Source organism: Ambystoma mexicanum, chromosome 12 (genome assembly GCF_040938575.1).
Source record: "Ambystoma mexicanum isolate Mex_15411 chromosome 12, UKY_AmexF1_1, whole genome shotgun sequence".
Lineage (NCBI taxonomy): Eukaryota > Metazoa > Chordata > Amphibia > Caudata > Ambystomatidae > Ambystoma > Ambystoma mexicanum.
Window position 1 is genome coordinate 867,123,753 of NC_090936.1, and position 72,089 is coordinate 867,195,841.

A 72,089-nucleotide genomic window follows, 5' to 3' on the forward strand; every position below is an offset into this window, starting at 1 on the left:
GCAACTGAAATTCCTTTGATGTACTGGCAAAATTAGTAACAGTAGCAATATAAGCACAGGCTTTGTCAATCAAACATAAAAAGTTTCCAGTAAAGGGAAACCCTTCATTTTCCATGATGCTGCATTGAGTGTGGCTAAGGCAAGCTTTATACTCTCTCCATTAGGGAGGGGAATCCTTTGCCTTACTATGCCAAGAATTACAGCATATTTGGTTAGGGTTTCAGCCACTATAAGCTGTCTTCCCTGATGAACCAATCGGTTGGGAAGAGACCAGGTCCCTTGGAGTAGCCTGTGGTAAGCAATTTAACTGTCCTGTAAGAGGATTCAATTCAGCACTACAGCCAAGTTAACGCCTAGTCTAGAATACTGAATGAAAACCCTTATTGATATATCTTTAGGTCCAGTTCATGCGTTCTGGATGACTACCCTTGTATAACACCCCTCTCTTGGAATCCCCCTGACCCCACTGAGCCAAGAAGTAATTCTGTTTTGCAAGTTTAAAAGGTTTATTTGATAAATTAAAATATATATCACACTTTTTAATAAATTAATAATTGAATATCACACTTAATCTGATATGGTAAATATTAACAACGGAGAATCTGGCACTAGCACACTTCTTTAATCACTAATGAGTTGACATGAAATGGATAAGGTAGCACACTGGTAAATAGGAACAAAAGTATAATGTGGTAGAGGATGCTTTATGTAGGCTCAGGTGGATGCAATATTCAATGAATGCAGTACAGAAAATACGCAATATGATTTCAACCAAACAATGTAATCACTTTTCTCTGGCTACTCCCCTCCCCCCCTTGATGCAAGGCAAGGAAATGGAAGGAAAACACACAGTTCTCAGAAATGCAATCAACTGTAATTCAGTTCAATCCAGCAAGCTTAAACAGAAGTTTGAAAACACAGGCAAATGCTTTGATAGGTGCTAGCAATGAATGAGAAATATGCTGGAAACGCTCTTAATTCCCTTTTAGAGGTTCAGGATGAGTGGTATCTAGTTAATATTAGTCCAGGCTCACACTAGCAATGATGCAGGGATAGTTAGCAGGTTAAACGAATTTCTGGCAAATGAAATCAGGCAGCAGCAGTTTTTTTACATGTGAAGAAATTGCAAATCGCGGCAAAATTCGCGGATGCGCCGAGCGCTATTACAAAGGAACCGCAAGGACTATCTCTACCGGGGTCCTAGGAAAGCCTGGGATCTCAGCTTCCAAATGAAAGTTATTGCAAGTCTCTAGCCCAAACGGTTGCGGAGATATGAGTAATTTAGTAAAGGTCGTTTTTGGTTTTGTAAATTTTAAACGCACACTTTTTCAAAATGACAAATTTTACTAGAAATGACAGGTGACAGATAGGAGGCAGTTCTACTTAGGTTAAATAGATTGAATTAGATGAATTTAAACTAAGAGATGTGTTCTGAGTTTTGCTAAGTACTCACAAGAGATTTTGAACAGGAAAGCGACTTGGTCACGATCTTCAGTCTGATCAGGTCTTTCCGGATTCTGCTCACAGCGCCTGGTCTGGTCTCGGCTAGGCACAGCACTGCTTTCTCTCTGGTCTGGTCTCTGCTAGGCACAGCACTGCTTTCTCTCTGGTTTGGTCTCTGCTAGGCACAGCACTGCTTTCTCTCTGGTTTGGTCTCTGCTAGGCACAGCACTGCTTTCTCTCTGGTCTGGTCTCTGCTCTGGATAGATTGAAGTCTCTAGTTTGGCTTTCTGGAGTTTGATGGAGGTAAGTATGGATTTTTCCGGCAGGGCTTCCAGCGGCAGATGAAATTGCATGTCTCTATGTGTCCTGACTCTCTGCTTTTATCTGTTTCTTGAGAATGGGTGTGTGTGTTGCATCACTAGACTTGCCCCTCTCATTCGTCATTGGTCAGGCTTCCATTCCTCCGCTTGATTGGCAAACTGAACTGTGAGTCAGATTGATGTCATTTTATGATCTCTTGAAACAACCTCCCTTATCATCTGTGCACCCAAATATATATATGATCAAAATCCATACTTCAGAGTTACACAGTTGTTTGAAATTACATATACATGGTGTGGCTGAATTTAGCCATGTCTATGTCCAAATCTGCTCATTCTCGGAGCTTGCATTCAAAGAGTGTACATAATTGACTTTTTAACTGCTTTTTCAATTTCCGACATGGACCCAACTTTACATACATGTGTGCAGGGGGTAGGGACATTAACTGATGAAGTTTCAGATTTTTAACATGCACACATTTAGAGTAATATCCACTTTTCCGCTAAAACCCCCCTGAACATACCACCGGTTCCTACCACGTCTTAAACTGTGGGCAGAAAAATCACAAGAATTATGGTATCATTTATAAAATTTTCACATGTCCGCACTATGAATTATCCCCCTTTTTATAAAACCATATCCTTGCTGCAGGGGTGTGTCTTTTCAGGTCACATGGTACAGAAACCAGTCTTTCCAGTTTCTGCCAAGCCAGCTTGCTTCTCACAGGCAGTGCCCCTCCCAGCTTCTCCAGGAGGAAGCCACTTTTTACGACGTCTGTAATAAAAACCTTTGCCTGAGTGGAGAGGGCTTTGTTCACTCTCTGGCAGAGCACAGGAAATTCAATTATCAGATAGATGGCATATCCTTAGTGTGGGCAGCAAAAGGAACATTGGCCTGGGAACATAGTTGTGACTCAAGTTTCACTCCTGATGGGATCCGTTGCTAGGCAAAATCAAGTTCCTTAAGCCAGACCTTCAGCTAACTTTTTGTTGCTTTTAAAATAACTTGTAATTTTACACATGCAGCTAGAATGCTGATTCTAAGTGCAAAACTATGACATTTCAACAGTTACAAAGGCATGTGACACCAAACATAGGTCACTCATTTAATTTAACATTTTCGATTTTGGTGGTTTTAAATCCAGTTGCAGTTAGGCTTAAGCTGCTGACTCCATAGCATTTTTGTTATAAGCATTGTTTTTGGGCTCTTCATTTCCCAGATTTTGTAGGCACACAAAACTCCATTCTGCCAAATGTCTGCTGGTGTTCAGTGAATATTTTGCACATGTTGCAAGGTTTGAAATAGGCATTTTGCTTGCCTTCAGAAAAACACACAGTGGGTTTTAAAACGCCGGCTTTTGGATAGTGGTGAGTACTGGTACTGCACCCATTTTTGGGATTTTCTTGGATTAATGCATTCTAAACAGGAATGGTTCTTACATGGTAGTAAATCCTTGCTTAACATTGTTTTGATGGGGCTCCTTACAGTAAGATGGTTATGTGGAACCCCACAAAAAGGGTTGAATCTTTAAAGTGGTCCAATGAGTCACGATTTCAGCAACTTTTTGACATCAGTAAAAGTGGATTTTGTTAACAAAGACCTTTCTTTACCCTGGTGGGTGGCAAGTTAGGTAACCATTTTGGTGTGCGCACAACTGCGCAGCTTTCCTGGATTTCGGCGCACATGTGGGTTTTCCGCCATCTTGAATTTCCTAAGCCCACAGCACCAAATGTTGTAGCAGGGTAGCTTAAACGTGGGTCAGGACACCCTACAGTCCCCTGCCATATGCTGGTGAGCAGGGCAAAGTGAACAGGGGAATCTCCCCACACCACCCAAAGGCTCATCATCCAATAGCTAAGTGTGGCACCTGGTCCCCTAAGTCACTGCCCTGGCGGCTCCCAGAGCCAGGCACAGGACTTCATCGCAAAAGGACCACACAGAAATGATGTTGTCCATGTCCAGATGTGGTTGTGAATGTTCCGAACTCATTAAAATTCCAATAATGTTGCCCTTTTCCACATAGGTGATGCAGGTTACCCACTCAATCCAAAGCTCATGATCCCTTTCTACTCCATGCCTCAGCAGAGGTACAACACAGTGCAAAGGGTCTCCAAAGGCAGACATTTGGCATCCATAAGTCTTTCTTCGAATGCCTGGACCACTCAGTTTGGTTCTCCTGTTCAGTCCTGAATGTGTGTGCAATATCATTGCAGCAACTTGTGTACTCTGCATGTCCTGGGGGATTCACATATCCTGTACCAAATTACTGGTCTATAAAGGTGCACACTATTCCTCTTAGCAGTAGCCACAAAATATGAGTTACCTGGATGATGGCATGCACCATCTCTTACCTTAATAAACAAACCACTGCTTATTCCTGAATTCAAAGATTGCTTTGTGGGTTGGCAACGGGAGGAGGCAAGAGATGGATGGTAGAAAGGGCAAGTGCTCATCAAAGATTATAATGTTAATATTTTAGAAAATTGAGACATCAACACCACAACAAAATCATAATGTAGAGGTTTGAGCTCAGTTCTTTAGTGTCTTAATGTTGCTATTTAGGTGCAAGATAACAGTGGAAAACAAATAATACTTTTACACCAGATGTATATCTGTTGTCCATGTCACATTGTATTTGCTAGAACAGAGCATTCATCTTTCAGTAGAGCACTACCAATCCCAGAGTGCACTGTTGTCCCTGTCACAGGTTGTTGGCATAGATGTTGCCACAGTTCATCAGCTACCTTACTTACTATGTTTAAGTGACAGCTAGAGCTTGTCACTGAGACTAACAAAAGAAAATGTAAACACTGCCCACTGCACTGAAGAAAATAAAAAAGCCAGAATACTCTATAGTTTGCAGCATGTCCCATAGCTACTTGTACCACCTTTGCTGCATCCAACAACTTTTGTTGGCCAAGGGATCTAGTGAAGCCTAGGGTGTCACTTGAGAGGGTTCAGCTGACTCAGAGTCAAAGACTTGTGGCACAACCATATGTGACCTATGGGAGACCTAACCATAAGACACAGAGAACCTTTATACTGCCTCTGGGAGTTGGAGTGATACCTGTACCATTTGTGAAACATGATGTCAGTAGTGGGATTTTCTGAACCCCAACATAGAGCTTGGCCTGCTCTAAGGGAACACAGATGAGACCTCTAAAACAGGAGACATCTTGAGACGTCAATACTGAGCCCTGGTACATAGATGTGTGTGAGATAGGTGTGCTGTTGGACTTCCTAAGCCTCAATGCTGTGCCTGCGGGATTAGAAACCTCCTTGGAGTCTGAAGACCCATATTGTCCTCCCTCAGCAGACAATTTGCCCAGTAAAACCAGCATCCTGGGGATAGAACCCAAGATAAATGTATTTTTACAAAGTTACGAGAGGCCTGGGAGAAGACTTGTCAGCTAAGGCAAGCCAAATCCGGTGGTAGGTTAGGAGGTATTGCAATAAGAGCCACATTCCAGTGGAAAAAAACATCTTCCTCAGATGAGGACAAAAAGATAGCAGAAACCCCAGTAGCTTTCAGGAACTCCATTCTTTGTGATGATGGTACCTTCTCAAACCCCATTGAGCTCCTACTAAGGGCCCTAGTCAAGTGCCAGCTAAGCTCAGTGACCAACATCAAGAAACCCTTACCACTCTGCCGGGAGTTATGGCATAATGACGAGAATAAGCTGCAGTCCCGCCATCCCTATTACAAAAACTGTGCAATGTGGAAGACCCAGCTAGTTTCTTTGTTAACTTCGAGAGGATTGCATAGACTGTTGGCACAGGGATCAATGTGGAAAGTACATGGCCCGATTACTTGTAGGATAAGCCCAAAAAGCCTTTCAAGCCATCAACGCAGGTGGAAGAACACTACATAAAGCATTAAAGCAAGGAATACGGGAGAGACGGGGTGAAGACCGAGAACACTAACCCATGAGACTCAAACATTAACTTCCTGAGACAGGGCAAAACCTCAAGTCAACTATCATATTGAGTGAGAGATCTGTTAACCAAATGGTTGGCTAACAAAACATTTGAGAAACAGAAAGATCTTCACCTTGGCCATTTGACCAAAATTGTTTGTGTTCATGGAGATATGGACATTTATCCACAAGCAAACGTCCCACTTCAGGTGTTGCAACATGAAGTTACAATGCCAATTATATTATTCCAGGATTGCGCGAAGATGTTCTGCTGGTCACAGATTTGCCACTCTTCACCCAATGTCTCAGAGAGGTTCAGGGACCAGAAACTGGGCAAGGAGTTGAAGGAAATGGTGGAGGTGGGTACCAAGGCCAGTATGAAAGCTATGTCAAAAGGGAGTAAGAGTCTGTTTCAGCAGTGGGTGGGAGGCCTATAAAAAAGTCCAGAGCCAGTCCTAACTCTGAGGACAATGTCAGTTGAGAGGACCCCATTGGTTGTCTCCCCTTAAGTGCCAGCATGTAGCTAAGCAGTGCACATTAGTCTCAAGGCATGCCTCTTTTGGAAGATGCTCTTCCATTTGTCTGTGCTTTCTCTACGGACATATCATTTCAGTGAGAAATCAGCAAGAAACATCAGAGCAAGAACCATTATACAGTGCCCAGCGTCAGTAGCAAGGAAACCAAAACCAGACTACTACCAAGCCACACTGTAGAGTTTGGAGGAGAATGAGGGAAGCCACAGTGTCCATGCCCAGCAGACAGAAGAATTGCATGGTGCTGCTGATGAAGAATGGTGAGCATATGCAAATGCCTACAAATTCCTAAGACCACCATGGACTTTTCCTTAGGGGCACCAGAAATCAGCATCCCAAACCAGAAGACAAATATTTGCCTTCCCGGGCTGCCATTGTAGTTACCCAGTGGACATGCACTGAAGAAGTGGTCAGGGCTTAACCCGCTACTTGTAACTTTTGGTTTATTAACCACACTCCATGCTGGTGAGGCAGGGCCACATTGGCCGGGGACAGAGGCCCAATCCAGGCAGGAGGAGAGGGATGAAAGACCCTAACAGGAAGCAGGAAGTGTGGGTTATGCATATGAGGTGGAGGAGGTGGATGACTAAGAGACCAGCAAAAGGGAGGAAGAGCGGTGAAGCGTGAAGGTGATTTCTGGAGAAAGAGTAACTATGAAGTGTGTGGAAATAAGGGTAAGGAGGGGTTGAGAAGTAGTCGAGTGGGGAAGGGAGTAATAGTGGGAGAGGAAGTAGTGGAGTGAAGGGGGGAGTAGTGGTGTGGAGGAGGGAGCAGTAGTGCGGGAGGTAGTACTCTAGAGGAGGCAGTAGTGCAGTAGCGCAGTGGAGGAGGGAGTAAAGTGGAGATGAGGATAATTGTATGGAGGTGGGCGTCGTGTAGTAGAGGAGTGAATAGTAGAGGGAGGATAGAGTAGTGGAGTGGAGGAGGGAATAGTGGTACGTAGAAAGTATGAGCATGGAGGAGTGAGTAATAGTGTAGTAGAGGGAGCAGTAACATCAAAGGGTGGAGGCGAAGCCTAGAAGAAGTGGAAGACATTGGAGGAACAGAAGTTTGGAGGAAGAAGGGAAGATAAGAGGTTAGAGAGAAAGAAGAGTAGGGGAGTGAAAAGTGAGAGTGCATGTGAGGAAGTTCGGACTGAATCCAACAGTGTGTCTACTTGTAATGCACAAATCCCAATTCCCAGTAGAACATTAACAACTGGATAGATTAGGGAAAGTTATTAAGTCCAAAAAAGGGAGTTTATCTGGAGAAGGCAAACTACCTTTAGCTCCTCAACCCTAGTAGAAGTCAGAATTAGACAGAACAGGTCAACCATTTGTATATGCTAACCTGGAGCCAGGGACACATGGGTTACTGAGGAGGCGCTAAATAAGATGAGAGAGTTGGAGGGATGGCCCTAGGACCCAGACAAATATCAATAATAACCCTTGAACCACCTGTGACAGTTGGAGTGATTCTGGCACCATCTGTGACACTCACCAGCCTCTTCCTTCACCTCAAAAGTTCCTCCAACTTGCAGCGAATCAGAGCAGGGTGATATAGAGCAGAGTGGTTTGTACAAAAGCAGGCTCCCATAACCTCACCAAGCCAAGTCTGAAGGAGCATGAGGGACAGGCACAGCAGACAATGTGTGGGGCACAGTGGCTGTCCGTACCTGCCAAATGGTGCAGCATGCCACATAAGTCCATTTCAACCAACATGCCATTCATTCTTACAATGCTCTACCTGGTGAATATACTCTTATTCTTTCCAAACTGGGTTTCCTGGCTCAGATCTTTCACAGTTTACTGCCCTAACTCTCTCACAGCCTCCACAGTATCTTGTCCTGCTTCCCTCACAGCCACCACAGTTCCTTGCACTGCCACCCTCATAGCCGTCACAATTTCTTCTCCTGCCTCCTACAGAGCCACCACATTTTCTACTCTTTCATCCTCAATTCCTTGCATGGCAGTCGAGTGCCCAAGTTCTCTTACCACTCCCTGCATGGAAATGTTCAGTTACTCCATCTGTAATGTTTATTTTAATTACAACAACATGAAATGTCAGCGAAAATATATAAACAATATACACAATTATAAAACATCATATCAATATCCCAAATCCCCAGTATTTACACAGTTCACATCATATAATATACAAGCATTAGGTTCAGTACATCGCTAGAAATGTTCTCCAATTTTCATAAACAACCCAGCTACTCCACAAACTGATGGAAAAGGTCTCCACCAGCTACTTCACCAGTTGGCACCCATGACCCAGGGTCCTGGGATGTATCCCTGGACAGTGGTGGTGCCCGTGGTACAGGGGATCCATTACCATTGCAGTAGATGTTTCCAGCAAAGGAATGCTTAATATTTTAATGTTCACAACTTTCCCCCTTCCTGGGGAGTCATAGTGGACCCACATGATATGTCTCCAACGGGGTGAGGCTGTGCCTCAGCAGAATTCTGTGCCAATAAGGGACTTGAGGAGGATGGACTTGTGGGGCTATGGAATGAGGAATAATGGCAAAGTGTCAACAGTTTCAAGCTGCAGGTGGTTCTTTTGGGCAACCAGAGACATATAGCGAGACAAGTCAGGATGAGAAAAAGTACTTAGTTGAGCGCCATCTGCTGCTGACCCAGATACTGCATAGGACAGGAGTAAATGTGTGCAATCTGGCTGTTGACGCTCACACTCATACTCATGCTCCTCGATTTCTGATGGTTACTCCTCCAACAACACTCTACCCCTCTTGCCCCTCCTGGTGCATGTGTCAGCTCGGGTGCGGGCATATACAGAGATGAGTGTCCCTGCAGTTGACACTCTCTCTCCTCAGGCTGCGACCCAATCAAAGGATCATGTTAACTAATACAGCCATTGTCAGTGTTAGGGAGAATTCTCATAAATGTGCTAATTCCCATCACCTTCGAGACCCCCAGCAACTTTGCTGGAATTTGAGGAATTGATTTTTTTTTTTACCTGGAAAGAGTGTGAGCCTTTTTTTCCCCACTCTTTCATGTGTTTTGATGTGTGTTTTTACTCTTGTTTTCTTTCATTATGGAGATTTAAGATTACACCATAGGAATCTTTTCATGTGTGTTACAAAGCACCTTCAGTGCAGTAACACAGGGATGTCATTTTAGACTTCCCAAAAGTGTAATACCTTCTCTAGGATAAACTACTATTTCCCAAAGAATGTAAGGTTAAATTGACTTTACTAGTCTTTTTAAATTAATTCCTAGACCCAGCACACACTCTCTTCCTATAGAGTGCTGGAGGGGTTACCTAGTATCCCCTGTGTCTAGAAACTCATGTAACAGTCAAATACTACCCTTTTCTATCGAAATGGCTGGTGGCAGTGGTTTTACAACAAACTACCATGATTTTCCCCGACCGCGAACACCGGTAGCTAAAAATCACGGGAGCCATGTTTTTCAAGATAGCGCCGTAAGCCCCTTTGTTTAAACAGGCCCTGGTCTTCCTTTTCAACATTTCTTTTTTGGAAAGGTCCTTCTAGGTTTGGTCCCTTTGTTTTCGTGCCTTTGGCGGGCTTGAGGACTGAAGACCGCCTCTGGCGTCTGAATGTATGTGGTGGGCAGGAAGTGACGGAGGTGCCCGAAACTTCTTGTGCTTAGTCTCCTAGGAGACCCAAATGCACTCTGGTGTGAATGGCTGGATGACTGTCCGGCAAGGACAGCCACTCTGCTGGGTGAGTGGCAGGTAGGCTGGAATGAATGGGAGAAAACTGTTTAAAAATCGAGTCTCTGGGACTCGAAAGCAGAGTCGACCACTGGAACAAAAGAACCAAAGATGAGCTGGAAGAGGATGGCTTCTGCAACTCCTGGACCGTTGGTTTGCCCGGTGAAGCCCTTGTGCGGGTCCGTTTCGACAAAGCTCCTTTCGACAGAGAAACCCTTTCAAGGATGATTTCTCCCTTTGAGTTGGTGGGACCAATCAACTCGTAAGCCACCTGGATACCATTCTCGGAGCTGGTTAGGATTAACCAGGGGGGAGGACACCAGCTTGTGTGCTTGACGACAGCTACTCGAACTGAAGTGACTCCATTTTGTCCGCGTTTTCCAATGATCCCGTGCAGTGCAAGATCCCCCGACATCCTCCCTCATGTCCCAACGACTGAGGCTCAGGAATAGTGAGATCTGCAGGAACTGCCAGGAACCAACGTCTTCAGCTGCAGCCTTTGCTTCATACTAAGGTACTGTTGCAACCCGATTGAGAGAACACATCACTCGCTGTGAAAGTTCGTGGAACTTTCCCAACTTGCAGGCCTAATCAGCTTGTGACCCAACATATGATTCTTTTTCGTACAAACTACTTCTGAGAACTTTGGCAAAAACTTTACCGTTTACTTCAAGACCTACTCTTTCCTATCCAATACACTAGTCCATTGACTTTGGCCTAGGCCTATTGACTTGAATCGAGTCCTCTTGTGAACTAAAGCTATTTGCACTGCCTAAGAAAGTATTTTTGATCTATTCTATTAACTTGTGCTTTGCCCTCATATTTGAAAGTGACTGAAATGGTATTTTGCTCCTATTTCAGGGAAGCCTAATTTACTCAGAAACTAATTGGTTTGGTGTTGAAGTTTATTTGTGTATGATATTAAGTTGCCTCCTTATAGTGAATGTTTTCTAAACGATTGTGTAATAATTAATAAGTGTTTTACCAAGAAACCTTGAGTATAAGTGTCTACTTGAACCACTGTGATTGTAAGACCTCTGTGTAACATCCTTGAACTGCTCACATTCCCTCTTGAGATAAGCCTGGCTGCTCAACTCGCTACCATAAAACTGTGTATTACAGACTTATACCAAAGGTTGGTTTTGTTTACAACTGTAGTCCGAATTGCATGTGGTGGTCCCAGAGGGTACTGCATGCAATTCTGCCTAAAAGTCACAGACACATTAAAGGCATGTTTGGCTGTGTCACCACTGAAACATCATAGTGTGACAAATCCCTTCCCCACATAAACCAGTACAGCATTTACCTGCTCTCACTCGTCCCGTGTCACTCCATACCACACCACAAGCTGAAAACACAGACATACCCAGGTAGAGCTGCAAATACAACACTCTCCATTGTAGCTGGTTCTGTGTCAAAAGCCCAATCCTGTCACGTGTCACAACCAAATTCTGTTTATTGTGGATGAATAGCAAGGTGACTGTGGACCTTTGCAGGAGATCTATAGGGCTACCAAGGATGATGCTTACACATCAGACATTGGGAAGGTCTTGCAAGCACCTCATGCATGTCTGAGCAGACACTCCAAGAGGGGGGTCCAAACACACGGCTGACTAGACATGCACAACTCGAGCACTTAAGCATTTGCATGGGCAGCCAAGATGTGAACATGGGACTGCCAATTCTGAATTACATTTCATGCTGTTTCCAAAAATGTCCTAAACATGCAAAAAACAAGGGGGGTCGTGTGAGTCCCTATGTCAGACATTAGTCCTGGTTATGAGAGACTTACCCAGAGTCTTTATCTCACTATCTTTCACAGAGGAGAAATATCTAAAACATATCAGTCTTTGTCCTGCCCCAGTCCAGGGGAATTACGGCTAAGCAATTCCACTCTGAAAAAGAGTACCAACAGCAATCCCAGACAAGTGTTTCGGTCTGGTTGGACCTCATCAGTAGGGTGGAGCTCTGCCTCTCTAAAAATAGTGAGCAAGGGGTCCACGTCTGGATTCCATTAGTAACTTAGGATGAGACCCAAAGTTACTTAAATATGCGAAAAACAAGAAGGGTCCCTGGAGTCCCTTTGCTGGACATTAGTTGTGGTTATGAGAGACTTACTCAGATTCTTTAGCCCACTAACTTTCACAGAGGAGAAATATCTAAAACATATCAGTCTTTGTACTGCCCTAGGGTAGTCCAACAATTAAATTCTAAGCAATTCTCCTCTGAACAAGAGTACCAACAGCAACCTCAGACACGTGTTTCGTTCTAGTTGGACCTCATCAGTAGACTGGAGTTTTGTATCTCTAAGAATAGTGAGCAAGGGGTCCAGGTCTCAATTCCCCTAGTAACTTAGAGTGAGACTCAATATAGTCTCACTCTAGTGAGAACAACTATAAAAAACTTAAAAAAGATCCTACCAACATGTTGAAATCAAAAATACAAGAAATGACAAAGTTTGCAGAGGAAAGAAACTGGATTACAAACAAAGAAGAGGCTTTCCTTAACACCACCGAGGGGAGGATACCGGCATTTTACGCCCTACCTAAAATTCATAAAGACAGGACCTCTCCTCCAGGGAGACCTATCGTCTCAGGATGCGGCTCCATACTAGAACCCCTGTGCAAATTCATTGAATTTTTCCTAAAACCATTATGCCAGAATACACCGACACATCTCAAGGACACTATGACGACCATTACTATTTTTGAAAACCAGCCCTTTGACCCCACCAATGAAGAAATAGTCACCATGGATATCAAGAGCCTGTACACCAGCATCCCCCAGGAACAAGCAGTGGAATGCATAAGACAACACCTAGCCCTACACATGACTCAGAGGAGAATCCCGGCCAACTTTATATCTGAACTACTGGACTTCACGCTAACTAACAACTACTTCTCATTCAATTACATTTTCTACCAACAGACATGCGGAACTGCCATGGGCGCAGCGTTCGCACCCAGCCTAGCCATAATCTTTATGGCCGAATACGAGAAGACCTTTATACTCAGTGATGCCAACCCATTCCACAACAACATCCGCCTCTGGTATCGATATATCGATGATGCATGGCAATAAACAAGAAATGGACAATTTCCTTATCTGGCCCAACAATCAAACACAAGAAATCCAATTTACGATGAGCCACAATAACGAGAAAATCAACTTCTTAGATCTCAACATAATGGCCTCGGACGGCAAACTAACATGCTCTATTTTCAAAAAAGAGACAGATCGCAACACCACACTGCACTACAGGAGTAATCATCCCAAAAGCCTCTGGGATAATTTACCTTATGGACAATTCCTCAGAATCAGACGCAACTGCACTGACACGAAGGACTTCAAGAAGCATGCATCAGAACTTCAACATAAACTTGAAGACAGAGGTTACCCTACTAAATTACTCAAGGACACCAACAAAAGAGCACTCTACACACCCAGAGAAGTGTTATTGGTTCCTAAGATCCGCAATCACGACACAGAAGACCCCATGGCATGCGTCACTACCTTTAACGCCAACACATCCAAACTCAGAGGCATCATCAAAAAACTTTGGCCCATAGTCCAGCTAAGCTTGCCAGAAGAACCCTTACCTAGAATGGCTCTGAAGAGATCCAAAAATCTCAAAGATCTCTTAACCCATGCTAGAAATAAACTCAAGGACTCTAGATCTACTCTGTGGAATATGCGGGAAATCCGCGGACACCATCCCTGCGGGAGCTGCTCAGTTTGCAGTCAAACCAAAAAACTACGATCCTTCCCGTTAGACGGCAAAGAATGGGAAATCCGTCACTTTTCCAATTGCAAGACACCCAATGTCATTTATCTCATTGAATGCCCCTGCCATCTGAGATACATAGACCAAACATCAAGGCCAGTGAACAAAAGAATAGGGGAACATAAGTCCAGAATAAGATGTAAAACTCATAATGCACCTCTGGTCTCACATTTTCTTGAATTCCAACATAATTGTGACTCCTTCCAATGGTGGGTAGTATACAAAGTGACGGACTGTTCTAATATCACCAATGCTCTCAATTTCAAAGAAGCCTGGTGGATATTCAAGCTACAGACCATTTCTCAGGGAACTTGCATCACTTGAATATCTGTAATCACAATAATTCCCCCCCTTGTTTTGTCCACTCCTCTATCCGAGCATTTTAACATGCAGCTCTCCTGCAGGCGATTATCCCGCAGAGTGCAGACTAAGTGTTAATCCGAGTCCATATTTCCCCGGAGACCCGCCGCCTCCGGCTGAGCGCATGCGCTAGGATCAGACACTAACTCCGCACGCATGCGCCCTTTAAATAACTCGCACAGCTCCTTCCCAGTCGTACGCGAGCTCCACTACTGTGCGGATCCAACGCACGCTATCCGAGCCCTGCCTCGAGGTGAGTCCACCATAACCTGACAAAGGCCCCCGATTCTTACAGGTATACCTTCCCCTGTAGCTGGCAACCAATAATACAAGGTTTCTCTGTTTTTTGTCTCCTCCTCTCACCCTGCAGCTTCGGTCATAGAGCTCCTCTACCACACAGACAGGAACTGATCTCCTGCCTCCGAGACTCCTAGCACACCGAGGGACCTCTGCAGCACCAAGTCCTGCTTTGCCAAAGCAACCAGGTACCCCCAGAGAGCCTCTCATACCACTAACCACATGTAGGCGTTTTTAGCTATATATTTGACTAAACCCACTTAATGTGCTCTTTCAGATTGCACTCCAGTGAACATCCTGCATCCCTCGGCTAGCGGGCCACCATTTTGTTTACCATGAGTACTCCAACCAACATCTCATACACCTAAACCTCCGAATGCAAGGTCAGTGCCGGGGACTGGAGGGTCCTTCTCAGAGTATAGCCTCTCACAGGCTGTTTTAATATTCACATTTATGGTCCACTTTCTGGAACATACAACAATGTCTTTTATATTGTGTTTTAATCATAGGGAGACCTGCTTGATCTGGCCCCAGAAGAAGGCTGCCACCCTTTTACAGCCGAAACGTCCCACGTCATCACGTCTGGCCCTTACATCATACAGACCTATGACCTGAATCTTTACTACCACCTTAATGTTGACGTCGCCTCTCAGCAGACCCTATTTTTTAGGTTTCTTGATGCAAATAACACTGTACTGTGCAAATATGGGTTGTAACTGTGACAAGACATTGGGCCTCATTACAACCCAGGCGGTAAGTTACCGCCTGGGCCGTGACTTTACCACCATGGTGTAAACTACGTTTACGCCATGGTGGTTGGCGGACTTACCGCCCCATTCCGAGTTTGGCGGGGCGGTAAGTCCCCAATCCCCATTTACCCTTCCCCATTCCCATTTTTGCCCCATAGGGCATAATGGGAGTGGGGAAGGCGTTAATTACGCCACCGTAAATTACGGTGGCGTAATTAACTCCATGGTCCCTTAGCGCCATGGATTTTAACACCTGCTAAAAGCAGGTGTTAAATCCGCCATGGCGCTAAGGGACCTCGTACTCAGGCGGTAAGGGTCGGCGCTGTTTACGCCGCCATAAAACCCTTACCGCCTGAGTCGTAATGAGGCCCATTATTAGGTTAACAAATAGGAAGTAATATTTGGTAACACTGCACACAGGCAATTCAACACAGTACTAGTATAGGAGTGTGGAGGTAACACCCTATACTAATCCTACAAACGTGCCGTTTTGGAAACGTAGGCACATTGTTATAAAGTCACTTTTTGAATTCTGCACTGTATAAACCATAACAGGCTTAATTTAGTGACCTCCTGTCACCAGTGGACATGTAATGCTATGCAATGATGCACTATACATTGTTAACATATATGTCCAATACTGTTTACACAACTCACCGAGCTGGTGACCAGGTTAATTGTTGATTGTTTATTCTTTTCCATGTGTAATTTTTTCAGCCATCAATATTGAATTATCTATGCTGAAATATGCGACCTAAGTAAATAAAGGTCTCAACAACTGTTTTTTTCAGTTTCTCCAGAATTTGGTTTTTGTACTTTCCTCTTATGATGCATACTTATGAAGATGGATTAAACATAATATGGATATGTGTTAGAATATTTCACTACAGCAAACTACTGTAGCTTAAATGTATGAGGTCAGGACTACCCCCCTGTACTAAATAAGTTGCCGGATAAGGGGCCTCATGAGGAGGAATTTGTGGAGATGATAGCGAAAGATGCACATACTGTTCTTTAACATCATGGGTGGCATCATGGGTGATGGGGGCTGGGGTGCCCATGTGGAGGGGCCTGCCTGCAGGGTGGCATCATGGGTGATGGGGGCTGGGGTGGGAGTGTCCCATGTGGAGGGGGCTGCCTGCAGGGTGGAGTCACAGGTGATAGGGCTGGGGCGTCCCATGTGGTGTGGGCTGCCTGCAGGGTGGCGTCATGGGTGATGGGGGCTGGTGTAGGGGGTGTCCGATGTGCAGCGGGCTGCCTGCAGGGTGGCATCATAAGTGACAAGGGCTGGGGTGTCCCATGTGGAGGGGGCTGCCTGCATGGTGGCATCATGGGTGATGGGGCTGGGGTGGGGTGTCCCATGTGGCGGGGGCTGCCTGCAGGGTGGCATCATGGGTGACAGATGATGGGTGCTGGGGTGTCCCATGTGGAGGGGTCTGCCTGCAGGGTGGTGTCACGGCTGATGGGGCTGGGGTTTCCCATGTGGAGGGGGCTGCCTGCAGGGTGGCGTCATGGGTGCTGGGGGCTGGGAGTGTCCCATGTGGAGGGGCCTGCATGCAGGCTGGAGTGATGGAGGCTGGGGTGTCGGTGTCCAAGGAGGGTTCTGCTTCCAGTGGATTTGTGCGGGTATTGTGGGTTGTTTTGGAGCGATTAGGCTGCGGGCAGGGTATGCAATGAGTTTTCAGGTGATTTGGCTGTGGTGTGTCCGGGATATGCAATGAGTTTTCATGCGATTTGGCTGAGGTGCGTCCGGGGTATGCAATGAGTTTTCACGTGACTTGGCTGGGGTGCGTCCGCGTTACTCAATGAGTTTTCACGCGATTTGGCTGGCGTACGTCCAGAGTACGCAATGAGTTTTCACGCAATTTGACTGGGGTGTGTCCGGGGTACATGATGAGTTGTCAAGCGATTTGGTTTGGGTGCGGGCAGGGTATGCGATGAGTTTTCATGTGATTTGTCTGGGGTGCCTCCGGGTTACGAGATGAGTTTTCACGCAATTTGGCTTGTGTGCATCGGGGGTAAGCAATGAGTTTTCACATGATTTGGCTGGGGTGCATCCGGGGTACACAATGAGTTTTCAGGCGATTTGGCTGGGGAGCATCCGTGATACACAATGAGTTTTCACGTGATTTGGCTGGGGTGCGTCCGTGGTACACAATGAGTTTTCACACGATTTGGCTGTGGTGCGTCCGGGATACACAATGAGTTTTCATGCGATTTGGCTGGGGTGCGTCTGCGGTACGCAATGAGTTTTCAAGCGACTTGGCTGGGGTGCGTCCGGCTAACTCAATTAATTTTCATGCGATTTGGCTGGGGTGCCAGCCGGATACGCAATGAGTTTTCGCGCAATTTGTCTGGGATACGTCCAGGGTACGCAATGAGCTTTCACGCGATTTGACTGGGGTGCGTCCGGGGTACATGATGAGTTGTCATGCGATTTGGCTTGGGTGCGGGCAGGTTACGCGATGAGTTTTCATGCGATTTGCCTGGGGTGCATCCGGGGTACGAGATGAGTTTTTACTCAATTTGGCTTGTGTGCATCCAGGGTACGCAATGAGTTTTCACGTGATTTAGCTGGGGTACACAAAGAGTTTTCACACGATTTGGCTGGGGTGCGTCCGAGGTACGCAATGCGTTTTCACGTGATTTGGCTGTGGTATGGTTGGGGTACACAATGAGTTTTCAGTCGATTTGGCTGGGGAGCATCCGTGATACACAATGAGTTTTCACGTGATGTGGCAGGGGTGCGTCCGTGGTATGCAATGAGTTTTCACACGATTTGTCTGGGGTGCGGGCGGGGTACGCGCAGAGTTTTTATGCGATGTGGCCTAGGTGCGGGCAGGGTACGCAATGAGTTTTCATGCGATTTGTCTGAGGTGCGTCCGGAGTACGAGATGAGTTTTCACGTGATTTGGCTGGGGTGCGTCCAGGGTACGCAATGAGTTTTCACGTGACTTGGCTGGGGTGCCGGCGGGGTATGCGATGAGTTTTCATGTGATTTGTCTGGGGTACATCCAGAGTATGCAATGAGTTTTCACGCAATTTGACTGGGGTGCGTCCGGGGTATGTGATGAGTTGTCACGCGATTTGGCTTGGGAGCGGGCAGGATACGCAATGAGTTTTCATGTGATTTGTCTGGGGTGCATCCGGGGTACGAGATGAGTTTTCACGCAATTTGGCTTGTGTGCATCCGGGGTATGTGATGAGTTTTCAAGTGATTTGGCTGGGGTGCGGCTGGGGTACACAATGAGTTTTCACACGATTTGGCTGGGGTGCGTCCGGGGTACACAATGAGTTTTCACGTGATTTGGCTGTGGTATGGGCGGGGTACGCAATGAGTTTTCAGTCGATTTGGCTCAGGAGCATCCGTGATACACAATGAGTTTTCACGTGATTTGGCTGGGGTGCGTCCATGGTATGCAATGAGTTTTCACACAATTTGGCTGGGGTGCGGGTGGGGTATGTGCAGAATTTTCATGTGATTTGGCCTGGGTGCAGGCAGGGTACGCGATGAGTTTTCATGCGATTCGTCTGAGGTGTGTCTGGGGTACGAGATAAGTTTTCACGTCATTTGGCTGGGGTGCGTCCAGGGTACACAATGAGTTTTCACGTGATTTGGCTGGGGTGCATCCGGGGTACGTGATGAGTTTTCACATGATTTGGCTGGGGTGGAGGCGGAGTACGTGCAGAGTTTTCATGCTATTTGTCTGGAGTGCGTCCGGGTTACTAGATGAGTTTTCACGTCATTTGGCTGGGGTGCGTCCGGGGTACACAATGAGTTTTCACGCGATTTGACTTGGGTGCGTCCGGGATACGTGATATGTTTTCACGTCATTTGGCTGGGGTGCGTCCAGGGTACACAATGAGTTTTCACACGATTTGGCTGGGTTGAGGCGGAGTACGTGCAGAGTTTTCACGTGATTTGGCTTGGGTGCAGGCAGGTTACGCAATGAGTTTTCATGTGATTTGTCTGAGGTGCGTCTCGGGTATGAGATGAGTTTTCACGTCATTTGGCTGGGGTGCATCCGGGGTACGTGATGAGTTTTCACATGATTTGGCTGGGTTGCGTCCAGGGTACGCAATGAGTTTTCACGCGATTTGGCTGGGGTGCCAGAGGGGTACGCGATGAGTTTTCACGCGATTTGTCTGGGGTACGTCCAGAGTACGCAATGAGTTTTCACGCAATTTGACTGGGGTGCTTCCGGGGTATGCGATGAGTTGTCATGCGATTTGGCTTGGGTGTGGGCATGGTACGCAATGAGTTTTCATGCGATTTGTCTGGGGTGCGTCCGGGGTACGAGATGAGTTTTCACGTCATTTGGCTGGGGTGCGTCCGGGGTACACAATGAGTTTTCACACGATTTGGCTTGGGTGCAGGCGAAGTACGTGCAGAGTTTTCATGTGATTTGGCCTGGGGCAGGCAGGGTACGCGATGAGTTTTCATGCGATTTGTCTGAGGTGCGTCCGGGGTACGAGATTAGTTTTCACGTCATTTGGCTGGGGTGCGTCCAGGGTACACAATGAGTTTTCACGTGATTTGGCTGGGGTGCATGCGGGGTACGTGATGAGTTTTCACACGATTTGGCTGGGGTGCAGGCAGAGTACATGCAGAGTTTTCATGCGATTTGGCTGGGGTGCGTCCGGGGTACACAATGAGTTTTCACACGATTTGGCTGGGGTGCGTCCGGGGTACACAATGAGTTTTCACGTGATTTGGCTCTGGTATGGGCGGGGTACGCAATGAGTTTTCAGTCGATTTGGCTCAGGAGCACCCGTGATACACAATGAGTTTTCACGTGATTTGGCTGGGGTGCGTCCATGGTATGCAATGAGTTTTCACACAATTTGGCTGGGGTGCGGGTGGGGTATGTGCAGAATTTTCATGTGATTTGGCCTGGGTGCAGGCAGGGTACGCGATGAGTTTTCATGCGATTTGTCTGAGGTGTGTCTGGGGTACGAGATAAGTTTTCACGTCATTTGGCTGGGGTGCGTCCAGGGTACACAATGAGTTTTCACGTGATTTGGCTGGGGTGCATCCGGGGTACGTGATGAGTTTTCACATGATTTGGCTGGGGTGCAGGCGGAGTACGTGCAGAGTTTTCATGCTATTTGTCTGGAGTGCGTCCGGGTTACGAGATGAGTTTTCACGTCATTTGGCTGGGGTGCGTCCGGGGTACACAATGAGTTTTCACGCGATTTGACTTGGGTGCGTCCGGGATACGTGATATGTTTTCACGTCATTTGGCTTGGGTGCGTCCAGGGTACACAATGAGTTTTCACACGATTTGGCTGGGTTGAGGCGGAGTACGTGCAGAGTTTTCACGTGATTTGGCTTGGGTGCAGGCAGGGTACGCAATGAGTTTTCATGTGATTTGTCTGAGGTGCGTCTGGGGTATGAGATGAGTTTTCACGTCATTTGGCTGGGGTGCATCCGGGGTACGTGATGAGTTTTCACATGATTTGGCTGGGGTGCGTCCAGGGTACGCAATGAGTTTTCACGCGATTTGGCTGGGGTGCCAGCGGGGTACGCGATGAGTTTTCACGCAATTTGTCTGGGGTACGACAAGAGTACGCAATGAGTTTTCACGCAATTTGACTGGGGTGCTTCCGGGGTATGCGATGAGTTGTCATGCGATTTGGCTTGGGTGTGGGCAGGGTACGCAATGAGTTTTCAGGAGATTTGGCTTGGGTGCATCCGGGATACGTGATATGGTTTCACGTCATTTGGCTGGGGTGCGTCCAGGGTACACAATGAGTTTTCACACGATTTGGCTGGGGTGTAGGCGGAGTACGTGCAGAGTTTTCACGTGATTTGGCTTGGGTGCAGGCAGGGTACGCGATGAGTTTTCATGCCATTTGTCTGAGGTGCGTCTGGGGTATGAGATGAGTTTTCACGTCATTTGGCTGGGGTGCGTCCGGGGTACACAATGAGTTTTCACACGATTTGGCTTGGGTGCAGGCGGAGTACGTGCAGAGTTTTCATGTGATTTGGCCTGGGGCAGGCAGGGTACGCGATGAGTTTTCATGCGATTTGTCTGAGGTGCGTCCGGGGTACGAGATTAGTTTTCACGTCATTTGGCTGGGGTGCGTCCAGGGTACACAATGAGTTTTCACGTGATTTGGCTGGGGTGCATGCGGGGTACGTGATGAGTTTTCACACGATTTGGCTGGGGTGCAGGCAGAGTACATGCAGAGTTTTCATGCGATTTGGCTGGGGTGCGTCCGGGGTACACAATGAGTTTTCAGGAGATTTGGCTTGGGTGCGTCCGGGATACGTGATATGGTTTCACGTCATTTGGCTGGGGTGCGTCCAGGGTACACAATGAGTTTTCACACGATTTGGCTTGGGTGCGGGCAGGGTACGCGATGAGTGTTCATGCCATTTGTCTGAGGTGTGTCTGGGGTATGAGATGAGTTTTCACGTCATTTGGCTGGGGTGCGTCCGGGGTACACAATGAGTTTTCACGTGATTTGACTGGGGTGCATCTGGGGTACGTGAAGAGTTTTCACATGATTTGGCTGGGGTGCAGGCAGAGTACGTGCAGAGTGTTCACGTGATTTGGCTTGGGTGCGGGCAGGGTACGCAATGAGTTTTCATGCGATTTGTCTGAGGTGCATCTGGGGTATGAGATGAGATTTCACGTCATTTGGCTGGGGTGCGTCCGGGGTACACAATGAGTTTTCACACGATTTGGCTTGGGTGCAGGTGGAGTACGTGCAGAGTTTTCATGTGATTTGGCCTGGGGAAGGCAGGGTACGCAATGAGTTTTCATGCGATTTGTCTGAGGTGCGTCCGGGGTACGAGATTAGTTTTCACGTCATTTGGCTGGGGTGCGTCCAGGGTACACAATGAGTTTTCACGTGATTTGGCTGGGGTGCATGCGGGGTACGTGATGAGTTTTCACACGATTTGGCTGGGGTGCAGGCAGAGTACATGCAGAGTTTTCATGCGATTTGGCTGGGGTGCGTCCGGGGTACACAATGAGTTTTCAGGTGTTTTGGCTTGGGTGCGTCCGGGATACGTGATATGGTTTCACGCCATTTGGCTAGGGTGCGTCCAGGGCACACAATGAGTTTTCACACGATTTGGCTGGGGTGTAGGCGGAGTACGTGCAGAGTTTTCACGTGATTTGGCTTGGGTGCGGGCAGGGTACGCGATGAGTTTTCATGCCATTTGTCTGAGGTGCGTCTGGGGTATGAGATGAGTTTTCACGTCATTTGGCTGGGGTGCGTCCGGGGTACACAATGAGTTTTCACGTGATTTGACTGGGGTGCATCTGGGGTATGTGAAGAGTTTTCACATGATTTGGCTGGGGTGCAGGCAGAGTACGTGCAGCGTGTTCACGTGATTTGGCTTGGGTGCGGGCAGGGTACGCGATGAGTGTTCATGCCATTTGTCTGAGGTGCGTCTGGGGTATGAGATGAGTTTTCACGTCATTTGGCTGGGGTGCGTCCGGGGTACACAATGAGTTTTCACGTGATTTGACTGGGGTGCATCTGGGGTACGTGAAGAGTTTTCACATGATTTGGCTGGGGTGCAGGCAGAGTACGTGCAGAGTGTTCACGTGATTTGGCTTGGGTGCGGGCAGGGTACGCGATGAGTTTTCATGCGATTTGTCTGAGGTGCATCTGGGGTATGAGATGAGATTTCACGTCATTTGGCTGGGGTACGTCCGGGGTATGCGATGAGTTTTCACGTGATTTGGCTTGGGTGCATCTGGGGTACACAATGAGTTTTCACGTCATTTGGCTGGGGTGCGTCCGGGGTACACAATGAGTTTTCACGCGATTTGACTTGGGTGCGTCCGGGATACGTGATATGTTTTCACGTAATTTGGCTGGGGTGCGTCCAGGGTACACAATGAGTTTTCACACAATTTGGCTGGGTTGAGGCGGAGTACGTGCAGAGTTTTCACGTGATTTGGCTTGGGTGCAGGCAGGGTACGCAATGAGTTTTCATGTGATTTGTCTGAGGTGCGTCTGGGGTATGAGATGAGTTTTCACGTCATTTGGCTGGGGTGCGTCCGGGGTACACAATGAGTTTTCACACGATTTGGCTTGGGTGCAGGCGGAGTACGTGCAGAGTTTTCATGTGATTTGGCCTGGGGCAGGCAGGGTACGCGATGAGTTTTCATGCGATTTGTCTGAGGTGCGTCCGGGGTACGAGATTAGTTTTCACGTCATTTGGCTGGGGTGCGTCCAGGGTACACAATGAATTTTCACGTGATTTGGCTGGGGTGCATGCGGGGTACGTGATGAGTTTTCACACGATTTGGCTGGGGTGCAGGCAGAGTACATGCAGAGTTTTCATGCGATTAGGCTGGGGTGCGTCCGGGGTACACAATGAGTTTTCAGGAGATTTGGCTTGGGTGCATCCGGGATACGTGATATGGTTTCACGTCATTTGGCTGGGGTGCGTCCAGGGTACACAATGAGTTTTCACACGATTTGGCTGGGGTGTAGGCGGAGTACGTGCAGAGTTTTCACGTGATTTGGCTTGGGTGCGGGCAGGGTACGCGATGAGTGTTCATGCCATTTGTCTGAGGTGCGTCTGGGGTATGAGATGAGTTTTCACGTCATTTGGCTGGGGTGCGTCCGGGGTACACAATGAGTTTTCACGTGATTTGACTGGGGTGCATCTGGGGTACGTGAAGAGTTTTCACATGATTTGGCTGGGGTGCAGGCAGAGTACGTGCAGAGTGTTCACGTGATTTGGCTTGGGTGCGGGCAGGGTACGCGATGAGTTTTCATGCGATTTGTCTGAGGTGCATCTGGGGTATGAGATGAGATTTCACGTCATTTGGCTGGGGTGCATCCGGGGTACACAATGAGTTTTCACACGATTTGGCTTGGGTGCAGGTGGAGTACGTGCAGAATTTTCATGTGATTTGGCCTGGGGAAGGCAGGGTACGTGATGAGTTTTCATGCGATTTGTCTGAGGTGCGTCCGGGGTACGAGATTAGTTTTCACGTCATTTGGCTGGGGTGCGTCCAGGGTACACAATGAGTTTTCACGTGATTTGGCTGGGGTGCATGCGGGGTACGTGATGAGTTTTCACACGATTTGGCTGGGGTGCAGGCAGAGTACATGCAGAGTTTTCATGCGATTTGGCTGGGGTGCGTCCGGGGTACACAATGAGTTTTCAGGAGATTTGGCTTGGGTGCGTCCGGGATACGTGATATGGTTTCACGCCATTTGGCTAGGGTGCGTCCAGGGTACACAATGAGTTTTCACACGATTTGGCTGGGGTGTAGGCGGAGTACGTGCAGAGTTTACATGTCATTTGGCTTGGGTGCGGGCAGGGTACGCGATGAGTTTTCATGCCATTTGTCTGAGGTGCGTCTGGGGTATGAGATGAGTTTTCACGTCATTTGGCTGGGGTGCGTCCGGGGTACACAATGAGTTTTCACGTGATTTGACTGGGGTGCATCTGGGGTATGTGAAGAGTTTTCACATGATTTGGCTGGGGTGCAGGCAGAGTACGTGCAGAGTGTTCACGTGATTTGGCTTGGGTGCGGGCAGGGTACGCGATGAGTTTTCATGCGATTTGTCTGAGGTGCATCTGGGGTATGAGATGAGATTTCACGTCATTTGGCTGGGGTGCGTCCGGGGTATGCGATGAGTTTTCACGTGATTTGGCTGGGGTGCATCTGGGGTACACAATGAGTTTTCACACGATTTGGCTGGGGTGCGTCCGGGGTACGCAATGAGTTCTCACGTGATTTGGCTGTGGTATGGGCGGGGTACGCAATGAGTTTTCAGTCGATTTGGCTCAGGAGCATCTGTGATACACAATGAGTTTTCACGTGATTTGGCTGGGGTGCGTCCATGGTACGCAATGAGTTTTCACACAATTTGGCTGGGGTGTGGGCGGGGTACGTGCAGAGTTTTCATGTGATTTGGATTGGGTGCGGGCAGGGTATGCAATGAGTTTTCATGCGGTTTGTCTGGGGTGCGTCCGGGGTACGAGATGAGTTTCAACGTCATTTGGTTGGGGTGCGTCCGGGGTACACAATTAGTTTTCACATGATTTGGCTGGGGTACATCCGGGGTACGTGATGTGTTTTCAAACGATTTGGCTTGGGTGGAGGCGGAGTACGTGCAGAGTTTTCATGTGATTTGGCTTGGGTGCGGGCAGGGTATGCAATGAGTTTTCATGCGATTTGTCTGGGGTGCGTCCGGGGTACGAGATGAGTTTTCACGTCATTTGGCTGGGGTGCGTCCGGGGTACACAATGAGTTTTCACGTGATTTGACTGGGGTGCATCTGGGGTATGTGAAGAGTTTTCACATGATTTGGCTGGGGTGCAGGCAGAGTACGTGCAGCGTGTTCACGTGATTTGGCTTGGGTGCGGGCAGGGTACGCGATGAGTGTTCATGCCATTTGTCTGAGGTGCGTCTGGGGTATGAGATGAGTTTTCACGTCATTTGGCTGGGGTGCGTCCGGGGTACACAATGAGTTTTCACGTGATTTGACTGGGGTGCATCTGGGGTACGTGAAGAGTTTTCACATGATTTGGCTGGGGTGCAGGCAGAGTACGTGCAGAGTGTTCACGTGATTTGGCTTGGGTGCGGGCAGGGTACGCGATGAGTTTTCATGCGATTTGTCTGAGGTGCATCTGGGGTATGAGATGAGATTTCACGTCATTTGGCTGGGGTACGTCCGGGGTATGCGATGAGTTTTCACGTGATTTGGCTTGGGTGCATCTGGGGTACACAATGAGTTTTCACGTCATTTGGCTGGGGTGCTTCCGGGGTACACAATGAGTTTTCACGCGATTTGACTTGGGTGCGTCCGGGATACGTGATATGTTTTCACGTAATTTGGCTGGGGTGCGTCCAGGGTACACAATGAGTTTTCACACAATTTGGCTGGGTTGAGGCGGAGTACGTGCAGAGTTTTCACGTGATTTGGCTTGGGTGCAGGCAGGGTACGCAATGAGTTTTCATGTGATTTGTCTGAGGTGCGTCTGGGGTATGAGATGAGTTTTCACGTCATTTGGCTGGGGTGCGTCCGGGGTACACAATGAGTTTTCACACGATTTGGCTTGGGTGCAGGCGGAGTACGTGCAGAGTTTTCATGTGATTTGGCCTGGGGCAGGCAGGGTAGGCGATGAGTTTTCATGCGATTTGTCTGAGGTGCGTCCGGGGTACGAGATTAGTTTTCACGTCATTTGGCTGGGGTGCGTCCAGGGTACACAATGAATTTTCACGTGATTTGGCTGGGGTGCATGCGGGGTACGTGATGAGTTTTCACACGATTTGGCTGGGGTGCAGGCAGAGTACATGCAGAGTTTTCATGCGATTAGGCTGGGGTGCGTCCGGGGTACACAATGAGTTTTCAGGAGATTTGGCTTGGGTGCATCCGGGATACGTGATATGGTTTCACGTCATTTGGCTGGGGTGCGTCCAGGGTACACAATGAGTTTTCACACGATTTGGCTGGGGTGTAGGCGGAGTACGTGCAGAGTTTTCACGTGATTTGGCTTGGGTGCGGGCAGGGTACGCGATGAGTGTTCATGCCATTCGTCTGAGGTGCGTCTGGGGTATGAGATGAGTTTTCACGTCATTTGGCTGGGGTGCGTCCGGGGTACACAATGAGTTTTCACGTGATTTGACTGGGGTGCATCTGGGGTACGTGAAGAGTTTTCACATGATTTGGCTGGGGTGCAGGCAGAGTACGTGCAGAGTGTTCACGTGATTTGGCTTGGGTGCGGGCAGGGTACGCGATGAGTTTTCATGCGATTTGTCTGAGGTGCATCTGGGGTATGAGATGAGATTTCACGTCATTTGGCTGGGGTGCATCCGGGGTACACAATGAGTTTTCACACGATTTGGCTTGGGTGCAGGTGGAGTACGTGCAGAATTTTCATGTGATTTGGCCTGGGGAAGGCAGGGTACGTGATGAGTTTTCATGCGATTTGTCTGAGGTGCGTCCGGGGTACGAGATTAGTTTTCACGTCATTTGGCTGGGGTGCGTCCAGGGTACACAATGAGTTTTCACGTGATTTGGCTGGGGTGCATGCGGGGTACGTGATGAGTTTTCACACGATTTGGCTGGGGTGCAGGCAGAGTACATGCAGAGTTTTCATGCGATTTGGCTGGGGTGCGTCCGGGGTACACAATGAGTTTTCAGGAGATTTGGCTTGGGTGCGTCCGGGATACGTGATATGGTTTCACGCCATTTGGCTAGGGTGCGTCCAGGGTACACAATGAGTTTTCACACGATTTGGCTGGGGTGTAGGCGGAGTACGTGCAGAGTTTTCATGTCATTTGGCTTGGGTGCGGGCAGGGTACGCGATGAGTTTTCATGCCATTTGTCTGAGGTGCGTCTGGGGTATGAGATGAGTTTTCACGTCATTTGGCTGGGGTGCGTCCGGGGTACACAATGAGTTTTCACGTGATTTGACTGGGGTGCATCTGGGGTATGTGAAGAGTTTTCACATGATTTGGCTGGGGTGCAGGCAGAGTACGTGCAGAGTGTTCACGTGATTTGGCTTGGGTGCGGGCAGGGTACGCGATGAGTTTTCATGCGATTTGTCTGAGGTGCATCTGGGGTATGAGATGAGATTTCACGTCATTTGGCTGGGGTGCGTCCGGGGTATGCGATGAGTTTTCACGTGATTTGGCTGGGGTGCATCTGGGGTACACAATGAGTTTTCACACGATTTGGCTGGGGTGCGTCCGGGGTACGCAATGAGTTCTCACGTGATTTGGCTGTGGTATGGGCGGGGTACGCAATGAGTTTTCAGTCGATTTGGCTCAGGAGCATCTGTGATACACAATGAGTTTTCACGTGATTTGGCTGGGGTGCGTCCATGGTACGCAATGAGTTTTCACACAATTTGGCTGGGGTGTGGGCGGGGTACGTGCAGAGTTTTCATGTGATTTGGATTGGGTGCGGGCAGGGTATGCAATGAGTTTTCATGCGGTTTGTCTGGGGTGCGTCCGGGGTACGAGATGAGTTTCAACGTCATTTGGTTGGGGTGCGTCCGGGGTACACAATTAGTTTTCACATGATTTGGCTGGGGTACATCCGGGGTACGTGATGTGTTTTCAAACGATTTGGCTTGGGTGGAGGCGGAGTACGTGCAGAGTTTTCATGTGATTTGGCTTGGGTGCGGGCAGGGTATGCAATGAGTTTTCATGCGATTTGTCTGGGGTGCGTCCGGGGTACGAGATGAGTTTTCACGTCATTTGGCTGGGGTGCGTCCGGGGTACACAATGAGTTTTCACGCGATTTGGTTTGGGTGCATCCGGGATACTTGATATGTTTTCACGTCATTTGGCTGGGGTGCGTCCAGGGTACGCAATGAGTTTTCACGCGACTTGGCTGGGGTGCATCCGGGTTACTCAATGAATTTTCACGCGATTTGGCTGGGGTGCCGGCGGGGTACGCAATTAGTTTTCATGCGATTTGTCTGGGGTACGTCCAGAGTACGCAATGAGTTTTCACGCGATTTTACTGGGGTGCGTCCAGGGTATGTAATGAGTTGTCACGCGATTTGGCTTGGGTGCGGGCAGGGTACGCGATGAGTTTTCATGTGATTTGTCTGGTGTGCATTCGGGGTACGAGATGGGTTTTCATGCAATTTGGCTTGTGTGCATGCGGGGTATGCGATGAGTTTTCACGTGATTTGGCTTGGGTGCGTCTGGGGTACACAATGAGTTTTCACGCGATTTGGCTTAGGTGCATCCTGGACACGTGATATGTTTTCATGTCATTTGGCTGGGGTGCGTCCAGGGTACACAATGAGTTTTCAAACGATTTGGCTGGGGTGCAGGCAGAGTACATGCAGAGTTTTCATGTGATTTGGCTTGGGTGCGGGCAGGGTACGCAATGAGTTTTCATGCGATTTGGCTGGGGTGCGTCTGGGGTACACAATGCGTTTTCACATGATTTAGCTGGGGTGTATCCGGGGTACGTGATGAGTTTTCACATGATTTGGCTTGGATGTGGCAGGGTATGCAATGAGTTTTCATGCGATTTGTCTGAGGTGCGTCCGGGGTACGAGATGAGTTTTCACGTCATTTGGCTGGGGTGCATCCAGGGTACACAATGAGTTTTCACGCGATTTGGCTTGGGTGCGTCCTGGATACGTGATATGTTTTCACGTCATTTGGCTGGGGTGCGTCCAGGGTACACAATGAGTTTTCAAACGATTTGGCTGGGTGCAGGCAGAGTACGTGCAGAGTTTTCATGTGATTTGGCTTGGGTGCGGGCAGGGTACGCAATGAGTTTTCATGTGATTTGTCTGAGGTGCGTCTGGGGTGTGAGATGAGTTTTCATGTCATTTGCCTGGGGTGCGTCCGGGGTACACAATGCGTTTTCACATGATTTAGCTGGGGTGTATCCGGGGTACGTGATGAGTTTTCACATGATTTGGCTGGGGTGCAGGCGGAGTACGTGCAGAGTTTTCACGTGATTTGGCTTGGGTGCGGCAGGGTATGCAATGAGTTTTCATGCGATTTGTCTGGGGTGCGCCCGGGGTACAAGATGAGTTTTCACGTCATTTGGCTGGGGTGCGTCCGGGGTACACAATGAGTTTTCACGCGATTTGGCTTGGATGCGTCCGGGATACGTGATATGTTTTCACGTCATTTGGCCTGGGTGCGTCCAGGGTACACAATGAGTTTTCACACGATTTGGTTGGGGTGCAGGCGGAGTACGCGCAGAGTTTTCACGTGATTTGGCTTGGGTGCGTGCAGGGTATGTGATGACTTTTCAGGCGATTTGTCTGAGGTGCGTCTGGGGTATGAGATGAGTTTTCACGTCATTTGGCTGGGGTGCGTCCGGGGTACGCAATGAGTTTTCACGCGACTTGGCTGGGGTGTGTCCGGGTTACTCAATGAATTTTCACGCGATTTGGCTGGGGTTCCAGCGGGGTATGCAATGAGTTTTCACACGATTTGTCTGGGGTACGTCCAGAGTACGCAATGATTTTCACGCGATTTGACTGGGGTGCGTCCGGGGTATGTGATGAGTTGTCACGAGATTTGGCTTGGGTGCGTCCGGGGTATGCGATGAGTTTTCATGTGATTTGGCTGGGGTGCATCTGGGGTACACAATGAGTTTTCACACGATTTGGCTGGGGTGCGTCCGGGGTACGCAATGAGTTCTCACGTGATTTGGCTGTGGTATGGGCGGGGTACGCAATGAGTTTTCAGTCGATTTGGCTCAGGAGCATCTGTGATACACAATGAGTTTTCACGTGATTTGGCTGGGGTGCGTCCATGGTACGCAATGAGTTTTCACACAATTTGGCTGGGGTGTGGGCGGGGTACGTGCAGAGTTTTCATGTGATTTGGCTTGGGTGCGGGCAGGGTATGCAATGAGTTTTCATGCGATTTGTCTGGGGTGCGTCCGGGGTACGAGATGAGTTTTCACGTCATTTGGCTGGGGTGCGTCCGGGGTACACAATGAGTTTTCACGCGATTTGGCTTGGCAGCGTCCGGGATACTTGATATGTTTTCACGTCATTTGGCTGGGGTGCATCCAGGGTACGCAATGAGTTTTCACGCGACTTGGCTGGGGTGCATCCGGGTTACTCAATGAATTTTCACGCGATGTGGCTGGGGTGCCGGCGGGGTACGCAATGAGTTTTCATGCGATTTGTCTGGGGTACATCCAGAGTACGCAATGAGTTTTCACGCGATTTTACTGGGGTGCGTCCAGGGTATGTAATGAGTTGTCACGCGATTTGGCTTGGGTGCGGGCAGGGTACGCAATGAGTTTTAATGTCATTTGTCTGGTGTGCATTCGGGGTACGAGATGAGTTTTCATGCAATTTGGCTTGTGTGCATGCGGGGTATGCGATGAGTTTTCACGTGATTTGGCTTGGGTGCGTCTGGGGTACACAATGAGTTTTCACGCGATTTGGCTTGGGTGCATCCTGGACACATGATATGTTTTCATGTCATTTGGCTGGGGTGCGTCCAGGGTACACAATGAGTTTTCAAACGATTTGGCTGGGGTGCAGGCAGAGTACATGCAGAGTTTTCATGTGATTTGGCTTGGGTGCGGGCAGGGTACGCAATGAGTTTTCATGCGATTTGGCTGGGGTGCGTCTGGGGTACACAATGCGTTTTCACATGATTTAGCTGGGGTGTATCCGGGGTACGTGATGAGTTTTCACATGATTTGGCTTGGGTGTGGCAGGGTATGCGATGAGTTTTCATGCGATTTGTCTGAGGTGCGTCCGGGGTACGAGATGAGTTTTCACGTCATTTGGCTGGGGTGCATCCAGGGTACACAATGAGTTTTCACGCGATTTGGCTTGGGTGCGTCCTGGATACGTGATATGTTTTCACATCATTTGGCTGGGGTGCGTCCAGGGTACACAATGAGTTTTCAAACGATTTGGCTGGGTGCAGGCAGAGTACGTGCAGAGTTTTCATGTGATTTGTCTGAGGTGTGTCTGGGGTGTGAGATGAGTTTTCATGTCATTTGGCTGGGGTGCGTCCGGGGTACACAATGCGTTTTCACATGATTTAGCTGGGGTGTATCCGGGGTACGTGATGAGTTTTCACATGATTTGGCTGGGGTGCAGGCGGAGTACGTGCAGAGTTTTCACGTGATTTGGCTTGGGTGCGGCAGGGTATGCAATGAGTTTTCATGCGATTTGTCTGGGGTGCGCCCGGGGTACAAGATGAGTTTTCACGTCATTTGGCTGGGGTGCGTCCGGGGTACACAATGAGTTTTCACGCGATTTGGCTTGGATGCGTCCGGGATACGTGATATGTTTTCACGTCATTTGGCCTGGGTGCGTCCAGGGTACACAATGAGTTTTCACACGATTTGGTTGGGGTGCAGGCAGAGTACGTGCAGAGTTTTCACGTGATTTGGCTTGGGTGCGTGCAGGGTATGCGATGAGTTTTCAGGCGATTTGTCTGAGGTGCGTCTGGGGTATGAGATGAGTTTTCACGTCATTTGGCTGGGGTGCGTCCGGGGCACGCAATGAGTTTTCACGCGACATGGCTGGGGTGTGTCCGGGTTACTCAATGAATTTTCACGCGATTTGGCTGGGGTTCCAGCGGGGTATGCAATGAGTTTTCACACTATTTGTCTGGGGTACGTCCAGAGTACGCAATGATTTTCACGCGATTTGACTGGGGTGCGTCCGGGGTATGTGATGAGTTGTCACGCGATTTGGCTTGGGTGCGGGCAGGGTACGCGATGAGTTTTCATGTGATTTGTCTGGGGTGCATCCGGGGTACGAGATGAGTTGTCACGCAATTTGGCTTGTGTGCATCTGGGGTATGCAATGAGTTTTCACGTGATTTGGCTGGGGTGCATCTGGGGTACACAATGAGTTTTCACACGATTTGGCTGTGGTATGGGCGGGGTACGCAATGAGTTTTCAGTCGATTTGGCTCAGGAGTATCGGTGATACACAATGAGTTTTCACGTGATTTGGCTGGGGTGCGTCCATGATACTCAATGAGTTTTCACACAATTTGGCTGGGGTGCGGGCCGGGTACGTACAGAATTTTCATGCGATTTGTCTGAGGTGCGTCTGGGGTATGAGATGAGTTTTCATGTCATTTGGCTGGGGTGCGTCCAGGGTACACAATGAGTTTTCATGTGATTTGGCTGGGGTGCATCCGGGGTACATGATGAGTTTTCACACGATTTGGCTGGGGTGCAGGCGGAGTACGTGCAGAGTTTTCATTTGATTTGGCTTGGGTGTGGGCAGGGTACGCGATGAGTTTTCATGCGATTTGTCTGGGGTGCGTCCGGGGTATGAGATGAGTTTTCACGTCATTTGGCTGGTGTGCGTCCGGGGTACACAATGAGTTTTTACGCGATTTGGCTTGGGTGCGTCCGGGATACGTGATATGTTTTCACGTCATTTGGCTGGGATGCGTCCAGGGTGCACAATGAGTTTTCACACGATTTGGCTTGGGTGCGGGCAGGGTACGCGATGAGTTTTCGGGCGATTTGTCTGAGGTGCGACTGGGGTATGAGATGAGTATTCACGTCATTTGGCTGGGGTGCCTCTGGGGTACACAGTGAGTTTTCACACGGTTTGGCTGGGGTGCAGGCGGAGTACGTGGAGAGTTTTCACGTGATTTGGCTTGGGTGCGGGCAGGGTACGCGATGGGTTTTCATGCTATTTGTCTGAGGTGCATCTGGGGTATGAGATGAGTTTCCACGTCATTTGGCTGTGGTGCGTCTGGGGTACACAATGAGTTTTCACATGATTTGGCTGGGGTGCAGGCGGAGTACTTGCAGAGTTTTCACGTGATTTGGCTTTGGTGCGTCCAGGGTACGAGATGAGTTTTCACGTGATTTGGCTGTGGTGCGGGCGGGGTATGCTATGAGTTGTCACGTCATTTGGTTGGGGTGTGTCCGGAGTATGCGATGAGTTTTCACACAATTTGGCTTGGGTGCATCTGGGGTACGTGATAAGTTTCACGTCTTTTGCTTGGGGTGCCTACGGGCTAGACAATGAGTTTTCATGCGATTTGGCTAGGGTGCGCCCGGGGTACATGATGAGTTTTCAAGTGATTTGTCTTGGGTGCGGGCAGGGTACGTGATGAGTTTTCACGTGATTTGGCTGTGGTGCGGGCGGGTTATGTAATGAGTTGTCACGTCATTTGGCTGTGGTGTGGGCGGGTTACGCGATGAGTTGTCACGTCATTTGGCTGGGGTGCTTCGGGAGTACGCAATGAGTTTTCACACAATTTGGCTTGTGTGCGCCCAGGTACGTGATGAGTTTTCACATCATTTGACTGGGGTGCGTCTGGGGTACGCAATGAGTTTTCACGCGATTTGGCTTTGGTGCGTCTGGGATACGTGATATGTTTTCACGTCATTTGGCCTTGGTGTGTCCGGAGTACACAATGAGTTTTCACGTGATTTGGCTGGGGAGCGTCTCGGGTACGTGATGAGTTTTCACACGATTTGGCTGGGGTGCGGGCAGAGTACGTGCAGAATTTTCACATGATTTGGCTTGGGTGTGGGCAAGTTACGCGTTAGGTTTTCATGCAATTTGGCTGGGGTGCGTCCAGGGTACGAGTTGATTTTTCACTTGATTTGGCTGTGGTGCGGGCAGGGTATGCAATGAGTTGTCACGTCATTTGGCTGGTGTGCGTCCGGAGTACGCAATGAGTTTTCACGCAATTTGGCTTGGGTGCGTCTGGGGTACGTGATGAGTTTTCATGTCATTTGGCTGGGGTGCGTACGGGTACACAATGAGTTTTCACGCGATTTGGCTGGGGTGCGTCTGGGGTACGTGATGAGTTTTCAAACGATTTGGCTTGGGTGCGGGCAGTGTATGTGATGAGTTTTCATGCGATTTGTCTGGGGTGCGTCCGGGGTGTGAGATGAGTTTTGACGTGATTTGCCTGTGGTGCAGGTGGGTTATGCGATGAGTTGTCACGTCATTTGGCTGGGGTGCGTCCGGAGTACACAATGAGTTTTCACGTGATTTGGCTGGGGTGCGTCTGGGGTACGTGATGAGTTTTCACACGATTTGGCTGGGGTGCGGGCAGAGTACGTGCAGAATTTTCACATGATTTGGCTTGGGTGTGGGCAAGTTACGCGTTAGGTTTTCATGCAATTTGTCTGGGGTGCGTCCAGGGTACGAGACGATTTTTCACTTGATTTGGCTGTGGTGCGGGCGGGGTATGCAATGAGTTGTCACGTCATTTGGCTGGTGTGCGTCCGGAGAACGCAACGAGTTTTCACGCAATTTGGCTTGGGTGCGTCTGGGGTACGTGATGAGTTTTCATGTCATTTGGCTGGGGTGCTTCGGGAGTACGCAATGAGTTTTCACACAATTTGGCTTGTGTGCGCCCAGGTACGTGATGAGTTTTCACATCATTTGACTGGGGTGCGTCCGGGGTACGCAATGAGTTTTCACGCGATTTGGCTTTGGTGCGTCCGGGATACGTGATATGTTTTCACGTCATTTGGCCTTGGTGTGTCCGGGGTACACAATGAGTTTTCACGTGATTTGGCTGGGGTGCGTCTGGGGTACGTGATGAGTTTTCACACGATTTGGCTGGGGTGTGGGCAGGTTACGCGTTAGGTTTTCATGCAATTTGTCTGGGGTGCGTCCAGGGTACGAGATGATTTTTCACTTGATTTGGCTGTGGTGCGAGCGGGGTATGCAATGAGTTGTCACGTCATTTGGCTGGTGTGCGTCCGGAGTACGCAATGAGTTTTCACGCAATTTGGCTTGGGTGCGTCTGGGGTACGTGATGAGTTTTCATGTCATTTGGCTGGGGTGCGTACGGGTACACAATGAGTTTTCACGCGATTTGGCTGGGGTGCGTCTGGGGTACGTGATGAGTTTTCAAACGATTTGGCTTGGGTGCGGGCAGTGTATGTGATGAGTTTTCATGCGATTTGTCTGGGGTGCGTCCGGGGTGTGAGATGAGTTTTCACGTGATTTGCCTGTGGTGCAGGCGGGTTATGCGATGAGTTGTCACGTCTTTTGGCTGGGGTGCTTCGGGAGTACGCAATGAGTTTTCACACAATTTGGCTTGTGTGCGCCCAGGTACGTGATGAGTTTTCACATCATTTGACTGGGGTGCGTCCGGGGTACGCAATGAGTTTTCACGCAATTTGGCTTGGGTGCGTCTGGGGTACGTGATGAGTTTTCATGTCATTTGGCTGGGGTGCGTACGGGTACACAATGAGTTTTCACGCGATTTGGCTGGGGTGCGTCTGGGGTACGTGATGAGTTTTCAAACGATTTGGCTTGGGTGCGGGCAGTGTATGTGATGAGTTTTCATGCGATTTGTCTGGGGTGCGTCCGGGGTGTGAGATGAGTTTTCACGTGATTTGCCTGTGGTGCAGGCGGGTTATGCGATGAGTTGTCACGTCTTTTGGCTGGGGTGCTTCGGGAGTACGCAATGAGTTTTCACACAATTTGGCTTGTGTGCGCCCAGGTACGTGATGAGTTTTCACATCATTTGACTGGGGTGCGTCCGGGGTACGCAATGAGTTTTCACGCGATTTGGCTTTGGTGCGTCCGGGATACGTGATATGTTTTCACGTCATTTGGCCTTGGTGTGTCCGGGGTACACAATGAGTTTTCACGTGATTTGGCTGGGGTGCGTCTGGGGTACGTGATGAGTTTTCACACGATTTGGCTGGGGTGCGGGCAGAGTACGTGCAGAATTTTCACATGATTTGGCTCGGGTGTGGGCAGGTTACGCGTTAGGTTTTCATGCAATTTGTCTGGGGTGCGTCCAGGGTCCGAGATGAGTTTTCACTTGATTTGGCTGTGGTGCGGGCGGGGTATGCAATGAGTTGTCACGTCATTTGGCTGGTGTGCGTCCGGAGTACGCAATGAGTTTTCACGCAATTTGGCTTGGGTGCGTCTGGGGTACGTGATGAGTTTTCATGTCATTTGGCTGGGGTGCGTACGGGTACACAATGAGTTTTCACGCGATTTGGCTGGGGTGCGTCTGGGGTACGTGATGAGTTTTCAAACGATTTGGCTTGGGTGCGGGCAGTGTATGTGATGAGTTTTCATGCGATTTGTCTGGGGTGCGTCCGGGGTGTGAGATGAGTTTTCACGTGATTTGCCTGTGGTGCAGGCGGGTTATGCGATGAGTTGTCACGTCTTTTGGCTGGGGTGCTTCGGGAGTACGCAATGAGTTTTCACACAATTTGGCTTGTGTGCGCCCAGGTACGTGATGAGTTTTCACATCATTTGACTGGGGTGCGTCCGGGGTACGCAATGAGTTTTCACGCGATTTGGCTTTGGTGCGTCCGGGATACGTGATATGTTTTCATGTCATTTGGCCTTGGTGTGTCCCGGGTACACAATGAGTTTTCATGTGATTTGGCTGGGGTGCGTCTGGGGTACGTGATGAGTTTTCACACGATTTGGCTGGGGTGCGGGCAGAGTATGTGCAGAATTTTCACATGGTTTGGCTCGGGTGTGGGCAGGTTACGCGTTAGGTTTTCATGCAATTTGTCTGGGGTGCGTCCAGGGTACGAGATGAGTTTTCACTGGATTTGGCTGTCGTGCGGGCGGGGTATGCAATGAGTTGTCACGTCATTTGGCTGGTGTGCGTCCGGAGTACGCAATGAGTTTTCAAGCAATTTGGCTTGGGTGCATCTGGGGTACGTGATGAGTTTTCATGTCATTTGGCTGGGGTGCGTACGGGTACACAATGAGTTTTCACGCGATTTGGCTAGGGTGCGTCTGGGGTACGTGATGAGTTTTCAAACGATTTGGCTTGGGTGCGGGCAGTGTATGTGATGAGTTTTCATGCGATTTGTCTGGGGTGCGTCCGGGGTGTGAGATGAGTTTTGACGTAATTTGCCTGTGGTGCAGGTGGGTTATGCGATGAGTTGTCACGTCATTTGGCTGGGGTGCGTCCGGAGTACGCAATGAGTTTTCACACAATTTGGCTTGTGTGCGCCCAGGTACGTGATGAGTTTTCACATCATTTGACTGGGGTGCGTCCGGGGTACGCAATGAGTTTTCACGCAATTTGGCTTGGGTGCGTCTGGGGTACGTGATGAGTTTTCATGTCATTTGGCTGGGGTGCGTACGGGTACACAATGAGTTTTCACGCGATTTGGCTGGGGTGCGTCTGGGGTACGTGATGAGTTTTCAAACGATTTGGCTTGGGTGCGGGCAGTGTATGTGATGAGTTTTCATGCGATTTGTCTGCGGTGCGTCCGGGGTGTGAGATGAGTTTTCACGTGATTTGCCTGTGGTGCAGGCGGGTTATGCGATGAGTTGTCACGTCTTTTGGCTGGGGTGCTTCGGGAGTACGCAATGAGTTTTCACACAATTTGGCTTGTGTGCGCCCAGGTACGTGATGAGTTTTCACATCATTTGACTGGGGTGCGTCCGGGGTACGCAATGAGTTTTCACGCGATTTGGCTTTGGTGCGTCCGGGATACGTGATATGTTTTCACGTCATTTGGCCTTGGTGTGTCCGGGGTACACAATGAGTTTTCACGTGATTTGGCTGGGGTGCGTCTGGGGTACGTGATGAGTTTTCACACGATTTGGCTGGGGTGCGGGCAGAGTACGTGCAGAATTTTCACATGATTTGGCTCGGGTGTGGGCAGGTTACGCGTTAGGTTTTCATGCAATTTGTCTGGGGTGCGTCCAGGGTCCGAGATGAGTTTTCACTTGATTTGGCTGTGGTGCGGGCGGGGTATGCAATGAGTTGTCACGTCATTTGGCTGGTGTGCGTCCGGAGTACGCAATGAGTTTTCACGCAATTTGGCTTGGGTGCGTCTGGGGTACGTGATGAGTTTTCATGTCATTTGGCTGGGGTGCGTACGGGTACACAATGAGTTTTCACGCGATTTGGCTGGGGTGCGTCTGGGGTACGTGATGAGTTTTCAAACGATTTGGCTTGGGTGCGGGCAGTGTATGTGATGAGTTTTCATGCGATTTGTCTGGGGTGCGTCCGGGGTGTGAGATGAGTTTTCACGTGATTTGCCTGTGGTGCAGGCGGGTTATGCGATGAGTTGTCACGTCTTTTGGCTGGGGTGCTTCGGGAGTACGCAATGAGTTTTCACACAATTTGGCTTGTGTGCGCCCAGGTACGTGATGAGTTTTCACATCATTTGACTGGGGTGCGTCCGGGGTACGCAATGAGTTTTCACGCGATTTGGCTTTGGTGCGTCCGGGATACGTGATATGTTTTCATGTCATTTGGCCTTGGTGTGTCCGGGGTACACAATGAGTTTTCATGTGATTTGGCTGGGGTGCGTCTGGGGTACGTGATGAGTTTTCACACGATTTGGCTGGGGTGCGGGCAGAGTATGTGCAGAATTTTCACATGGTTTGGCTCGGGTGTGGGCAGGTTACGCGTTAGGTTTTCATGCAATTTGTCTGGGGTGCGTCCAGGGTACGAGATGAGTTTTCACTGGATTTGGCTGTCGTGCGGGCGGGGTATGCAATGAGTTGTCACGTCATTTGGCTGGTGTGCGTCCGGAGTACGCAATGAGTTTTCAAGCAATTTGGCTTGGGTGCATCTGGGGTACGTGATGAGTTTTCATGTCATTTGGCTGGGGTGCGTACGGGTACACAATGAGTTTTCACGCGATTTGGCTAGGGTGCGTCTGGGGTACGTGATGAGTTTTCAAACGATTTGGCTTGGGTGCGGGCAGTGTATGTGATGAGTTTTCATGCGATTTGTCTGGGGTGCGTCCGGGGTGTGAGATGAGTTTTGACGTAATTTGCCTGTGGTGCAGGTGGGTTATGCGATGAGTTGTCACGTCATTTGGCTGGGGTGCGTCCGGAGTACACAATGAGTTTTCACACAATTTGGCTTGGTTGCGCCCAAGTACGTGATTGTGAGAGAACGGATCTCAACGACCGGTGGGGGGTGTCTGTACTCCCACTCCCTATATGGTGGAGGAAAGGCACAGGAGACCCCAGCCAAGATTCTCTATTCGGTAGCAATGGTCGAGCAATCAAGGCCTAGCTTCTCAGGAGGTGATGCAGGCTGGTTCTTAAGTACAGTGTATCCCCAAGCCCCCACAAAGGAATATCCACACTCTGTATTGGTTAGAACACAGTCTTTATATAATCAAAAGTTAAGGTTATGTACATTCATCATGATAACTCACTTTTTACTCTGGCAAAATCTACAATGACAAATATTTACAATTCTAAAGTGATACCACCCTAGATCTCATTGAAGTGCATGAACAATACTGTACAATATCACACAGACCAATAGAGTGAAACCAGCAATAGAGAGAGGAGAGAAAATAAGATGGTTGAGCAGTAGGCAGAATACTGACCCCTACCACTAGGCACACTTCTGTGTGGAGATCCCCCCACCTGGGCAACCTGTAAAGAAAGATATAGCACAAGCCCAGTCCATATATTGCTCTGCAAGTCTTATTTTCCTCTATAATGTTTTTACCCCCCCAATGTACCTGGTGGAGTCGAGTTCCTCGAAAAGGCGTCGACAAACGTCGAGGGACTCGCTGTTCGGCGACGGGGAATCGACGGCCCTTCTTGAATGCCTTCCCTTTCAAGCGGGAGGCACGGGGCGTCGAACGTCCGTCGACAAACGAGGTAGAACGATGTCGAAGAGGCGGCAGCTTCGTCCGAGCGGTGCTCGTCGGCGTCGGGGCGTCGGCGTCCTGCAAGGCGGAGGTGTGCGGGGCACCTCGATGACAATAGTTCTGGACCGCAAAGATTGTAGAGACGGGACCCAGCAAGGGCGTCGAGTCGTCCGAGTCTTTGAGGTCGTCGGGTGGCAGGAAACCCACCGGCAGGTTTCTCCTCGGCGCGTTGGTCGTCCTCGACTTTCTCCGGCAGGATAAGAGGTCGACGAAGCGGTCGAGAGAGTTCTTCGATTGAATGTTCTTAGGCAAAGGAGCGGACGGCTCCGGTCGTCGGCGGCACGGCGTCAAGTGGTTCCCACGGCTGGGCAACACAACTTCGACGGGCCTCCAGCGGTTCCACAAACCTGCGAACCCTGGTCGACGGCAATGGACTTTGACGGCGTCGATGTCCGGGTGCTTCACTTCGATCTCCTCGGCGGTCCCGTCTCGGGTCGACAGCCTTTCGAGGGTCTGTCTTCCAGGGCGCTTCGGCGAAGATGGAGCGGTGCTCGATGGTCCCTCGGAGCACGGGAAGAGGGCGCCTTATCAGGTCCTCTCTCGGGTCAGCCCTCGACGAATTCGTCAGCCTTCGGATCGGTCGAAGCAAATGCCACAGCAAGTCTTCTTCTTCCAGCTGGACGTCGAGGATCAGCAGTTCCAGTTACTCGTAGAGTGGAGACTCAGCTCCCTGGCTGCTTTAGGAGCACAATGGTCGCTTCTCAACCAAAGGTCCCTTCTGAACACTTTTCCAGTGGTGAGAGGTCCCCAGATATACTATCCTCTCTCTCATGCACGCTGCTGGCACACACTCAGCAGCCAATCATACTGCAGGCCATTCATGCAGTCAGTCAGCCAATCAGGCACACAGTGCATTCAGGCCACACTCCTCCCTGCCAGACACCCAGAACAAGGAATGTGGATTGGGACAAGTACCCAGCCATTCAACACTACACACTGCATTCAGGCCAGTTTCGGGCAGGGCTGTCTCAGTCTTTGTCTCACATGCCAGAAACCAGACAACCACAACAAGGAGTGTATATTGGTCACCCACTTCATTCACCCAGGTCCCACGCACAGGAGGTACCCACAACATATAGTCAATGGGAAGGCTCCAGTCAGTCTAGCTGGGCCTTCACAACAACACCATATATGGAACTTCCACCCAAAAGCCGGTCAGGGGGAAGGGACAGAGTCAGGGCTTCCCAGGACTTTGGGAAAAACAAGACAACAGGCAATAGAAAGCAAGAGGCCACAGGGGCCATCGTGTTTCTATCAGGAATCAACTGATCCCAATGGCAGGGCCTGGGTGTCCCAAAATGGAGGACACTCAGAGCACCTGGCAGATTCAGCATGGAGCTGCCACCAGCCCATACCCTGCTCTGTGGGCCACCCACAGGTGCCCAAAAACATACACTAGGGGCACAGGGTTGTACCCCTACCCATGGGTGCCATAAGGGTATCCCATGGGTCTGTTCACCAAACCAAAAGAGAGAGCTGCACTGCCAGGAGTCCCACATGGACTCCTGGGCAGAAAACATGACAGAACACACGGTAGAAACAGAAAAAGGACAAGGATTCAGAGGCCCTGTCCCTCAGATGCATTTCCAGCATCACAGTGATGAGTTTGCACATCATTTGGCTGGTTTGCGTCCGGGGTACACAATGAGTTTTCACACGATTTGGCTGGGGTGCATCCGGGGTACGCAATGAGTTTTCACGTGATTTGGCTGGGGTGCAGGCCGGATACACGATGAGTTTTCAGGCAATTTGGCTGGGGATCGTCTCTGGTACGCAATGAGTTTTCACACGATTTGGCTGGGGTGCGTCCGGGGTATGCACAGTGTATTCATGCGATTTCGCTGAAGGGGCTGTATGCTAATCCAAGGATGGCGGGGGGGGCTTCTGCCGTGTTAGGCATTTCACCTGCTTTTTACTGCACGTGGGTGCATGTTGGGGGCATTGCTGGCACAGCTTGTGTTCCTTGCGCCACGGCTACTGATGCTTCGGGAAATCCATGAATATGCATGTTGCGCAATTGTTTCTCTGCGCAACAGCTGGTGCAGCTTCCTTCTCAGGCACGTGGCGCTTGCGCCTTTTCTGCGCAGAATTCTATAAAATCTTTAGTTCAAACCTTGGATTTGTTTTTCTTTTTCCAATCTAAAGCTGCACACGTTTCATTTTTAGGGGGTGCAGTTGCATTCTTTGTGGATGCAGAAACCTTCTTTGGCTGTAACATTGGCTTTTGTTACCTCTGCATGCTTAGACTATGTTTTACTGTTCTGTGTTATGATTTGCTGTGTTATCTGGCACTGACATTGGACTGTCTGTTCTTTTGTCACAGAAAAATCTGTAGTGTCTCTGCCGTCAGACAGGCGAGGAGGCCACCATGCCCAATAAACATCCTAACCACTCTGTACTCCTCAATGCTCCCTAAGACCTCTATTTGCAGGCCACACTGGAGTTGCTCCATACTAAATAAAAACTTTTTAGGCACACCTTGGCACATGATCCGAAATATCCAGGCAGGGACAGCAGTACACCTCTTTTGGAACTTCCTTTTTACTCTAAAGGTTTGGCAGAAAGTGAGACCTTCCCTGCTACATCACCGCCAGTGACCTTATATGACCTCACATCTCATGCAACATATATGTTGGGGTTACTTCTCAGCTGATTGGTGCAGTCAATGACTCGAACACCCATTCTGGATTCCTCTCACATGACAGCAAGGAACGTCATCTCCTTGGGGAGAGCCTCTCTGAAGTGGAGTGTGAAGCACCACAATGTTGTTGGGCCGTAACAATCTCTTTTTGGGCCTTGTAGACACCCAGTCACCGGTCAATGTATGTTAATCTCCTTCAATGTCCAGTCCTCCACACCAGGGCATTCATCTCCTTGGGTATATTCCCCCACGGGGAACACCTTGGCTGATGGTGGTTTACTGTCCTGGAAGATTTCAGAGTTTTGTGTTGTTCTGGGTGCAAACATAGATCAGGGCATATGTCAACCTTGATAAAGTTCTTATTACTCCGGAAGTGCTTTGGGAGGCCTGTTCACTGGCAATCATGGAATTGCAGAGGAAGCAGATGCCCTTATTTGCTGCCTATCTTGTGTTGGAGTGTGAAAGCAGGGAGTATTTGTTGCTGATTGTGACTGATGGTGATTTCAGCTTGTTGGGCCATGAACGTGTCTTGGGGATCAGTTTTAGTGAATTCATTACCTGGGAAATGTAATTAAAATTAGTGTTGGCCAATTTGGTTACTATATTTCTGCTGTGTTTCTGTAACATGCCACATTTTGTTGCTGGAGGAGTTGGATCCAGTGAAGGTGGTGCTGTCAATCACCAAGAATGGGGTATTTGTCTCCAACTGTGTTCATGGGTGTAATTATAGGGGAGACAAGGGGTTTTGTCCCCCCAACTTCTGTGGCATGCCTTTTTGTCCCCCCATCTTTTGAAGGGAGGGCAGGGGGCCGTAATCATTAATTATGTAATTGGACAGTGCAAGCATGGCTGAGGTGCTCAGCAAGGCTTGCGCTGTCTCATTACATAATGCATAGATGCCTGGCAGCCACGCTGTAACCCATTCAGGGCTGGGATGCCCTGCGTGGCTCCATCCTTCACCCTGGCTGGCCTGACTCAGTCAGCAGCCAGAGTGCTGAACTGGGTGTTACAGGGCCTGGTGGCTGTGCTGTCACACTTGCAGCAGCACTTACGCGGGCCAGCGGCACAGAGCATCGCTTTCTGGTTTCATGTTCGACAGGAACTAGGAAGCTCTTTCAGCTTTCTGGTTTCTGTCTGGAGGCGCGTGATTGCAAAGAGGTTAGGTCGGTGTAATGTGAGAGGTGGCCCGGCCGGCATTTGAAAGCAGAGCAGAAGTACTTTAAAAAAATATATATATATATTGTGTTTGTGTATGTTTGTTGGGGAGCTCGGTCCAAGCCCTCCAAGGCAAAATACATGCAAACTTCCTAATTAGAATATGGATGGCACCAACAGAAGTGACTTCACAGAAAAGGACATTGCAAGGCTTTGTAAGTTGTCATAAATAAGCCAAGAGACAAATAACTTTGTGGTGCAAAATACCTAAATTGCACTATTGTTATATGTGGAGCAACTCTATAGTCATTAGAATTTTCCATTATAATAACATGATACATTAACATAAGCTTTGAAGTGAAACAGAATCACTTACATAGCTGCAGATAAGGCATAATATGATTAAATAACAGCGGGACACTTTTGCCGTTGGGCACCCTCTTTGAGGTTTTAAAAGAGCTATGGGGGAGAGCTTGACCACCCCCTTTGTGACTCTCCCTCTCTGTACTCCACTGCTTGGAGCCATTTGAACACAGGAAAACATACCTTCATTTTAATCAGTCAGAATCTTGTAGAAAAAGATTCTATCAGCACGTAGACATATAAGGTGCTGTGCAGAACCCAAGTTTGGAAATATATGGCATTTAAAAATCTATACCAATTATACTTAGTCACCCACTGCACTGCATTAACCAATGGTTTCTGCCTTTGAACGAAAGGAAAAATCAGGCAAATTATTGACATTCCAGTGAATCTGGTCCTTTCAGCCATGGCTTCATAGTTCAGCTATGTCAATTCATCCAACATTTCAGGTATCAGGGGGTGATAAAGTCTGGACTGCTCAATGGACGTTGCGCCACTGTTTCCATTTGTTATTGTAAATGTACATATTGTGTGCACACAGTGTATGTGAGTGCAGGTGCTGGGTGCATTTGTGTGTGAGTGAGAGTGTGTGCAAGCATATGTGTGTTGGCTTTTGTGTCTGAATAAATGATAAATAATGCATTCTTTGTATATTCTAGTGGGTAAGTTTCTGAATGTTGTGTTGTGTCACTGGGTGCATGGCAGGCCAGCTGAAGATTTGTGGGGGCCCAATTGAATTTTAAAGATACGCCACCTGTAAGTGACTTCACTCCAGCAATCCATCTAAGTTAATGCTGAGGATGGGATGCCCAATGGAAGCCCTTATTTATATATTTTTATGTCAAAAGTTCTTTAAATCTGGTTGATGAACCCTTATATAACACCCCTCTCTTTGAATCCCCCTGACCTCACTGAGCCAAGAAGTAGGTTTGTTTTACAAATTAAAAGATTTATTTGAAGAATTAAACAATATATATATCACACTTTATGAACCAAATAATATCTTAATAGCACACTTATGAATATAGACGGTAATCAACAATGGGTATTATTACAAAATTGACACTCTTTAATCACCTAGGAGTTTGAATATGGAGGATACTGTAGCAGAGAATACTTTATGTGATTCAAGGAAATGCAATAATGGGAAGAATGCAACACAGACATAGACTTGATGTGATTTCAATCAAAAGATAATATGGTCACTTTTCCCCTGTGACTGCTCACTCCCCCCATATGCAATATGAATAGGTGGAAATGAGGGCACACAGGTTTCAGGAATACAATCAAGAATGCAGTTCAATTCCAGTTCCCCCCAGCAAGCTTAGAGAAAACAGGTATGATTTTAAAACACAAGTCAAAACGCTTTGGAATGTGTTTGCAATGGATGGGAAAATCCGCTAAATTGATTTTAATTCACTAAAAGAGATTCATGATGAGTGATAGTTACTTGAGATTGGTTCAGGTCAACACTAGCAATGATTCATGAATGATTATCAAATTGAAAACGAATTTCACCAATTGCACACAAGAAAAAGCTATTTTTACAAGTGGTGAAATGGAGATAAATTGCAATTCGCAGAATTTTTTCCATGTGCGAAATCGCGGTTACGGAAAAACTATAATCAATTGGAATGTTTGGGTTTGTTGGAAGGCTTAGGATCTTAGCTTTAATATGACTGTTAAATTTCACTTCTAGGGCGTGTGGTTCAGAAGTTATGGGTGTTTTTGTGAAGGTAGATTTTGCAGAAATAAAGTCAAGATTTCAAATGACAGATTGCACGTTACAGATTTGGAATCAACAGGATGGACACAAGATTCTATAATGCAGTTCTGCACAGGTTGAAATGGATAGAAGAGGATTACTTTACACTAAGAGCTTGGTTATGGACAGTTCTAGACTAGATACTCACTCCTAGCTTTGGAATGGAATGGGCCTCGTCAAAGATCTGGTCAAGGGGTTTGGCTTCACTCTCGCCACCGGACAGGTCTCAGGCCCTCTGGGTTCTGCTCTCAACACTGCACAGCAGTCTGGGTCTCTTGAACTGGATCTGACGGGTCTGGATACAGCACTGCTCTCTCTGGGTCTGGATCTGGGTTCTAGCACAGGGTTCTAAGCTAGAAGCAACCCAGCTCAGCAAGGCTGTTGAATGGTTTGGTTAGGCCCTGTTGCAGTTTAGGGGTTAGAATCAGGTTGCAAAAGATTCTGAAGGCCTGCTGAGAAGGATTCAGCTTTTGGTTTAGGCCTCTCTGCTTCAAGGTTCTAGAGTTTGGGGTTCTAGAGTTCTGGTCCCTGGATCTAAATCTGGAGTCTGGTCTGGCAGAGTGCTTCATAGGAATCGGTGAGTAGTGGAAAAAAGAGTGCTTTCTATCTGTCCTAAACAGCCTCTTTTTACGTGTTTTCAAAGTGGGTGTGGAGGCTAGTGGGTGTGGAGGCTGATTCTACATGCCCAACCCCCTAAGTATTTCATAGGTCAGGGAATTTTCTGGGTTCTGACTAGAGAAAGGATCAGCGTGTCATGAGGTGTCATTATGATGCTGTGTTTATAGCTTAGCTGACATCCCTCTCCTCTGCTTTTACATAGAAAATCAATTTGTCATAACAAACATATTTCCAAGGTGCACAACTTGTTCATAATACATATAAACATCGCAGATTGATTAAGGTACTTTCTTGTCCAACTCTGATCTTCCTAAGAGCTTTAGAAATGCTTTTGGTGGGTTTCCCAATATTGGTTCTGCACCAACTTTTACACATGCATACAGATTCTCTCTGGGCATATTACTATAAGTTCTTATGTTCATAGCAGCTACAATATTAATAATTCCGGGGTTTGGTCTCAGAACATCACACAGCGTCCAGCTTAGTCTTGAACTGTGAGTGAATTTGTCATTTTAAGAATCCCAAAGTTTCATGTTTTTGTCAGCTTGGTAAAATTTGTTATACGCAATTTTATAAAACATATATTTGCTGTCATTTCAATTCACATCTCAGTCTGGTCCGCCCCTAGAGCTGGCTTGACTCAGAGGTCACATGTCCTGTTTCTCCCAGAGCAGTTGTTGACCAGTCACACCCAAATCAACATATTCTATTCATCCCAAAGAATCCATTGTCTTGACTGAGAGCAACAGGCCAGGGTGCCACTTCCCAGTTCCCCAGTTCCTGTTCACATCAGCTCGTCAATCTCTTATCCAAGGGCAAGGGAAGCTTCTTTTGACCAGGGAAAAGGTGTGGAATCTGTTTGATCCCAGTGTGGGAACACTTTTTAACTCTGCAACCAATGTCTACAAATTGTCTCTTCTTATACTATAACCCACATGTTTTATACATACATTACACAATTGCTTCTTTAAGTCATTTCAGAATATAGTTTTACATTGTCTCCACCCCTCAGCAAGTCTTTCTTTGGCATAGTTTGGGGTTCCCTGTTCAACTTTTACAAAGAAATGGTTTAAAACGCTAGCTTCTGGTAGTGGTGAGTACCGGTATTGAACCCATTTTTGGCAGCTGTTTTTTCATCAGTATCTTTAAAATAGGATTTTGCTTGAGATCATATGATTCTTGCTGACATTGTGTTGCTGTGGATTCTAGCAGCAGAGTAATGTGGAACACCCAACAAAGAGGTTGGATCTTTTAGGTGATTTTGTGAGCCATGATTTTAGCAATTTTTGACAATCAAGAAAAGATTTCTTTTGGGAGCTAGCTCTGTTTCTTTTGCAATCAGCATTGCTCTTTCCAAGTGGTTTCAGGCTGCGTTGTCGGTAGTCCAATGGTGGTTTTAGGCATTGATCTCCTGTGCTCACTAATGTAGGCAAAAGTGGATGGCCGCCTATTTTTCAGGTTTTCACTGCACATTTTCTGGTGATTTTGAGCGAGCAACATGCTTTCAAGTGGCCATTCTGGTGTTTCCACTGCCAGCAATGCACGGTGATGTTGTAGGGCTTGGATGAGTGGGTTAAGACATCCCAAACACCAGTCTATGAAAGTTATAACAGAGCACCAGCAATGGACTCTTGAGGTGTAATAGTTTAATTTTATCCCTCAGGGATTTAGGTTGCTTGACCAACGTACAAAATAACGGCGGAATTAACCATGGTCATTTTCGCTGTAAATACGTTTTTACTTTGGTACAAAAAAACAAACCCATGTCCCCTCAAACCACCAGTACACCCATAAACCCCCCCACTTACCTTTTCTCCATCCGCTGCCTCTCCTCTAACCTGCAGCCTCAGATCGATCAGGTCAGATCTGGCGCTGCAGCCTCCCTATTCTTCTTTTTTTAGTTGGGTTCCCTGCCCCCAATGCTGAGGAAGCAGGGGACACCCCCACAACCCCTGAAGCCAAAAATACCGAACATGGGCTGAGGGGGCCACCCCTGCAACTACTGCACTTGATGTTCGGTATCTTCGGCTTCGAACTAATGTTGGTGACCGAATTCGCTCAAATCTACCATTCGACCAATTTATTTTAACAATTTGGTCGAAACGACCCCTCTGAGTCACCATCTGCCCTCCCTTCACCAACCCCCTATCCTTCAGTTGTCATGTCCCCCCCAACATTTTAAACAAAGTTACTCCACTGTCTGTGTTCAACAGTTCATTGGTGTGTCGGTAGAGGGGAGATTTCGGTGCTAATGACTGGCACACACTACTAGTGTAACTTTTGGGAATTCACTTAAGTGATCTTGGGAAGCTTCTGGGTCTTCAGTTAGGCCTGTACATTGATGGCATAAGTGTAACTTGAAAACTGTGAAAGTAAAAACATGCTGTCAAGTACTTGAGATGGGTGGAGTCGATATGAGAGTGTATGTGAAAAATTAGCACTTTGCAATAAAGAGTTTTTTGTGGTTTTTTAAGTTGATTAATGACTGCTGTTTAGGTTAGCCTGGCCAGCAGTAAGCCTACCACCACTGTTTTGGTTGGATCTGATGCATAAGTGTGTTGTATTAGTGCTTCAGGCAGCATGTACGCATGGATTTGTGCCTGTCATAAATTCTGTCATGCTTTGCTAGTGGTCTTATGGAATACCAATTTTTGGTGAACGTAACCCACACTTAGTTGAAACTTCAACCAGTCAGAACTTACAACAAAAAAAGTTGGATTTTGTGAATGTTTACCTGTATCATGTCCACTTTTATCCGCTCAAATCATTCTGTTTTCTTCCCCTTCTCGATGCTTCATTCCACATTTTAAACCACCTTTCACCTTTCTGCTTTTAGTCCGAATGTAAAAAATACATGGGCCTCATTACGAGTCTGGCGGTAGCCTTGCCGGTAAAACCATCAGGCTGCCGCCAGAGTTGTGCTTTTTTCCGGTGCCTGGTTCCACAGAAACATCGGGGGATTACGACCACAGTGTTCCTGGAAGTTAAGCGCCGAAGAAATGTAAATCCCCATTCCTATTTGAGTCCCATGGGAATGGGGATGAGGGAAGCACCGGCACCGTTAATAATGGGGCTAGTGCTTCCTGGATAGTCAGCGAGCGGGTGCCGTTCCATCCGCCAGGTCTGACATGCCGGGAGGGATGGCACCCGCCCACAGGCTCGTAGTGTGCTGGTCCGGTAACAACGTGCCGGTAGGCTTACCGGCACCGTTGTTTCCAGACCGGCACAGTTGCAATGAGGCCCATTATGTCAGTTTAATTGAGTGGAGAATTAGCTTACATTGTAATCTGTCACTTCTAATTTCTATGTAAATATTTGTGATTTTGAACTGCTTTGGTTATGTACTGAACGTTTTCTTCCAATCCTGTTGGTGAAAGTGTTATATAAGTGAAATGACAGCATAATTAAAAATGTAAGAGAACATTGCACACTGCGACTCACCTGGAATCTAACCCCCCTGACACAGAGCAGGGAGATTCAGGAAAGATGAGCGGGCTTCCAACAGTTGTAACAACAGTACGTGCACCAGTCCTGGCTGGGGCAGAGGCAACAACGGTGGACACCTGGGGTGAGCGCATAAGTGGCTGAGACAACACATGTGGTCACTAATGGAGGCTGCCGTGTTTCTGTCAATCAGATTGACCAGACACTCTCCCCGAGGTGATAATTGTAAGATCGGGCCATTTCTACTACATAAGTATTAAAATATTTTTCAAATCATATTACTAAATATACAAAATGCAAACATGTTATGTGTCCCCTGCTTTACGCTTGGGAGGTTGAAATTTTTCCTTTCTATTGGCAAAGCTATGGCATGCACTCCCTGGAGAAATCAAGAAATGTGGAGACCATCATGCTTTCTTTAATCAGGCAAGACCTATTTGTTCATCCAAGTAATATTCCTTTGGTGGTTTCCGGCTCTCTGCTGGGTTGAGCACAGTAGTTTTAGCACAATGATGCCTACAGGCGAACGCCACACTTTACCACTCTTCAAACTAAACTGAACATCTCACATTGTGAATTGTGTCAGTGCAGGATCACCTACATCTTGTCCCTGGTGTCTAATCTTTAGAATTGTGACCTGTGAGAGACCTGAGACCAGAGTGGCTTCCGCGTCTCTGCTGTCCCATATGTAACAAAAACATTCCCACAATTAAGCTAAATATACAGAACAATCTCCCAAGAGCCAGCGATAGTGATCATGCCGGAACAGGTTGGCAGTGGCCCACACCAACATGACTGAGCATCATGGAGCAACGAAATGTACTTGCCACATCTGTGGCTACAGTTGCCACATCTGTGGCTACAGTTGTTCTCAGTACTCCAGAGAGTAGCCACAAGGAAATCATCAGTGATGCATCCATGCATCATCCTAGCCCTAGCCTGACATTTGAGCTCAATTAGAAAAATCGGAGCAGGTATAATGGAGTAGTCTGCTCAAAGCCTGATTATGAATTTGGTATAAAGTGCCAAGGACGAGTATGCTCTTCCTTTTTGCATAGACGTGCAAAATAGCCTGGCACACAAGGGGTTAAGATCTATAAGGCGCAACCTATCACTGTTTTCTAAGTGACATATTTACATGCATATTGCAATTGCAATCGCACCATGCATTATTTTCATGCCTTCTTTGGAGTTGTCGGATCCCAGCAGCTGATATGAATTCCATACACATCTATCAATCAAAGGACAACCACTGAGTTTGCAAAGCCTCTCATTCTATCAAAATATGTTCACGGCTTTGTATTGTCTGTGGCTCATTGAATAACTAACAGCATCCCACCCCAAGCCGATTCCTTATTTCCTCTGCCTTCCCTAATCCCTTGAATCTCACCTGTTGCAAATAATTGTAATCTGAATCTGAAGAATTATCTGTGCCAATATGAATTGGGAAACTTTTTCAAGTTCCAGGGTAAGTAGCCCAATGGCTTATCATGGGACAGAAAGCTTATATACAACTTGTATGAATTAGCTTTCTCTATTGTCTGACACCAATCAGCATCTCTCAGTTTTTTCTTGATGAGCCCCGGATTTACTATCAACAGATCAGATCTTACTCCACATTCGTCCAAAAAAGCAGCAGCTGCTTCTTTAAAGGCAGCCAGGGAGGGTACTTTTCTCATTTTATCGAGGATCCAGATCATAATATAGTGAATCAGAAGAATGGTAGAAGACTAGTTTAAATTGTTACAGGATTTTCCATCTCAAAATGTAAAACACAGAGAAAAGATCCAGCTCCAGGCGTAAAAAAGCAATTGGCAGACAGTCTGGTAGCATTAAAGCCTTCCTCCATGTAATTGCATTCATTTTATCCCAATCTAACCCTCGGAAGACAGAAGCAATTTCCACTCCGCCCATAAGCGCTGGCACCACTTTCAAAATATAAAGATCTAGGACTGGCACTAAAGAAAATCAACAATACTTAGAATCTTTTTTATCTGGAGTCCCAATTGTACAGCTTTGGACTTCATCCTACGATTGCCATACCTCTATTAGGGCCGTACTCCATAACAAAGCCCAAATAAGTAAGGCTCTGTTTTGGTACCATGAGCTTTCCTGCAAAATAGCAATTAAAAGCTCATTGACATTTTACTGTTTTTACCGAATCTTAGAATATTTGTTTTGCCACAGTTAATCACTAACTCATATAACTCAGTGTACTTTTCCAATGCACTAGCTAACCTCTGAAGTCCAAACTGTGTGTTGTCCAGCAGGAATACATTGTCTGTGTAAATCAAATAAATTAGCCACCTGTCCCCTATTCTATGCGAACCAAAAGACGCAGCATTCAAACACTCATCCAAATCCGCCAGGTACATATTGGACAGGCAGGGGTCCAGCACACATCCCTGCCTCAGCCCTCGATGGGTACACAATTCTTGAGACAGGGTCCTTTGTCTATTCAATATCACTTGCAGAACCAACCCCTTATGCAGGAAAATTAATATTGCCAAAAGGGACTGTGGAATGCAACAGGTTTGTAATTTGCCCCACATACGTGCATAGTTAACTATATCAAAAGTAATTTAAATAACAATAGACATCAAAAAGGTCTGCCCAGAAGCCTCTGGCAATGTCTGTTCTTGTATGCAAGACAGCACAAAACGTTTCAAGGTGGTAGAAAGGCCCCTTTCTGAATCCCGTCTGGAACTTTGTGAGACGGCTTGCAGATCTGGCCCAATCCTCCAGGTCTTGCAAGACCAAGTATGTAAATGTGACTATCACAATCTAGGAGTAATATTGGACGGTAGGTAAATGGGTTGTTCCTGTCTCCTTTCTTGAAAATGGGAACCATCACTGTGCTTTTCCACGAATCAGCAGTTACTCCTTTAGTCATCACAGATTGTTTTTAAAAACAGGACAATTGCGCATACTCTCGGATTCGATTTTTATAAGGACATTTGATAGCCCATTGGGACCCGCAGTCATCAGTTAGAGGACCTTCTAATGATCTCTTCAATCCTTTCAACACTCAAATTCAAAACCCACAGCAGGACGCCGGTACAGGTATTGAAAAGGTTTACCCCATACCTCCTCCGAGATGGGATTATCTTGTTTATTGTCCTGTGGGTGAACCCAAGTGTTAAATACCCCCATAAATTCTGAGAATCCTTACTGATAACAATATGCAACATTCTTTCACCTTCCATATCTAATCCTCCTCTATATAGTCTGCGGATTTCTTTATGCAAAATACCTTTCTTTTCTTGGTCCAATTGATCAAATTGAGGTGTGCCAGCCCCTCTCACGTTATTATGTTGATCGGAAGATACTGTGAACCTATCCAATAAGTGGCAAAAAGATCCCACCTTTAAAGAACTTAGTTTCTCAGTTAAGGTAGTAGAATTTCAAAACCAATCAAAATAGTCAATGCACTTGTGTCCTTTGGGGATCCTTCTCCCTAATAGATTACAGCCATTAGCAAGGACTACGTTTGAGAACTTCAACTGCCTGTTAGATTTGAGGTTCAAAAACAACGTTGTTATTATAGGATTATGGTCACTCAGAATTGTCGTAGGAATTTCAAGTTCTAGACATGCCCTCATTAAGCACTCAGATAACAAGATGTAATTGATACAGGAAGAGGTAGCAGCATTTTTTCAGGTGTCTTTAGGGGGTATATCCTCCTTCATACTACCATTTGGCACCGCTAAGACCCAATTTTCAAAAAAAGATCTCCATGGTTAACTCTCTTCGCCCACTCTTTGCTTCAATTCACTCTCCACCCCTGCCTCAACACAGGGTGCCTTTAGGTCACCCTCCAACAGGACGTGTACCCCAGCTTGTTCCCAAACAAAAGCTTCACAAATTTCAGTCAGTTTATGCATATAGGAAGGTAGATTGACACACGCGTGATTGATTACTGTATAGATTAATCAACAGCAACGACTCTTCCCCCAAAATGTTTTGAGTCCTACTTTAATCACTGAGATGCCATAATCGTCTTCAGATACACACTTATACTCTATTAACAAAACATTTTTCATGGCTGTAATTACGCCGCCTGAGGATCTACCCCACTGCCGCTTCCATGCCAACTGTAGAAATATTGTGTATCTCTCTAAGCAGACATATTGAGTCAGCCAGACGTCTTGAAGTAACAGGATTTCCAATAACAACCAATCCTTACTACCATTTAACACTTTGGTTAGGCTAGAAAAGCCCCTGGAATTATAGCTCAAGAGCGACATTGCCCCCTCCTGCTCCCCCATTCTAGAGTCCCGTTCCTCTTTCACTCAACATATTACAGCCACCAGGCAAAGAATAGGGAGCCATGACCACATATTCTCACTGACCCTTTTCTCCTGCACACCCCCCACCCGACAGCAAGCAAAGATTGATAATCATATGCTAGACTGCATGCAATCCTTTAAGGACGTAAAAAGCCCTGTTGGTACTCACTCCTGCTCCTTTTCCTTTCACTCGTCCAATGGATACAAATTATAACCCATATTGCATACTATATCTACTTCAGCTATTACCAGATTGACTATCAACATCGATTTCAGTAGTAAATTTTTATATAGTTCATTACAAACTTTAAAAAACTTTAAAAAACAGAAAAATATACTTCCTTAAGTCACCTTACACTTCATTAAACAACAGAGTCCTGAAATAGCATTATTAGTCTTAAGTCCTGATGATCTTATCCGTCATTAACGTAATCAGAAGTTTTAACTACTTCTTGTTCCATCAATCTCTTTTCTAGGGCCTCCAAAAAGAACACCAACGCACATAGTAGTTTATAGTCGGTACCCTCAAACATCACCTTCCACCAGGTTTTGCCACTCAGACAGTCTTTCGGACAGCACCTTCCCCAGAAATGTTGAGCTTAATAGAGTTAATTTAGTGCAGTATAATACAAGGTGTTTTTTTACTTTATTTGGGTTCTGTATAAATGTTTCTTTGTCAAGATGTAATTGTGCTAGTAGCTCAGCGCACATACTCTACCATTCTTCCTGAATTGAATCAGGTTTTGATTTTTTTTCAGTTTGTTTCAAGATGTTGAATTGGGGTAGATCAACGATCTTACTAGGCCAGGTGTCATTCAGATCACGCAAGTGCATGGGAAGGGGGAAAGGGAAAAGTGCGTGGGGAAGGAAGAGGGGAAGTGCAGTACATGGGATAGTAGAATAAATAAGATAAATAAAAGCATCCAGCTGGTGGCAAGTGCAAGATAAGTGCAGACATAGATGCTGGTAAGGGGACTGTAGGGATACAGAAAACAGTCCCCAGGTGCAGGGGTTGCCAGGGAGGCAGTACATGTGTGCAACTGGCGAGGCCTGGGCCCGAGATTAGAAAGGGTGGCCAGGTAACCAGTGCAGTTTCAGCCAGGAAATCAGCAGGGGAGAGGGGGAGAGAAAGCAGAAGCAAAGAGGAAGGTATTGAAGTGCTTCCGGAACCAGAGATGGTTCTCCTCAAGTTTCAGGGAGGCAGGAAGGCTGTTCCAGAGGGAGGCCCCTGCCGAAGTGAGAGATCTACCACCAACTCGTTGCTTGGAGAAGCGACTGACCGTGAGGGAGTTGGAGGCGGATGAGCGAAGAGCTCGAGAAGGAAGATATTTAGGAAGAGAGAGTTGAAGGTAATCCGGCCCCAAGCCCCAGAAGGCCTTGTGGACAATGCAGAGGGTTTTGAACTTAATCCTCGCAGCCACGTGGCCAGTGCAGCGATTTCAGTCCTGGAGAGATACGATGCCTGGGCTTGAGGCCAAGGACAAGTCTTGCAGTCCTGTTCTGGATAAGTTGCAGGGGGTGGAGAGTAGAGGTAGGCAGATTTTGAAAGAGGCTGTTACAATAGTCCATCCTAAAGAGAACAGGCCTCTGGAGACAGTGAGCTTCTGGGGAAAGGAGAGGAAAGGAAGAATACCTGTGAGGAGGTCCAGTAGGTAGTGTGACTTCTTAGAGACATCAGAGATGTTAGGAGAGACAGAGAGTGTGTAGTCGAAGATGACCCTGAGGTTTTTAGCCTTGCAGGTGGGAGCTGGAAGAGGGCCAAGAGATGGTTTCCATGTATCTTCAGTGGAAAAGCCCTTATTCCCCTAGTTCTTTCTCGGCATCGGAAATGTAGAAACTAAATAGGGTTGCTCCCAATGGGCAGCCCTGCTTCACACCCCTTAATGTCTATATTGCAGAGGACAAGATCCTTTGTGATCCAACCTGATTTTAACTTCCGTTTCTGAGTACAGCTCTTGTATTGCTTTAAGGAGGTTCGGTGGGCATTTTTGGTCTGTCATTTTTGTCCAGAGTAGTTCCCGTTCAACACTGTCGAAGGCATGTGCCAGGTTGACAAAAGCCAGGTTTATATAGTTGTTAATAATGTGTAGTGTACTGCAGTTTGTTGTTGTGCTCCCTCCTATTTCGATGATGGCTGTCTGCAGATATGGTGAGGGGTTTGCAGATTTTGTTATTTTTAGATGTTTGGTCTTGTTCACCATAATTACTAACCCTGTCATTGGTCTGCCCTTGGCTTGTTTGATTGCTGGGTTCAAGGCTATTTCAAAGCCTGGCACGCATAGCAACTTTTGAAGCCATGTTTCCTGTAGGCAGATTACATCTAGTTTGTCCAAAACTCCATCAGATCTCCCGAACAGGTGATTGAAACCTCTAGTGTACCAAGAGTCAATCCTTAAACTTGCATCTTTCCTGACATTTTGGTGTTAGATCCCCTTGCAACAATTTAACAACCCTGCCAACCAGCTCCATGTTCCTAGTTCAATGGAGGCATCATGCTGTTCCTTATCGTTGGCAGGATCTTTTGAAGATCGTACATTATTCTTCATGGTGAATTTAATTTGTTTCATTGGACTTTCTCGGGTCTCTGAGTGGTGTTGAATTTCAACAACTTCGGCAACATTTTCGGCAGGCATTGTAGGAGTAAAGACTGGCAGTGCTCCTCACCGTTTCTGAGCATGGAATCCTCCGTTCTTCTTATGTTCATCCTTTTCATTTGGAAGTTGGATCTTTTTTGGTCTTTCATTTATCAACGGTTTACCAGCACAAACTTCCTTTATATTGAACCCTGGGGAGGTGAAGTCAGAACCACAGTTCAGGATCAGGTTATGAATAATTCTAGAGGGAATGTGCAATAGTACCCGGTCAGTAGAGGCCTCATCTACGAATTCAATGATTTTTATGTCGTCCAATGCCCTGCTCTCAAATGAGGTGTACGACCATTTAATTGTAGCACATTTCATCTGTTCAGGATTAGTGAGCATTCAGACAGGAAGACTCTTTCTATCAGGAGGTGATTTTCTACAATCAGTGATTGCCTTTTACACTTGTTTTGTGGGCGCTTCACTTGTTTGAGGTCTCTTCTCCAATCGTGCACAACGGATCCTTGAGTATCAGGATTCCTTTTCTGGATCTCGTTAACCCCCACTTGGGTAATATTTTCCATTTTGTTTTTTGTCTTATTTTCACTAAAGTTCAGTTTTTCCGCTTGAACTCTAGGTGGCCCAGAAATCTGATCTGTTTTCTTCATGAGGGAATCTCTTCGGTCTGCTATTGTCATAAATCGATTACCATCACCTCCATTCAGCCGCAATATTTGGTTCTTATGTGTTGGAGAGCCTACAAATGTGCATGTTCTTTTTATGGTAGTTTCTACCTCTGGCTCATTTCGGACATTCTGATCATTGAGCGATTCAGTTTGAGAGTTGTTGACAACATCAATGACATCTTCTTCAAATTCTGAATCCGGTGATTCTTTTTCAGCGTCCACCTCATGTGTGGACAAGTTACCAAGTAGCTCGATCATTGGATCATCCTCGTTTTTTGGTCATTTGTAGGCTTTGGAGTCTCCATGCATCCTGCTGTAGTCTTCTTCAAGGGATTTTGCATTACAGCTTGAGTGTCCAAGGCTTTGGAAATTGGTTCTTTTTATTGTTCTGTTTGGATTGTGACATTTAGAGACTTTATATATCGTAGGAACTTGCAAGCATTTTTTATGAATGTATTTTTGCAACTTTTCATATTTTTAGTTTTTTTAGTTTGCTTCCTCGATTTACTGTTTTCATCTTTGTTTGAAGTTGCATCAGGGTTTGGTTTCTTGGAAATAGCAAAATTCATGCCCCTCGGCACACTGCTTTCTCTGTTGGAATTTGATTCTTCGGAAGGCGGTACAGTTGACCCCTCAGCATTCGCGGAGGTCGAGGCAATAGCTGCTAGGTCACCAATGCCATCCACTACTGCAGCATCACTAGGATTGGGGTTGCTTGTGTTGTTCTGTTGTAGGTCAGGGTTTAACCTTCTTTCTGAGTGTGATCCTTAAGTCCCCCCTGACTGGTCATCAAACAAGCCTCGAGTACTTGCTGTCACTTCCTCCGTGTGCACTGCTTTTGTGACTCTCCCTGTGGGGTCATCTGTTAAGTCTTCACCATGTTCTTCTGGATGAAGTCTCCCGTTTTGTACTGCACACCGCGTTCTTGCTGTAATGCGGGTCCTTATAGTTGTTGTTGTTTTTGCAGAATCAATAGGGCTTCCCTTGCGACTTCCGCAAGAAGGCGTTTATCCTCTGAATTATTTTTGAGCTGATCTCTCAATAAGGTGTTTAACATTTTGTTTTTCTTAGAGCAGTTAGTTTCCTGTTATTTCAGTTCCTGGACCGTGCCACCCATATTGATTGTTTTGGAATTTATTGGCGCTATCAAGGTATTTTGATCTTTACAAGATTCATTTAAGTGCACTGCTCTGTAAGAGGATTCAATTCAACACTACAGCTAAGTCAACGCCTAGTCTATAATACTGAATGAAAACCCTTATTGATATATCTTTATGTCCAGTTCATGCGTTCTGGATGACTACCCCTATATAACACCCCTCTGTTGGAATCCCCCTGACCCCACTGAGCCAAGAAGTAGTTCTGTTTTGCAAGTTAAAAGGTTTATTTGATAAGTAAAGCAATATATATCTATCACACTTTTTAATGATTAATAATTGAATATCACACTTAATCTGATATGATAAAGATTAACAACGGAGAATCTGGCACTAGCACACTTCTTTATAATCAATGATGAGTGGTTATAGGATGGATAAGATAGCAACAATACTTTTATGGTTTCCAATGGATGCAATGTGGAATGAAATGCAGTACAGAAAATAACTTGATAGGATTTCAGCAAAAGACAATGTAATCACTTTCTTGGACAATTCACCCCCCCCTTTTATGCAATGCAAGGAAATGGAAGGAAGGCACACAGTTCTCAGAAATGCAATCAAATGTGATTCAGTTCACCCCAGCAACTTAGACTACAGAAGTTTACAACACAGGCAAAATGCTTTGATATGTGCTGGCAATGGAGTGAAAATTATGCTAAAATGCTTTTAATTCCCTCTAGAGGTTCAGGGTGAGTGGTATCTAGTTAATATTAGTTCAGGCTCACTCTTGCAATGATTCAGGGATAATTTTTATGAGGCAAACGAATTTTTGGCAAATAGAAGGCAAGCAGCAGCAGATTTTTTACACGTGGAGAAATTTGCAAATCGCGGCAAAATTCGCGAATGCGTGTTCCGCGATTACAGTAAAACTATAAGGGGTAGGAATGTGGTTCTTGGTGCGATTAAAAGCTAAGATTATAAGCTTTCAGATGAAAGTTACTGCAAGTCTCTAAGACAAACGGTCGCGGAGATATGAGCGATTTAGTGAAGGTCGTTTTTGGTTTTGCAAATTTTAAACGCAACACTTTTTCAGCTTTAAAAATGATGGCAGAATAACACAATTGCTAAGCTGCAGTTCTACTTAGATTAAAAAAATGGATTGAATTATATGATTTTAACTAAGAGATGTGTTCTGAGTTTTGCTGAGTACTCACAAGAGATTTTGAACCGGAAAGCGACTTGATCACGGACTTCAGTCTGGTCAGGTCTTCCCGAGTTCCGCTCACAGCGCCTGGCCTCTGGAACTGCTCACAGCATCGGGGTCAGCACTCTGGATACAATGGCCTGGTCTCTGCTAGGCACCGGTTCTCTGGGTCGGGTCCTGCCTTCTCTTTGGATATTTCTGTCACCGGGTTCTTGCAAAAGTTCTTGGCAAAATTCAGACGGCGTCAGCCGGCTGTCTGAAGAGTTCAGTTGCAAAAAGATTTTTAGGCCTGCTGACAAATACTCTTGCTGGCAGTGGCCTTTTTGGTTAAGGTTCTGAAGTCTCTGTTTATCTTGGAGTCCAAGTGTTGGCTCTTTGAAGTTTGATGGAGGTAAGTATGGATTTTTCCGGCAGAGCTTCCAGCGGCAGATGGAAATGAAGGTCCCTATCTAAGTTTCAGTGGTCCATTTATATGTTCTGCAAGTGGGTGTGTGTGTTGGTCATAACTAAACTTGCCCCTCTCACTTGTCATTGGTCCTTCTTTCATTTCTCCCCTGATTGGGGGAGCTAAGTTGTGTCAGAGTGATGTCAGCCATTTATGATCTCTTGAAAAAACTCCCCTGTCATCTGTGCACCCAAATCTATATATGATCAAAATACGTATTTCACAGTTACACAGTTGTTTGAAATTACATACCCACGTCACATATCACATGAGGTATACTCTCTCCCAAATCTGCTGTTTCTAAGAGCTTGCATTGAGAAATGGCACATATTTCACTTTTTAACGGATTTTGCAATTTCTGACATTGACCCAAATTTACACACATGTGCGCAAGTTGTATGGTCATTAATAGATGAAGTGTCAGATTTTTAACATGCATACATTTAGAGTAATATCCTCTTTTCCGCTAAAACCCCCCTGAACATACCACCGGGTCCTACCATGTCTTAAAACGTGGGCAGAAAAATCACAAGAATTATGGTATCATTTATAAAATTTTCACATGTCCACATTGTGAGTTATTCATCTTTTTTTAAAACCATACTCTGTCTACAGAGGTGTGTCTTCCCAGGTCACATGGTGGAAATACTGGTTTTTCCAGTTCTGCCTAGCCAGCTTGCTCTCACAGGCAGTGCCCCTCCTCTTTGCTTCAGGAGGAAGCTACTTTTACAACCTCTGCCAATAAAACATTTGCCTGAGTCAGGACAGGGCTTTGTTCAGAGCTCCTGTATTCTGTGGGGCTCCCCTTAATTCAATTATCAGAGAGATGGCATATCCTTAGTGTGGCCAGCAAAAGGCAGATAGGCCTGGGAACACAGCTGTGACTCAAGTTTCACTCCTGATGGGGGTAGTTGCCAGGCAAAATTGTAATCCCTTAAGTCAGTTTTTAGCTATATGTCATTTCTGTTCCCCAGTTTTTCTGCATTCAAATAAACTAACAATTCCACATATGCAGCTATAATGCTGATTCTAAATTTAAAACCATGACATTTAAACAATTGCAACCTATGTGACACTCAAAAGTAGGTCACTCCTTTCTTTTAAACATTGAGATTTTTAGAGTCTTTCAGTCCACATTTACTTAAACTGCTGAAATCCACAGCTCAGCCAGTCTTGTTATAAACCTTCAAGTCACTTCAGAATATAACTTTACATTGGATCCACCTCTCAGTAAGTCTTTCTTTGGCCTATTTTGGGTTCATTCAGTTTTACACAAAAAAGTCTGGTGGTTTTAAAACGCCGGCTTTTGGATAGTGGTGAGTACTGGTACTGCACCCATTTTTGGGATTTAAGAAATGAATTCCCCACAATTCTAGGTGGCTTTTGGCAATCAGCATTGCCATTCCCAATGGTTTCAGACTACTGTGCGGGTAGTCCAATGGGGTTTTTAGGCAGTGCCCTTCTGTGCCCATAACATCGGCAAAAATGGGTGGCAGCCTATTCTTCATGCATTTCCCTGGGCATTTTCTGGGAAACTCTGGCCATCATGATGTTTTCCATGTCAATACTGCACAGTTTTGAGGTACGGCTCGGATGCATGGGTAAATACATCCCACAGCTCGTACAGTTTTAGTAACAGAGCAACCGTAATGGTCAGCGCAGAAATTATGTTCGGCTGTAGTTCGTTTATTACTTGTTCAACGAGGTCCAGGCAGACCACTCGATCACTTTCTGCCTGTGCGTTATTATGGCTCCTTATGGTAGGGGCTGTTTGTCTTATCTTTGGAAAGTCTCTTTCTATAAATGATGAGTCTGCAGAGCCTTCTTCAGAGGAGTCTACAGAGGTTGTGGAACTCAGCTTTCGTCTTGTTTTAGCTTTTGCTTTGAAGTTTAAATCTGTGTACGAGTCCTTGCAGTTATTGCGAGGAACTCTTTTCTGGGAGATTGCTGGAGGCGATTTCGAACTGTGGTCAAATTTTCTTCCTTTTAACGGTATGTTTGATTGACTTTGGCTGACAGGCACATTCTGGTCCGATAGAGGAAAGTCAGTACACCAGTGTGCACTGCTGGTTCCTGCTACTTGATACCTTCCTGTGCCCCCTTCCGACTGCTTAGCATTTTGGTTATCTGCCATCGAGGCATTCATTTCTTTCAGATTATTCAGCAACTGGTCGGCGACCATTAAGGAGTTCCGCCATTCGGATTTCTTCCAGAGTTCAGGGCATCCCATGAAGGTACTCGGAGCGCTGATGCCCAATGAAGCTACAGGTAATGGGCTTGTCTCTGATGTTGACATTTTCGCCATCATATTTGCGGAAGTCAGATTGGATTGAGGATGCAAGTTTTCATGTCTTTCCTCAACCAATGTTGAGCCATTTGCAGATACGTTGCAAGTTTTTAGGTTATTGACCTTATTCCTTAACTGGATTTTCTTTTGTTGTTTCGCGACCAGACGCCACGTTAGAACTTTCAAGGAGGGCACGCCGGTAGCAGCCACCGCCCGTTCCTCGACTTGCATCTTTTCAAGCAGCCCCTTTATAGGCTTGTGTGCCTCAAGGCCACATCCTGGGCCCGTAGGCAATAACTACTTGTGGCACCTCAAGTCCGCACAGTGCCTGTGATCCCATTTCTTTGCTCTCATTGCTTCCAATTCAACGGTGCTGTGACTCATATAGCACCCAGTTGGATAGTCGCGGAGTCATGCGGCAGGGCCCAACAGTTCAAAACAAAAAGATCTCGGGTCCAATTCCACGCAGGGAGAAGAGGCCTGCTCGGACTGTTCAAACGGAGCGGGTCTTGATAACGGGATGGCAGACATTCCCTTTAATTGCAATTCAGACGCAGAGGCCAAAGCTGGCGGTGCTTCACTTACTTGTGTGAGGGATGGAAGCCGGGATCTGGCAAGCTTACCCTTAGCGTAGTTACTGGACTGGAAAACATGTACTGAGGCCCACTGTGCTTGAAGTGCTTATTGTTGGTTGCTCCAAAGCCGGTACCACTGCCATGTTTTTTGATTCTCCTCAGTTCGGGCGGGCAGGCAGGCAGGCTCCTTGTTGCTTCCATAACACCCAGGTAGACCAAACCCTTCTCCTATTTTTCCTTGCCTCCAGCTAACAGGGTGCCCAATCCTGAATGCAAGCTGCATGTCCAGGACATGTCCAGTGCAATAATCACACCGAACACACCAAACACACAGCGCAAAACACTGTGCATGCTCCGCGCCGAAGTGGAGATTATGTTGAGTCAGCTGCTCCATCCCCAATCGCCGGTGTAAACAGACTCTGCTAGTCAGAACTCCAGAATTTCCTGCAAGTTGCACCTAACACACAGCACAACACGCCGCTGTTCCCTTCTCCTGTCTGCCTACATCAAAGAGTGTCTTTTCATTACTACTCTGGTGTGACTTTCATTGGCCTGGTACGGTCTGTTCTCTGAAGCACTGGTTCTCCCTCTGCCACTTTGGGTCAGTTCTTGTCTTCCTGAAAGGTGGCAAACCATTCCCATGCTTTTACAAGGGCCTAGCTTAAAAGGTCTGTTTTGGTGACACTAATTCCCAGAGAGTTACTTCACAGTGGGCCCCTGACAGTAAGCTCACTGCAAACCAAGCTGACAATAAAAGGGCACCAAACGGTTTTGGTAAAAATAAACTACATGTATAATACACAGACTAGTTGAATCTAGCTTCAAGATGCCGTGCCCTAAAGGGATCTAAACAAAAGACAAACATGTCATATTTAAACATGGCTTTTATTTAGATTTGTCATCCGCAACCAGGTTCTGGGAGTACACCGTTATATGATTTGATGTAATATCAGGATTGTCCATGGTTTAAGCTAGGTCCTGGCTGTTGGACAGTTGGGCAACATCAGTATGTTGGCAGGAATGCCCGTCACTTTGTACTACCATGTTCCCAAAATGAAAGGCAGCTGCTCAAATGTGTCAGTAGATAGGGCCGGCAGAGTTACATGATTGTGCTATGCTTTACTGCAGGGATCATTTTTAAAGGGGGTGGGGGTGGTCTGACCAGCAGGCTGCATTATCACAGAAAGATCTACCTGCATCGTTCTATTATTTAATGTAAAAACACAGGTTATTCTGCCCACACAGATGGCATTCTTTCACAGGGAGCCTATGTTTCCCCAAACCTGTGTGTCTCTCACCAGACTCAGAGGGGAAATGTGTGCCAGATAGTTCCTGTTGAAGGAAGATGATCCTCCATCTCAACAAGGGCCTTTCTCCTTGGGATACTGGGCTACTGCATGAGACATGAGACCCAGACAAGATGGTACTGCCCCCCACCGCCATCGCTGTGTAGGGACACGCCCTCCTGAAAGACCTGGCTTCAGTGAGGAGGTATCTTCAAATGAAAGTGGAAGGACACATTTCAGTGCTTCAAAGTAGAGATCAGACACCATGAAAGCTGCATTTTACACGAAAATTACTTCTGCTTTACAGTGGGATGCAAGACACAGAACGGTTCCACTGGTCACCCACCAAACCAAGACAGGAGACAATCAGGCCCCCACAAAGTAAACCAAAGGTATTCAAACATGAGGGTGAGTGCACAGATGCAGTGTTTTCTAAACAACTTGTCTGGCCAAATATATTACCAAATTCATCTTGAAGCTGGGAAAGCACAAGCTTTTTCAGTGATCACATGTGTAAGTTATTTGTATGCCCCAAACACCATGCTGTACATGTACTTGACATTCAGCACTAACAAAGTGTCACAGACTGAAATCAACATTAATGTCTTAGATGCTCATGTCTGCAAGCAGATGGAAATAAAACGATAAGAAATTAAATAGCCCCAAAATGTAAATCTTGGCTATAGCAAAATTGCCCAGAAAGGATTAAATTGGATCTGTGGCAATTTGCACACATTGCTAACATTTCTCAACATTCGGACCAACCTCAAAACCAGGCCCTCCGTGGTAAAAGAGTGGCAATGTTGTAAGTGGACCTTTTGACATCTCTGTTCTAGTGTATTCGTATTGTAGTGATTTATACAGTGCCATTTCCCTATTTGCCTAAATGCGCTTTGTGGTTGGAAGGCCCTCTAGGACCGAAGTACAGGTATGGAAAAGTTCTAAGAGTTTAACTTAAGATATGTGTGTGCATTCTGCAAGGATAAGGACTTAGGTGGGCTGGCTAGGCTCCAGTAAGAAACCTAGAGTTCAGGCATATGTGCGGGTGCTGTTGGTGGTTGAGGTAGATTGCTAGTGCAGGAGACTCGATGTGTGCCCAGGTATACCGGAATTTTCCATAGGTTGTAGCTGCATACTAATGGCAGAGGTGTTGAGGCCCGTCAGGAGTTTCAGTGTGGACGGCTCGAGCAGCTAGACCAGATTTGACATAGCCATAGCTGTATTCTACAGTGAATGCATGGGGCCATGCCTGCAGCATGTGTCCACAGACATGGTGCAATGTATACATACCTTAAACTCAGACTGAGTTAATCTTCAATGGCGCTTTCCTATGTATCCCAAGGTGATTGGCTGGTCTCACAAACTGATAGCCAACTAGTTTTGAGAACTTGAGCAGTGGGAGAAGTGCCTAAATTTGAGACACAGCAGCAAATGGAGAAACACCTAAGTCTGAGACGCAGCAGCAAGGGAAAGACGCACACATACGAGACAAGCAGCAAACTGGGAACCCCCAAAAATGAGACAAAACAGCAAGAAGAAACCACCTACATTTGAAATACCGTAGCAAACAGAGAATCACCTAGGCTTGAGAACTTAACAGTGGGAGAAAGGCCTAAGTTTGAGACATACCAGTAAATGGAAGAAAACCAAAGTATCAGAAACAGCAGCAAATGGAGAACAACCTAGACCGAGACACTAGAGTAATGGGAGAATACGCCCAGGTCCGAGATTCGCAGTAAATGGAAGCACGCCAAAATATGAGACCCAGCAGTAAATGGCAAACCACCGAGACTTGAGACACTCAAGCAGAGGGAGAAACACCTACGTTTGAGACACAGTATTCGATGGAAAGACGCCTAAACATGAGCTATAGCAAAGTGGCAAAATCAATAAAACATATGTTATACCATCACCTATCCTCATTCTCTTACAAAATCTGGATGGGAAATCCAGGCCTCCCAATTGCAGACACCTATGTCAGTGCATCTTCAATAGAGATCTTCACTAACATCCTCTTCACTGTCCCATCTCCTGACCTATGGATCTCTCACCTCACTGCCACTCTCCCTACTTATTCTTCCACACCCATTAACAGCGGCACCAAGTGGGAAGTCCTCCTTACAGGCTTCTTCTCATCGCACTGCTGCATCAATATCTACCTCACTGGCACAGTCCTGGTTCAAGGTCCTCAGGCAAACCTCCTTCTCTTTGACTGGATCTTGCCATCTCTCATCAATATTCTTCCTTCCCCTGCCTCTACCCCTTTGTCCCCCTCTGCTCCACCACTTCTGACAGAAGCCCGTAAATCCTTCACTCCGCCACAGAAAACCTTCAAAGGTAGCAATTGTCTCCACCTGGTGACCCTCAACTTAAGCTCAGCCATCAAACACGCTGCTGACATCTGCCATCCCCTTAAAGACACCGGCCTGGACATACTTGCACTCACTGAAACCTGGTTCACCACCAGCTCAGTTACCTCCTTTGATACACTCCTACCCGACAGCTTTAAGATCACCTCAAAGCCTCGAACTCACCATGCTGGTGGAAGAGTTGCCTTAATCTTCCCAGAGTGAATTCCTTCCTCCATCCTGCCCACTCAGCCCTATTTGTCCTTTGAGAGCCTAATATGCGAATTGGTCATCTCGCCTTCCACCACCTTTATCATTGCCACCATCTACCGCCCCCAGGCACTTCTTCTCTCTTCCTCTCCAAGTGGGTGGACTTCTGTTCCTCCCTACTGTCTACCACTTCCAACCTGCTACTTCTAGGTGACTTTAACTTCCACTTAGACTTTCCCTGCAAAGCTACCACCCTCTTCAATGACCTCTGTTACTCCCTATCCCTCTCCTTTCATCTCTCTGGCCCTACCCATTCTCCTGGACACACACTAGACACCATCATCCACTCCAACCTCAATCTCTCTTCTCCTCTGGTCACCCCTCTCTCCTGGTCTGAACACTCTTTCCGCTCCATTCATCTGGGTCCCTATGGCCCTGTAACAACTCTTCATCAAGCTCTGCCAACCTTGTTCACGAACATCCGTCCGATGAAACGAGTGTCAGCTGCGGCCTTCTCTTCAACCTTCATTCCGCCATGCGCACCCAACACAGACTCTACCACTGATTATGCCCTCAGCAACCTCTATCTGTCCATTACCAACACCCTTGAGATCCTTGCCCCAGAAATGAGGATCTGCCTGAAACCTGCTTCGAAGCTTAAGGCATAGCACGACTCTGAACTTGCAGACCAAAAACGTACGTGTAGGGCTGCAGAAAGGAAGTGGGAAACCTCAGGTTCACCCTCTGACAAACTGGCCTGCCGCATGATACAGAGACACTACATACTCTCCATCCGTGCCAAAAAAAGAGCCCACATTCAGGCACGAGTGTCCAATGCGTCCAACAACACGGCTGAACTTTTCAAAATCTGCAGGGAACTTGCCAACCTGTCCGCAGTATCTGCTGCCCCTGCCCCTTCCCAGGCCCTTTGCAATTCACTCGCCTCATTTCATTTCCAAAACCCAAGACATACTGAACAGCCTTGTCACGCAATCTTCCAACCAACCCCCACTATGCCCCACCACCACCCACACCCCCTCCTCCTTCTCCTCCTTCTCTCCTGTCTCCTCTGAAGAAGTCACCGGAGTTGTCAACTCCATGATGGTTTCCTCCAAACAGGTTGCCCCATGCTCTTCCAGAACCATAAAGGACAACATCTCTTCTCTTGCCCCTGCTCTTGCTGATCTGTCAACCATTCCTTTGCTACTGGCTCTTTTCCATCCTCCGTCAAGCAATCCTTTCTGCACCCCCTCAGAAAACCCTCTGCAGATCCTTCTTGCCCAGCCAGCTACCAACCCATTTCCACCATCCCCTTCATGGGGAAGTTGCTCAAGAAGTTGGCCCTCCCTCAACTCAACTCGCATACAGAATGTGTTGGTGGTCTACACCACCACCAGTCTGGATTCCAAGCATCCAGAGACACGGAAACTGCTCTTCTGAACATCTGTGAAGAACTGCTTGCATCCCTTCATTCCATCTCCCCTTCTGTCCTCATCCTCCTTGATCTCTCTTCAGCATTTGATACAGTGAACCACTCCATCCTCATAAAAAGGCTTCATGATACCCTGGGTATCTCAGATCGGGCACTGGACTGGCTCACCTCCTTCCTCACTGACCGTTCCTCCAACACCATTCTGGGCCTTTTCTCCTCCCCTACTTCCTCCTCCACCTGTGGCATCCTCCAGGGCTCCATACTTTCACCCTGGCTCTTTGACATATACCTTTCTCTGCTGGCATGCCTCATTTCCTCCTTCTCCCCTAACTTCCAGTGCTACGCTGATGACACACAACTCTTCTTCATACTTCCTACACCCGCCCTTGCACCTTCCTTTATCCCTGACTGCCTCGCTACCATCCAGGCCTGGTGCACTGCTAATGACCTCTGCCTCAATGCCAGCAAAACAGAGATTCTCCCTATTGGTTCCCCTGCACCCTACTTCTTCCCTTCACTCTGGTCTTCCTCCATGGGCTCCCCCCTGCCCCTTCCTCTGTAGCCAGGAATCTCTGAGTCATCTTTGATCCCTCCCTTTTCTTCATCACTCATATTAAGGACATTGGGCCTCATTATGAGTGTTGCAGTAAGGCAACAACGGTGCCGGTAGTGCTACCGGCGCTGTAACCTTGCCGCAATATTCCGAGTTCTGCTTGCGGGGTCGCTCTGTACACCAGGCCAGACCAGACGTGCAGAGCAGCACCCGCTAGCAGAACAGGATGGTAGCAACGGTCCTGTTATTAACGGGACCGTTGTTACCATCCTCCCCATTCCCATTGAGCCCTATGGGGGCTCAAATGGGAATTGGGACGTACCGGGTCTGGGTCCCACGAATTGGAATTACTGGGCACACAAAGGTCAGAATGGCCAGGTAATTCCCATTTTTTGGGACCTGAACCCGGACCCGAGTTTGGGGGTAGCCATGCCAGTAAAAATGGCATGCCTACCTCCAAACTCGTAATGAGGCCCATTGTCAAGAAGTCCCATTTCCAGCTCTTCCTTCTCAAAGGAACTCTACACTTCCTCACCTTCTCCCAGAGACTCAATGTTACCTTTGCTCTGGTTCTCTCCAAGCTAGACTATTGCAATAGCCTCCTCCTTAATCTTCCTGTGTCTACTCTGCGATCCCTCCAGCTAAGTCAGAATAGGGCAGCAAGACTTATCCTTGGCCTCAAGTCCAGGGACCGCATCTCTCCTGCCCTACAAAGCCTTCACTGTCTCCTAGTCGCAGCACAAATTAAAGTCAAGCCACCTGTCTCATCCACAAGGCTATCAGGGGCGGGGGAACACTCTAAATTCAACACTTCCTGACTAAATACTTCCTTCTAGACTCCTGCATTCCTCTGGCACAAACTCCCTGCGTGTGAAGCGGTTTGCTAAAAAGAGAGGTGGTGGTCGATCACTTTCCTCAGTGGGCTTCCTCCTTTGGAAGCGCCTACCACTCTCTCTGCGTCTTGAGCAGGACCTCCTTAAGTTCTGGAAAAGCCTCAAGACCTTTCTCTTTACCTCTTCCTTCTCCTCCTCTCTTCCCTGCTAATCATACAGTCACGTGACTGATGTGCAGGGCCCTTATGAATCCTCGGGGCCCTGACCCCCCCACATCTCTCATCCCAGCCACTGTCTATTTTCTGCACTTACTTGGGTCACTCTTCCCACAGGAGGTTGCACTTTTGTTCTTGTCTTCTTAGCACTTCACTCCAAGCATATCTCCATGAGCAACACAGTACCTATCCCTGACCCTCCCATCCCCTGCACTTGCTCGTTCTGAACACTTACCAGGCATAGTAGGTTTGTTCCCCCTCCCTGTCAGTCTCACCATTTGTTTGTACCATTAATTCAAATAGTTATCTTTGTTTCATTCATTCATTATCTATCTCCCCTTGTCCCCGCTTTGAAACAGTTTTGCTAATTGTATAAGCGCCTTACAATTGACCAATAAATTCAAAATAAATAAATATGACACAAGTTTGAAATTAAGGCCTGCTCCATTCCAGCAGCGCACAAAATGCAGGGGCACTTACCGATACAGGTGGGCAGCTCGAAATGCTGCACGGTTCCTACAACAAGAAGTGTTTTGCAGTTTGGTAGCAATTGCTAATTGCTGCTGCCATATCTCCAGGCCCCATAACTTTGCAATGAAAGTCTGTATGTACGGGACGAATACATATAAGTAATTAGCCACAGCCTGGATGGCCATTGCAGACCACTGAGTCATCTCCCCTCTCTATTGTCAGACAGCAGAGAGGATTTCGATATGAGCACACTGGGTCTCATTACAAGTTAGCCGGTCAGGATTTAATGGTGCTGGTAAAACCATACCGCCACGGTTTCCGGACCAGCTAACTATGAGTTCTGTGGGCGTAACACCACCGGCCGCAGACGGACGTGGAAACACCGGCACCATTACCACATGGTGCCGGTGTTTCCACGGCCCCCAGTCCTATGGGACTCCACGGGAATGGGGAGTAACAGAATGCCGGCTCCGGAATTACCGGACCACCAGGGCTGTAATGCCACAGTAAATCTGGTAATTCTGGCAATCCCGGAGCCGGTAATTCATTCCAAGTCTGGCAGCAACCTGACGGTTTTTCCGGCTCGGTTACCGCTGGACTTGGAAAGAGGCCCACATTTAATGTTACGACCGCAAGAAACAAAGGGGAGCTACCAGATCGGTGGGAGAAAGCAAAGAGGATGCTGGGCAATGCCACTGGGCAGCCCAAGGCGAGGCCATGTAACTGTTGTTACATGGCAGCAGGCGCGGAGAGGGGCACAGCCTTCCTCCAAGGTCAGTGCCCCTCTCCGTCTCTCAGCTAAGGGAGACAGTCAGCAGGGTTTGGCACATGAAAGGCAGGAAGGGTGAGGTAAAAAATACCTCACCCTTCCAGGAGGATATATGGGTGCAGTGCACCCGGGAGACCCTGGATGCTTAGGCAGGTTAGTCAGCCACAGGCCCCCACACAGTACAAGGAATAAGGGCCTCTCGGGGCCTATATAATGAGCTGTGAGCAGCTCCTAAAAGCACAAACTGTTTTGTCGACCCTGCACGGGGACCCAAACAGTACCTGGGGAGTTCACTGTTAACTCAGTGTCTTCCGATTATTTTTCTTTGCCTCAAAAGCCCTCCCACCACAGAAAAAGGGGAGAAGAACACCAGAAAGAAACTCAGGACACCGTACGGTGGCCACAACAAGTCGTGGGACAAGAAAGGTGGCACGGGCCAGAGGGGGTCATCTCTGGACCCGGTGCCCAAAAGGTTGATTTATTATGATTATGTGTATTGTTTATGTTCCTATAACCATAATTGTATCAATAAAAACCTATGGCCTTTTATTGCCAACACTTGACCAAATTGTTGTGGTAAATCTTTTATGGGGAAGGGGGCAAGGGCCGTGAGGCATGATGCCATCCCGCACAATAACATAGGTATGTCTGCTGCATATGGGTTC